Raw genomic sequence first — 72089 nt, forward strand, 5'->3', positions numbered from 1 at the left:
AGTTGCTCTAGACCATTTGCTAGAAGGCGATTTGACGGCGATTCGATTGTGGCGCGTCCTGGAGTCAGATAGTGTGAACTTTGGTGTCACGTGAAAGAGAATTAGAAGTGGTGTATATTGTATAAAATTGTTTATTGTATATTTCAAAGGAAAAGAGATATTGGAATGTTAAAGTTTCAGAAAGTACTGACTGGTCCCTCTGAATCGCCTACCGCGAACCACCGAATAACTTTTCTGCTCTGACTGTCATTTACGAGCATGCAAAAGGCTTTCATGATCAACCATGTGCATACTAAACGATTTTCGTGGCGCTGGCACCAAATTCGATATACGATAGCATTCAAAGAAGCGTTGTAGTGCACAGGGAGATGAACGTCCCTGTAAATATCTGAATTTATCTCTAAAGAGTGCGTGGTTTAAATCATACATGTACATGTCATAACTTTGTCGTCTCCCTTGGCAGAGAAAATGATGATTGCAAATCTGCAACAAAATCTATGACATTCACACTGTTTTGCGTTTAACTCCCTAACTGCGTCTGGACCCACATGTAGAAAACCGTTATCAGCAACGAGGGAATGTATAAGGTGCAGGGGAATCTCGAGATATTCAAAGCTTCAAACTACATGGTTAGTCTCTCAGCGCTCGGCATCGAGGACGTACTAGCCGCGAGCGTTGACTCTTCCTGTGTGAAACGTAGGTTTTAATAACTTCACTTCACAAATGTTTGTACTTTCATACACTTGTTAAAGATCACTGGCTTGTATTTCGCCACATAATTCCACTCGACGCGTTCTCAAAACCCAGAGGTCTGGTTAGTGTCATAAATTGGAATTTTATTTAAGATTGTCCACTACTGGTTTAAACTGATACGTTAGTGTATTTGACTTTGTATAGCCAGAATCCATCTGGAAATTGACATCGTTTTGATACAAATTCCCACGTTAAAAAGGTAAGTGACGTCACCGCTGACGCATCGGGAAGTTGGCTGGAGACCGATCAGGGGAATAAGTCTAGTGTTTTAAAGTCATTATTGCGTTTCCCGGAAGCTATGTTTGTAATAAGGAGCTTTAGCTTAATCTGGAAACTAATGTTTTAACCCTGCCATAGCTACGCTCCTTAACTATCTTAGGTCTGGTGGAGGAACGGAAGGTAGAATAAATTTACTGCTATGCCGGGTATCTGTAAGGCTATGCCAAGCGATACTTAGACATGAGTTTCAAGTTTCTATTTGGATTTTTTGGATGGAATTTTAATTACTGTTCACGTTTATGGCTAAATTTTGGATTTAGCCATTTTCTACCTTGAAAACCATGTTATTGCTTGTTAAAAACACAATGCTGTATCATAGGAGTCACTCATCTTGCTTAGGCAGGTTTCCCGATTAAGTCTTGTGATCGCTACGTTTTAAGAGAATTAGCACCTATCAGCGGGATGCTACAACACCGTTAGAACACCTCTAATAAAGGTCTTGAAATCGGCCGCCCGGGTTATCTGTGGACATCCGTAGCATATGTTCTAACTCTCTGATGTTTACAGCGGCCTTGTGGAACTGTCTGGACCAGTGAGGTTATACACGCAACAGCCATTATACTTTCCCTGTCTTTAGATTCTTTTCGAACAAGGCCGCAAGCCGTAAAGAAAACTTTCTGAGGCGTCATAAAAAGTTTTTGAATTTTGAACCAACTTTGACATTTCGATGAACTTTGAACGGGTGGTTCCGAACCTTCATCTGTTTTTTTCGTCAAGGTATTTAACACTTTGAGAAATAGGAAGGACCCCAATTTGGGGTTTTTAAGCTACATAATTTTTGTGGCTTATACGTCGAACTATATATTTTATTTATTTATTTATTTGATTCGTGTTTCATGCCGTACTCAAAATTATTTCACTTATACGACGGCGGCCAGCATTATGCTGGGATGGAAACCGGGCACAGCCCATGGTCATCCACAGGTTGCTGGAAAACCAACTTATAAAAGCTAGTCATTTTTAATTTGCAACAAATTGTAGACCAAGGTATGCACTTTCCGAGACATGTGAACAAATTTCAGCTACAGTTTTTGCTAAATGTGATTAGATGGCATCACCCATTTTCGGAAGAAGAATGTAAGCCAATTCTTTTAACTTAGAGGCTATCTGGGCATTTATCTACTCTGTTTACTGCCTAGTTACCTGTCCATGAAAGTGGGCTGTGTATCTTACTTTACCGGCATTGTCATATCCACGTGAAAATGGTCTGTATATCTTACTATACCAGCATTGTCATATCTCCATGAAAGTGAGCTGTGTATGTCACTACACCAGCATTGTCATATCTCCATGAAAGAGGACTGTATATCTTACTACCCCAGCATTGTCATATCTCCATGAAAGTGGGCTGTGTATCTTACTATACCAGCATTGTCATATCTCCATGAAAGTGGGCTGTGTATGTCACTACACCAGCATTGTCATATCTCCATGAAAGTGGACTGTGTATGTTGCTACACCAGCATTGTCATATCTCCATGAAAGTGGGCTGTGTATGTCACTACACCAGCATTGTCATATCTCCATGAAAGTGGGCTGTGTATGTCACTACCCCAGCATGTCATATCTCCATGAAAGTGGGCTGTGTATGTCACTACACCAGCATTGTCATATCTCCATGAAAGTGGACTGTGTATGTTGCTACACCAGCATTGTCATATCACAAACTGCTCTGTGCTGAACCATTTGGGCAGACTGCTCAGAAGCCATACAAACGGCGGGCAGTTCTAGTGTGACTTCTTTGATTGCTACAGTATTTTATTCTCACGGCAATCATATAAACTTTAAAGTTAAGCATAACAGCTTTGTTTTATCTACAAAGTCAGTGTTACAAATTAAAACTAAGCGTTCTCCCTTTAAACTTCTTGTTAAATTTATACACCCAGAATGAAATACGAAGGCCAGAACCGGTGCCCAATATGGAGATTACAGGAAAGTCGCTCCTCAGATGTTTGCTGAGTCAGACAACCCACATTGTCCTGTTAAAATGTGCAAATTGTACAGTTCTCATCGCCTCACCTGTATGAATGAACCAGACGCCCGATTTTATTTACGCACTCTCCAATCTCCTATGGGGGAACAATTGGTATAGCAGCCAACCGACAGGTAAAAACACCAGTGGGAAAATAATGCAAGTCATCGCCGAGGAGAGAACTCTTCAGGGAAAGAAGGTGACACATACTACAAGGAAGACTTTCGCCACATTATTACTGAGGTCGCACCACTTGGCGGGTGGAAAAATTTGACCTGTAATTTCTGAATGAGTATTCTGCGCAACCCATGAAAAAGCAGAGAGACCATTCCACTAGATTGCCTGTAGTAATGATCACTAAGATAGATGACAGGGAAAACATGGAAATGCTAGAGCCAAACATGCAGCTATCCGAGAATGATCGACAGGCAACGGGTCAATACAGTCCACCTCAGACCAATACCACAGAGCTTGAAAACAACCATTTAATAATTATATTATATTATATTATATTGTATTATATTGTATTATATTGTATTATATTATATTATATTATATTATATTATATTATATTATATTATATTATATTATATAGTGGATAGTATACAATGTAAGATAATAACTGCATTAGAGTTTGTCAGTTTTACTGTTTCAAGGCTGCAGTTGTCATTTCATAGTCTTCCCTTTCTCCCAAGAAAGCTTCTCACGGAAAAATTCCTCGTTTGGCCAGGTTGAGTCGCCAGTTAAACGGTAGGGCCGCTGTTCGTATTCACGAACAGATCTATTTGCGTTGTTAAGAGTGGAGGATGGCGGTTACGGTACCAGGGCCCAAATATTTGGTACATTCCCATCTGTATGAAAATCAATTCCCATGATAATGAATGAATAGATGAACGTATTGTGCGGGGCCACCCTTTGCAGAGATCCGGTGTGAATAACATAATTCTATTTTCAGAAAGGTATCCGTTTTAATGTATTATGGATAAAGCCGGATATTTACAGTGTAAATGCTATTAGGAGTTGTCCAATGAAATATTATCTTGACATCAAGTCTTCATTCGGACAGTTATTTTAAGGGAAAGAGCACTACTATTGTCAGACAAGACCATGATTTACACAAGCCAGTATGAATTTTTCAGTAGAATTGACGTACACAGTGGGCGGAAGCAAGGTGAAAGTATATCACCCAGTCACTGAGTGCTTCAACATTAAACATAATATATAATATCGCCATAATGTAGTCGATATTTTAACCAATAGGACAAAAAATCTGTTATAATGTAAAATCACAGAATTTCGAACAGGATACACCTGTCTGAGATGTCGTGAGGAAAATTAAATATTTGGACACTGCGATGTGCTGCCGGTAACATACTATCCGTGACCCAGTTTTTGACTATAAGATGACCTACTGCTATTTTTGAGTACATTACACGTACCTATGCAAAATTCTCAGACTGTCTTTTCTTTTGATGTGGAGAATTGTTCTTTTCTACTATTGATGACCAGCTCAAGTGTGACGTCTGAGTCTTACTGCTACCTGTACATAATTCAAGCCTTGTCTGAACGTAGCTGTCAGTGTACTTTTGTCTGAGATCGCTCTAATGACGCACAGCCAGTAATGGATTGGTCATCCACATGATATCAGAAACGGCAAATGACACTGGAATAAGCTATTTAATAGGGTTTATCCGGGTACGTGAAGATGGAAACCGTTCCCCCAAATGACCAGCTGTTACTAGCCTCTATATTTACCGTATTGTCTTCAACTTTCCTGTCAGTCTGAGAGGGTGTTGTGTGGAGAGCTTTGTGCGCCCTGGTCGACGTATTGTTAATGTCATTTGTCACGCCATATTAAAGCTGATTGCCGTTATTCCCTAAACATCACCCGGTATCTCTCATTCTAATACCTTTGTAAGACGGTCGATAGCTTCAATGCTGAGATTCGAGGGTTTTTGAGTCCGCTACTTTTCAACAGTATGCTTAATACATATTTTACTCTTCATGCTACGGACATGCATTTACATGCAAATTCTAACCCAGTGTTGGCATGGATACCAGTACAGTTGCACTGATTACATACAAAGGTAAGACTTTAGCATTATAAACAGTCAAAAGCAGTCAAAAAGTATCCACCCAAAATTTCAATTTTGATATATCTCTAACATATGTCATACTTTGTAATTACATAAAAGGGAACTCTCAAGGTTTATCCACAGCTTTTGCATTATTAAAAATAACGACTTAATTCTTGAAGGTCTATTGTTACTATCTAATTAGGTTTCTGTTCCCAGATATTTCACTAAGATACATCAATAATAGGATGTTATAAGTATTAAAGGTTTAGGGTTATTGACAGACCTTCAGCTGCGGTTCCATCTGGTACCAGTGGGAAACTGGCTAATATTTTTTTTATCATTTTGGATTTTGACATTACCATATGCAAAAGATAAAGCTTGTATAAACAAACAAATTCATAGGCCCGGAACTTAGCTGGATCACTGACATTCAGGTATGACGTGAAAAAAGCACTCTGTTGGACCCTCCAAAAATAATGTAGGTCGAAGCCTGAAAGAAAAAGTGGTTTATGGTTTAGGGGTAATACCACACCTGTTGTCATGATTTAGAGAAAATACTACACCTGTTGTTATGGTTCGGAGACAATACCACACACCTATTGTTATAATTAAAAGATAATATCACACCTGATGTTATGATTGGGAGACAATATCACAGAGATTGACTGCGTCTCTAACATTAAACATTTTGTTGCATGTGCCTTACGTTTATTCTGGATACACATTTTTTCTGAACCTGTAAACCTTTCCGACCGATAAATGAAAAATCCTGTCACAGTGTTGAACCACACTGTAAATAAATAAATAAAGATATCGAATAAAAAATTAAATATATAAATGAATAAATATCTTGAATGAATTTAACCTGAAACAGTTTTATTCCAATTTTTATTTGTTGATGGAGGCCTAGTTTTCCTATGAACTGGGGGATAACGGAACATTTCATTCCGAAAGTGGAAGATTTATGTTCTGATGGGTAGCTTTCACATCAACGAAATGTACTTAACACATGCCATGAAACACTTTATTAGAAAACATGAAATTCTATTTTCCATAAATAGACTTAAAATCAAGAACTTATTTTAAAGACTGAATGAATCATTATGGTTTAACGCCACATCGACGATATATTGTGATGATATATTTGAAAGAAGCGTAAACATTGGACGTAAAAAGATAAATAAAACATGGCCAGTACACACAAATACATGCATCACATCACTCAAAGCGAGGGTTTACGTCATACTAAAGTAGATACCATGGCTCTATTATTGACGGTTCATTTATTGTCCAGAGTTAATGCAGGTTGGTTTGCGTGGTCACGTGTTGTTAATGGGATAAATAATGATGTGACATGATGTGACAAGCAAACAAAAGAGACTGGTCATATACTAAAACAGGAATCACGCAAGAATTGAATCAGATGACTGTAGGTACAGAAACGATAGTGCACAGTCTGCGCAAATGTGACATTCTCATTGCTTGTGCTAAGTGGAGAATGGCTGAAGTAGGTGGTGGTTGGGAGAAGTGGTAGTGGTAATGTGAAGCGATGTGAAAGCGCATCTTCCTGTGTATCTCTCGTCATTGTGATTATTATTTCGAGCACAGTTTGCTTGACCTTTTCCGAAGACAATTTGTTGTGACTTCATATTTACTCTGCTTACAACTGCGATTTAACGATACAATATGGTTGGAGCAGAGCACTACAAGCGGAACGTTTATGAAGTGATTATGTAAATCTAAGTTCCCCGTAGTTCTGAGCAACAGAAAAATCACCAGCCTTTCTATCAAAGAGAAAAGTCAAACTGTTGTTTTCATAGATTAGACTATGCGTTAAAAAGTTATACATTTGAACTGATTGCCCAGTGGTTAACGCACTTGCTTTATAATCCGTTTTCATCACAGGTCGGTGGCGTGGAATTGTCAAGCTTCCTCCTGTTAAAACAGTGTTGGTTTTTCTCTGCGAATAAGCGATTGACGTTGCTCTTTTGTGTGGCCTTACATGAAATTCTGGCCGTAGGTCGGTGGTTTACTTCTGCCATTCCGTTTTCCTCTGCCTATAATGTACAATAACATGCATCTTTTCAGAAACATTCTTGAATGTGACATTAAACAAGAATGAATGACACTGGCTTAACGGCAGAGTTAAATAAAGAGCCTAAATGAGATTATAAGTGATCATCGAAGGAAAATCATAGCGGTTTGTCAGTATATTAGCGATGGTTGTTTAATCCCATACTCAAGAGCTAAAACCACCGATCTTCGGCAATATCTGGCAAACAGTCCCCCGTGTAAAGTATAGATATGTACAACGTATTGACAAGCCGTCTTCGAAGTGAAAGGGTAGCACTACCGGAGAGTAAAGATGAGAAACAACTGGCTTGTTCAACTCTTAGATCAGCCTTACACAAAATCAAGAGACGTTCAATACATACATTTGAACAAAATAGACAAGTATTTATTTATTTATTTTTTTATTTGACTGGTGTTTTACGCTGTACCCAAGAATATTTCACTCATAGCAAGGGGCGAAACACAAGTTCACAAAGTGCTGCGTACAGAAAATGGAGTACAAATGACAAATGTCGAATGGCATGAAGGCCGATGCCTCCAAGCCCGGTAAAATCCTTCACAGTAAATATAACTGCTCTCAAGAGGACTGGAGTAAACGACTGTGAGCTTCACAACTCCGTGCCTTACATTTATAGACTAACTTAAAGAAAATCCTGCATACAATGTTTAAAGACGGGATTCGTAACAAAGGAAACTTAAACGGCCTCTTATTTTGACCTATACCCCACAAACAATGAGAGCCAGGAATGTACAAATTTCTTGTTTAAATTCTGTTATGAATTTGGACATTTTGTGTGACTAACAGATAAACACCTCTAGCCACAAAACCGCAACCAGCTACCTAAGTACTTCGTCAGGTAAGTGCATACGGCATTTTGCACATTTGCTAAAGTGAGTTACATCATCTCCTTGGTCTTGATTTTAAGACCCATCAAGGCCATTCTTAAATTTATTTATTTATTTATTTATTTGGATGGGGTTTCACAAACTACTTACGCCACCCTTAGATAAAACTAAAACTAAGCTCATATAAAATGCACTACGTAATATATACATTATATATATATAAACTCCAGCCATACAATACCCGTAGTGTGCGCTACGACATATGTACATGTAGTTATTTCAAAGTTAAGCGGTAAAAGAGCTGTGGGAAAGTGTCGTCTGCATTGCTGTTATGTCATTTGAAGACGCCTGCTGTACACTTACTCATTTCCAAAATTATAGAACCCCAGTCCTGTAGGCATATGTGAGAAGCGGCAAACGTGCCACGGAATAGGAATAATAAACATATTTCAAAGAAAAAATCGATAATAAGATATTAGGATTCGTGGAAAAAGCATATGATACATCTAGACGTTTCATGCGTTAACCTTTAAGTTCGTCAGGAAACCCATGTGACAGACGACCATTTAGACGTAGATCCACGTTAACAATGCTGTAATGAGGTAAAACAAGGAAAATGCTATAATTTTTTCTTTCCTTGTTGTTATTATTATTTGTTTAATTCATTGGTGTTTTACGACGTTCTCAAGAATATTTCACATATACGACGGCGGCCAGCGTTAACTTGGGAGGAAACAGGGTGAAAATCCATTTTCGCTATGCACCTTGCTCCTGGATATTGCAATCGTACTATGGCCCGAAAGTGTATGCCCAGAGGAGGCGACCACATTTGACCAGATACCGGACAATTCAACTATCACAAGGGCACAGCCCAATCAACGAAGGGTGGATACATATTGCTGGTAAAATCTGTCAAAGTTGTGTGAAAATAGCTTTTATTTGTGGACAAATCGTTAGTTTTATTCCACAATGCATTATCACATGGACAACAAATACGACAGAAATGTTTTTTGTGACGATGAGATGAATGTCTGCCTGTAGCTGGCAATTCAGTGTCGTCAGTATAGAACGGAAGTCATGAAATTATGAAAAATATTGCCACGGGTGATTCAATTTTGTGGTAAGGAAATGCCTGGAAGAAACCCGAGTATCGAAGACATTCAGTAAGATAGCCAACGGATGTGAAATGACATAAAAATTATAATAATTGTTCTATTGTTTCATAATTACCCTGTCATTAACCATTTTTACCATTGGGCTATTCAAAAGAAATAAAGCTACTCTTTAAAATCCAGTAATGATCTTTATTTTCTCAGCTCAGTACAGATCATACCTGTATTTATGGGGAAAATGTCCACACAAATTGCATCCATGGATTCGGAACTCACAGATTTTCTCTCAGTACCAACGCACCGATGAGGCAGTTTCGTGGATGTTAAATACATTCTTCATCCATTGAGCATTAATTTACAACAAACTCTTATTTTTGATGGATGGAACAATCCATGTATGCTTCAGATGGATAGGCCTGTTGTATTATTGCCATCACATAACGTTGTAGGCCGCAGAAGCCGATTCCAGAGTTTATTGATGATTGACCATAACTTTAGAATTTCTAATCACACTCAGGATTGCATGAGCGTAAACTTTGTACACGTAATCTGCTGATGCATGCAATGCTCGTTTGGTTTATGAGTGGTGGAAACCTGACAGAATCCACACTACATGTAGTCCTGACAAACATTCTGACTTCAAGCCGAATACGAACCAACGGAGACTGCAGTCAAGACTTCACCGGTCAGGAGCCTATCAGCTGTGGCGAAATCAATGTTATAGCATGATTTATTAATGAGTACTCTAAGAAACTGGTGGCCTAGTTAGCGTCGAATAGAGGGAACTAATAAAGGGGCACAACTACAATTTAAACACCTGTTCTATCGAACTTCTGTACCTAAGGGTAGTCTCCCCTGTATTATTCATGTTCGCTCGCAAATCCTCTTTTTATTGAGTGAGTAGGGTTTAACGTCGTGCTTAGCAATTTTTTCAGTCATATGACAACGGAAGAGTCCTTAGAGTGCATGTACGTGCAATGAGCCTCCTTTTTGCAGGACGGATTTCCACTGCTCTTTTATCTAGTGCTGCCTTAAGTTTAACCTGTCTGCAGTAACCAACAGTATGATTCACGCGTGAATACTCTCTAATATAAGAAGATTACTTTCACCATAATGTTCCAACTTAATGAAATAGGAAAATGAAAAACAAATAAGATAAGAACGATTGCCTGGCAGGGTAACCGATGACAAAATCTTGAAGTTCAAAGTTAATTTACAGTAAATCTAGTTTTAGACATTTATGTTGGTTGTATATTATGCTTCAGTATTCAATTCCTTGCAACCAGTATTATTACATTTATTCCATATATTTCCTCCAGGACCAATTTTCCCTAGGGTCAGGATTAAAGTTCTTCGAGCTTATCGTGCTTCGAGCTTATCGTGCTTCGAGCTTATCGTGCTTGTATTTACCCCTCGTTAGGATAATTTATGAACAAGTGGTCGACAGATCTACCTGGCTGTTTATACATTTTACTTACGTTTGTTGATCCAGTCTTGTCTTGATCCAGTATGGCGTGATAATCTGTTTATCAGTTAGTGTGGTTAGTTGTCAACGAAATTATGAAAGTTTAAAAACGGCTAGTTATTCGGAACTGAAACTTGGCGCATGGCTTCAATGAGAAAGGTAACAGGTCAAGGGCGAGTTTTGGAACGTTTCGTCTTTTTTAGCAAAAATATATGGAAGTTGTTCTTTCATATGCAGAATAAAAAAAAAACTATCTTCAATCAATATTATCTAGAGGTAATAATCTTATGACGAAAATATAGATACATACTTTCCGTTTACATTTATGACATTAGAAACAAAATCAGTAGAAATCTCAATATATTTTTCCTTTAAAACGCTCATTTAAAAAAACTCACTAATTTCTCAGTTGGAAACAATAAACAGATTACGTGTGCATAAAGAATGCACATCGACAGTATATTCTATCCAGATGTAATAATGTGTGTGAGTAATCCAACTTCCAAGCATCCTTTTGAAAATTTTAATGAAAACAGGTGCAAGATTACATATGCACAACTTGGTGTTTAAGAGGTTGAGGCTTTTATTGTACACTGCATTCTGAACCATTATCAATCTTCCAACTGACAGAAGAAATTGCAAAACATCGTACCAAACCTTCACTACGATTTATGTTTAACACTGAAGCCCAGTGTCACACAGAGATACTACATAATCAAATCAAACTCCTTTAGGCAGTTCGGGAAAGACGGGGCTTTACTGGGTATTCCAATTTGTCCGACCTTTGATTTGCTCTCAGTTTATGGATTCAGATTCACCAAGCATCTGCAAAGGACACCATTTAGATTTTGCAATGTTTTGTAAAATCTACATTCACGAGTTGCAACAATCATAAACATACCTGAAATTAACCCTTTGCAACGCAACTCTTTCCACTAGTTTTTAACATAATTTTTTCTGATATTCAAAGAACACTGACACTGCATGTGTGTTAAACGTACCAACAGAAGACTTTATATGACTGACTGACTTTTGTCTCAAGTTATATCTAAGAATTTTTTCTTTGTAGAATGGCAGCCAGTATATCAATATTTGTGAAAACAGGTGCAATAGCTCTTGGAGTAAACCACCAATCGTTGGCAAGTTACTGAATGTTAGCAAACTTTTTCAAGAAAGCAAGTGGTATCCAGCAAACTTAAGCAAGATTGCATGAGTGAGAATATCATAAGATTTAAAATCAGATTTTAGCATGTGTTCTTTAAAGAAAGAGAAAGCTAAAATATGAAATACAGTTCATCATATAGACACCTGAAAACTAAAAAATATTTTTAGTTATTTTTTCAGATTTTTGAATAGTGTTGAAAGGCATTCAAATATATGAATAGTGTGGTGGGATTTATGAGCTATACTGACGGTATTTAGGAACTCTGATGTAACATCACCTTTTTTCCTGATGTTCACCAGAAGGAAGGAATTTTAGAAGCATTGTGACAGTAATATTTAACTTAAAGGTAAAAAAGTTATTTCAACATTCAGTGTCGTGATTGGAGTTGGAAAAACTTCCTGTGACGTCAGAGTTCCTAAACTCTTATAGTGTGGTTCACAAAGCCCATAGAAGTCAAATGTTTGAACGCCTTTAGCTCTCTTCAGAAAAATCTAAAAATATTAAATGAAAATATATTTACACATAGTTTTAGGTGGTCTAGTGATGTTACTTCGATTTTAGAGGTTTTTATCTTTACGTCACTTAATCCTAAAAAGAAAACATTGCTAGAGTATATAGCTGCTACAAACAGATGCTAATAGTAAGAGACTGCAGTACACCAGGGCTCTAACTGGTGAAAATTTTGAAATTTGTTTTAAAAAGCAATTAGTTAAATTGCACCATATAAAATGGCAATAAATGGGTATTTGCTAGCTTACTCATCAGTCCATTTAGAACATAATGTAACATAATATGACAAACAAAGCTGAAAAATCAAGTGCTTTCAAGAGTGTATTCCAAAATTAATTCTTTTTCAAAACCTTCAAGGCAAAACCTTTGAAACCTCAGTAAATTTAAGTTCTTTCCAGAATTTCAGAGATCATTTGGAACCCTGGTGCATGTACTGTTTTCATTTCAACTCTCATTCGAGATGATAAAAAATCAAAAAAATCAAATAGTTAATGTAAAAGACTTTGGAATCTCACCTTTGTATGAATCCCAGTGTGGCCGATACACCTTCCTGGTATTGTATGTTAAATATGTAACTTGCAGATACTATCACTAAACCATCCAAGAGATGTATTTCTTGAGTAACAACTGCGTATATAGCCTACTACATGTATATACATGTACTAAGATGTATTCGTTGAGTGTTCTGTACCTCGCATATTAGCCCTTAGTTCATTTGACTTTGCATAATCGTCACGAGATGTCATATTCGTTAACACCGTCGTGTTTCACTTTTAGTTACATTTGGGGTCATACATTTGCCATACATGTACATATGCTCATTTGACACAATATAAAGTGCTTCTTGCATTTCTTGCAGTGTAGTTACCGCTGTTCAGAGGATGACAAGAGCAGAATCAAGTTGATTAAAAAATTAATTTAAAACCCCCTAGCTTGTACCTTTTCTAACAATCGACATGACGCAACTACAGTTGGGTATTCTCCAGCGAACATATCTTTTATATCTCACCTAAGATGTCTATTGATACAGAAGTAGGTAGAGTCCCGTGAGTACTACTTGTATGTCTCCCAGACAGAGAAGCAAAGTAATACTTGTGTATGAAATGTACTTTAATAGGGTTTCTATCTTCATAGAAGCATCCCCATCTTTCTGCACGACGTCTCTTTGCTGATTGTGTTCAAAGACGACATCAAAAGCAAAATCAATAAACAACAATTACCTTTAAACTCATCTTCTCGGAAAATTACTCCGCCAAATAATGTCACAGGTGTAATTACCCTTAGGTCTATCTGCTGTTGCTAATAAGACTTGTCTACAGAGGTGAAAATGGTGGGATGTGCAGGCCCCTCTATTAAGACGACAATCCATTGTTTTCGTGGCATAAGCCTCATTTCGAAAGTTTCACACAGCTGACTCATTAATGATTATACATTACTTTAAGCACTGTACAGCATCCGTAATCTGTAAGGCTTTGGACTGACATGTCTTCACTTGTATGTATCACGTGAACTCCCACAAATCTCCTACCATGTAATTGTGTCCTCTGTCATCATTTATCGTACTCGTCCGAGTTGGCACATATAGAACAACAGGTCAGTTTCCGGATCACTAGTCGGCAAAATATTGTCTGCCAAAATCCAACTATTTTTGTCTTGGCTGTTTGTTTTATTAAGAACCCTAGGTTCGACAGGTTTGATTATGGACAAGATTTGTTCTAAAAATGTGAAGCTATCGTAGACTTGAGCCTTAACTTTAATTTATGGGAGTCGGGTCAAATCGTACCAAAGAGTCATGTCTGGTGTCTTCCGCATGATACTTTAGTGGTGGTAGAACTTTGGTGCCATGGACCCGGCCACAAGAAGACACAATACATGTACACACACCTAATGTCTTCATCGTTATATGACTGAAAAATTGTTAAGTAAGACGTCAAACAGTACAAAAAGTCGCATGGACATTTTGTTTCCAATTAGCATGCATATACACAGTATAAAATACGCCGCTTCCAAATAGTTCATCAACGGTATGAAAGTGGAGAGACACACAATCTTTGTACTTGCGGTAACAATTGATATTCTGTAAAAGATTAAGCGTGGACAAACTCACATAAAGTCTATGGAATCCTCATGTTAATTACCACATACTTTGCTATATATAATGCAAAAGTACTTCAAAGCGATTGCTGTTCTCTTGAAAGATCAACTGATGTGGATAGTAGTGTTAAACCTTGTTTAGAGCGCAACTACCCAAGAAGCAAATGTTGTGAACGGGTAGATGTTGTATCTCCACGCAAGGTAACAATCAAAAAGCCCCTTTATGAAGTACATGTATCTCGTTCGCAAAAGGCTGAGTAAATATATTGTACATTCGCAGAATACATAACAAAGATTTTTCTCTCAACGGTATGTAGTTATTTCATTAATACTTGGATTAATTCCACTTCAAACTTTGCACCATGTTATGTGATATACTTAGTCCAGGAGTTCATGTACACTTATGTTAAGTGAATGTACCACTGTCGTAAATGAACAAACACTTTTTTATTAACTTCACGGAATTTTTGCAGCAGTGTCAGATATACTAAAAGCTGGAGTTGGTCCTATTTGGTAACATCCTATGAGGCAACCCTTTGTAAGACAGTGATATCATCACAAATTCATTTATATCCATCCCTGTGAAGGGATGATCGATACACCTTAACTACATCATTTTGTAAGCCTTCGTACCTCCATGTGTACATTCAATTAATCATGTCTTAAATGCAATACGTAATGACCCAGGAGCCTCTCACCAATGCGGTCGCTGTGAATTCAAGTCCAGCTCTTGCAGACTTCCTCTTCGGCCGTACGTGAGAAGGTTTGCCTGCAACCTGAGGGTCGTCGTGGGTTTCCCCCGGGCTCTGCTCGCTTCCCTGCCACAAGAACGCTGGCCGCCGTCGTATAAGTGAAATATTCTTGAGTAAGGCGTAAAACACCAATCAAATAAATAAATAAATAATTCATTAATTACATACAGTATTTAAGTATACCGCTTTGAAGCCGATGTAGACTCAAGTACTTGGACATTCCTACAATGAAAATTCTCTGCCAGTTTATCAGTTTTTATTCAGCCTGACTCCATCTTAATTAAGCCCAATTACCACGCTGGTCGTCGCTATGGTTTAATCCGCTTTCCTGTGTGTTTCGCTGCATTCGATTAGACAACACTTATCGAACACAGCAAATGCGAAATGTCCTTAGGCAGTAATTGTACAAGGACTTGAATAGACAGCACTAAATTCAATAACGACATACCCAACTTTCCCTATGAATTTCTCACCAGTTGAAGTTCGTGAAGCAACCAGAGTTGTTCGCCAGTCAAATATTGGGGCACTTCCAAACTGAAGTCGGTACTGAAGTTGTGAGATTTCTACCAGCATTATTTAATAAAATATTTGCTCAGTTTTCTTGTACTGAATACTGATTAATTTTGATTTTTTTCTTTTAAGATCGATCCTATTGTGGTAAATTATGTTGATAGCTTTGCTGAACGCCATCTATTCCATCCACCTTGAGATGATCAGACTAGTGAATTCTCACAACAGCTTTTTTTATGTCAGTTGATCGTACTAATCGCTGGTATTTAACCACTGGACACCTGGTTGTTGGCCAGAATTGCTATTAATATATTTCTCCTAATTTCATTTCTTTTTAATTAGGGTTAAATGTGCAGTACATGAATTGTTCATTTATATCACGTACATGTATATCAGATATATGGGCGAAGTGATTGGAAGTAATTCACTGTGCTCTTCCAGGTATATAAACATCCCCTACTTTAACGCCACGGCGGAAGTGAAGACACTTGTATTAGACGCAGCTAACTAGACTGGTTAGGAACAAATGTGTAACTGCCACTCTTGTCCTGTACAGAAGCAAACCCATAGATGTAAATGGATGGGCCCTTAACAAAAATACTGTCTCTGGCGTTCAACCTGTGTTGCAGAAGATGCCTATACGAAAAGACGGGATTCTTTTGCCATTCTTTCACACGCTGAAAAATGTTTTTTTTTTAACTAACAGATAAGTAAATGGCATATGGCGTTTAAAACACATAGTGTTGTCAAAAGCACTACCGCGAAAAGACGTTATATGAAAGTTCTGCTTAAATATGCACCTAAAGAATGCTTGAGAATCACTATAGCTACCATTTACCAAATTGCCCTGTCTTCACAGTTTATTGAAAAGTTATCTCTTTTTATATCCTTTTTTTTTTTAAATTTCAGTGGTACCCCGGAACGACTGACGACAACTTGTTTCTTGCTTTGTTTCATTTCGTAGTTTGATTTTATTGACTGTTAGCTCAATCGCTGTATACAACAGTAAGTCAGCCCAGTAGGTATACTGTACCAGTGTAACAATTAAAATAAGTGACAGACAGTTTCATTGATTTTTTAGTGTAGTCAACCATCGCTGGAGGATGTCAGCCATCCAGCTATCAAAAGGAGGGACTTGAATTGATGAGAACAAAGCCGTGGGCACAGGCTCATTCTTCCACACTTAGTGGTTAACCTCGGTGGACGTGACAAATACAGCAACCGAGAGGCTCTGACCAGCGTCAAAATCTAGACATTCGTGCGCATTGCCACATGGTAGAATAACCATATAAGACCTCCTATTATTGCTCTATTTTTCGATTTTTAGGTGTAACCTGGCCTCCTTACCTATGAAATATAACAGAATTTTATATCGTATAACAGACTTGGAACAGGCAAACGTTCTAAGGTGCAACGGTCAGCCTTGTGACTTTGGAATGGAATAATCCTTTTTGTGTTAAAATTAGATTTCAAAGGTGGACGATCAATTAGTGTGCGACACTTTGATTAAGTTAATTCACTTACTGCCTTGAAATGAAATATAATCGATTGCAGATTTGCTTATCAGAGTAGGAGTAACACGAACGTGTCGAAAGACATCTGAAAGCAGCAATTTGAAAATGACCAAAAATAGATTTATTAGCCATAGTGCTGGTGTTGACCTCGTTAATGGAGGTTAATAGAAAATACACAAATATTACATCGCTGATAAAAATTAGAAAAAAAATCAGGCGTTTGTGGTAAACTTGCAAACACATTTGCAACATACAACTGTGTGCTATAAAAGAATAATAATAAAAAGTCCCCAAATTGTTAAATTACCAATAGTTAGCAAATGACATCACGAATCATGAAGAATTATATATAAAGCTAGCTATGGAATGCAGACGACTTTACTGAAAAATAATTAATATAATGTTAAAGAATGACGTTATGTAAGTAAGCTGATTTATGTTAGTTGAATGACAAAACCAAACTACATGACAAGCAGATAATTCAGGTGAGAGCCGTAAGTTGAGATGATTCCAGTAAAGTAATTTGCTGCTCCTTGAAAGCGTGCAGTTCAAATTGTGAAGTTTGCTTCGTTTGGTGGTTTTGTCGCAAAAGCCTCGAGTTCCGAACAACAAGCTCTGTTTCTTCCGGCACTACTTTGTCTCTGCTTAGGCGGAATTCGGTGGCAACAGTATCCATCTCGGAGCTACGCCTCCTCAACGAACCAAACATGTTTGACAGTCTCCCTGAAATGAAGTTTTGGTAACGACGGACCCTTTTTGAAGAGAAGCAAGCAAAGCAGGAAAATATTATCTGCTTAAAATTTCGGCGAAATTTGTCACTCATTGCGCTATAAACAAATGGATTCAGACAACTGTTAAGAAAGCCAAACCAATGCGTTAAAAGCATTGTAAAGAAGAAGTTGCCTTCACGGAGAAAGCTATCCTCTTGAAGCTGGCTGACGACTGTGGTCAGGTAAAATGGGGACCATGCCAGGATGAAGGTTATTGCTATCATGATCACCATCAAGGCAACCTGAAACAAACAGAATGCGAGAGCATTTAAAACAGATTCACAGAGTAAAAACGCATGAATGCATTCTGAGGTTTAACTTTGCACTGATCAATACTTAAGCCATTTGGTGATGTTGTCGCCTTGCAGCAGGTTAGCGACATTTTCACAAAAGTAAAATCTAAAGAGAATACAACTAGAGCAGCTATAATATTGTGGTCGTATGTAAACGGTGAAGTACGGCCTAGTGTCAGATTACCTCAGTTAGGGATATATTCTTACTGTCACGTTTAATTACTTCAATAGTTAATTTGGTAACTTTCGTTGTATAATCCCGTTGCTTTGTCCCGGTTTCACCTAAACAACGTCATTCATCAGCTTTATGATAAATTTTGCTTTTCGAACGTTTGGAAAAGTGACCTCTGGTTTTACCGCTAGTTGACATGAAAGTCACAAAGGAAGCAGAAAGACAAGACTACATCGTGCAGACAAAGTACAATGACACCAAGTGTACCAGCACTTGGCTTTAATCTCTACGATGAGAGCTAAGTGAGGAAATATTAACATTGTCACTACCATATACAGCCCAAGGCACAAACCGACTCCAGATTGAACCCAGATATCCCAATTAAACTAAATTGAATGGTGTCTTACAACAGACTGTCTTTGCCTTCCCGCAGGATACTTTCCTATTTATGGTGTTGTTTACATTGTTTTAGCCTACAGAACCACAGTTCATGAAAACTGTGCTGTTGCTTGAGAAGAAAACAGGCAAATAATTCGGCAAGCTGTTACATTGTCAAGTGTATCTAGAGTCAATGGCTATTGTATATAATAATCTCTAAGCAAAGGGTGCACACCAACTGTGGACAACGCAACTAGTTTAGTGTTGTTAACTCGTCTAAGAAACCATCGTATCAGTATCATGAAACGCGAGTTTTATTGTGCCATACAGTTTTGTGTAAAGGGAGGTTATCAGCAAATATTTCGCCATGTCAGTTTAGTTTTTCCGCACTTTTGGATGTCTGAGTGGAATTGGCTTCCAGGAATAGAGGGCTGTGTGTGGTGACGCATCGCGACAAAAAGCGTACCATCTGCAGAAACAAGTCTTACGTGTACTTATTGTCCAGATATGAATAAGGGATGGTCCTGTTTCACATCTACAGTCTAAGAGTACTGACTCTTTGATTAAGTATCTGACCACTGATGTATTGTACAACAGTTGACATTTGTCTAAACCGTTTTCGTTAAGAACATTTTATGAGACTGATGTACAGCACCTGGATAACGTTGGGTGTTAGCAGGTATAAGACCTAGAGGCTGTAGCTGTGTGACCAATGACCTCTATTCTATTTTGATTCTACCCCAACAGAAGCTAGCCCTTGGCGCTGTGGGGATTGAGGAGATGCTGACCACGCTCCTGACGGTAGCTAAAGTCGGACGACCCGATACGGACGGTTTTAACAGTATTTTGTTAAAACAGAATTCCCGTTAAAATAAGCTAGTTTGTTTATATTCTCTGATCAACTTTTCATTCTCCTTTTCCAGAGAGAAAGTGACTATGACTTCATCTGTTGTGACACATTCACCTGACGATAGAACTTCCCCCAGACAATCTCAAGCCTATTTGTAGATTTAACAAAAGCCATTCCAGCGCAACAGAAAACATAACGATAACATCAGACTGAACATTTCAACAGTATGTATTGGTAGTTTAGGTTTTAGATATTGTTATATTTCCTCTAAGGTTATGGGAGCTGCACGTTACAATTTTTCAGTCAGAGGTAAATTCAGTTTAATATCCTAAATCGAATTTTTTACTCAAGACATTCCATTTTGCTTTATTACAAACCTTGCAATTAAGTTAACAAGTAGAGTCTGATATGCTTTAAAATAAGGGCATCAAGTCTACAAATGGAGGCCTCCGTGACCGAGATTTAAGCGCCCCAGCACGGCGCAATGACGCAGGAGCCTCTCTTCAATGCGGTCGCTCACACTGACCTCCTATCTGGTCGTACATGGGAAGATCTTCCAACAATCTGTAGATAGTTGTGGGTTTCCCCCGGGTTCTGCCCGATTTCCGCCCACCATATTGCTGGCGGCAGTCGTATTTATAAGTGAAACATTCTTGAGAATGGCGTAAAACACTAATCAAAGAAATAAATAAATAAACAAATCTACAAATACAACTCACCCATTACTTATATACGGGTTACTGGAAACTGGAACTTGGAACTATTCGCTAAGTTTGGAGTCTGCTGTGGTGTTTAATTCTAACACATTTTCTTGTTAACTTTCTTGTTAAAAGGAAATCTTGGCTGGAGTTTAACTATATGCTGGAGGGAAAAATAATCTCGAGCGCAGCGTGGCGCGTCCGTCTAACCAGATCTTTAAGCTCGCACTCTTTTAATGGATATGTCTGTTTGTGGCATAGCGACGGAAAAATGACCAGTCTCCTAGGCTACCATTGACAAGATGACATCCAGATGACATCAGCCTCATAGCCGGTCTTCCTGGATTCAAAAAAGAGATGTCTGCCTTCGATGCTACGTGGGTTTTACTGGCAGGCAAACTAACCATAATTTAAGGGTTGGCCCCAGGTGAACACTATGCAAATGTATAGAAAACATTAGTCCCTGCTATGCCTATTTCAAGACTTTATAAGATCAAATAATGATGATGTTGAGACAGAACTAGACAATCCTAAAAAAATCACTAGCGAAATAATCACGATCAAATTTCAAACCTTGGAATGTTCTGAAATATTCTGTGTAAATAGGTCATCACCGATAGGCCGGAACTCTCCCATTTCCAGGGTAAATAAAATGGTTTAGACACACTCAGTTCAAACAGGAAACAGTCGAGTTGGGGTAAGGCGGAAAATTGAAGCATTAGGCTTATTATGGGCTAAATAAGAAAACATCTGCGTCAATTGAAACTTTCCTCCTACACAGATGTCTCAGTTCTAGCGCCAGTTCTTTGTACCCTCACGACTCCCCCATTTCAAATATAACCTAGACAAAGATACTCTTAGAAGGCTATGATTGCACGACGTCTTATAGGAAAGTAATTCCTCGTGGGTCTGTCTCATATATTCGAATTGAAGACAGAGAGTTGCTGTTTCATAATGTAACTCATCAAGGATCATCTACAACGAGACAGCCAGTGTCATCCAGTATGAAGATAACAGGAAAATGGGATATACATGTGATTAACTGGTCTCCTCTACCCCTTGAACAAGTGGAAATTGTGCCGGACATTTTGGGCTATATTTATTTTATTTATTTTTTTTGATTGGCGTTTTACGCCGTACTCAAGAATATTTCACTTATACGACGGCGGCCAGCATTATGGTAGGAGGTACGTTTTGGGATATAAAACGGAAATTCAGTCAATCCATGCTATCTATATATTCCAATGCAGTATGCCAATGAAACAATTGCGACATTTTAGTTTTGGTTTGTTTTGTGAATATCTACCTTTTGGTATCTGACCAGCCGACTTTACTAGCTTTAAGGGAGATGCCGTGGAAGATTATTGGCTATTTCACTTTGTGTAATTTAGATGGAAAAATACAATACTTTTGCTTTAATGCCATCACAAGAGGGACCACCCACTAATCCGTAAATAATGTCTTTCATGTTGCTGTAGACGGATCGATTTTTATGAAAATAGACTTTTTCCCGTATAAGTTAGACGGACACAAATAAATAAAAAAACACCCACAGAATTACAGCCGATGGAAAGCTTGGGATAATTCCCTTGGAGAAATTTTTTAAATGATCTCAAATCTCAAAATGAGGAATTTTTGAAGCCCACCATCCGCCTGTTTGATTTCAAGGTTTCTTCTCAATGGTACAAAGCCCTGTCTTCAAGTTCTATTCACCATACCCGTCTTTTGTTTTCCTCATGACGGCTGGCCATTTCCCGCCTCCTCGATACTTGTCTCTTAATGACTACCGGTTTACTCAGGGATACGGATATTCTGATGCACGTTGCGCTAATTGCCACCGAGGGAACTACGTACATGCTGAAAAAAAGAAAGAGAAAATAGGCTCTTCGAAACTGCCCAGTTCCTCGACTAGCCTCCCCATAGAGTGCAACATCTATCTCGTCAAATTTGTCATTGCAAATGACTCGAGCCACTGTTCCCAACTCACTGCCGATGACTGCCGGGAAACTCCGGCAATACAAATAGGGCAAGGTAATGACGATAGGGATCACCCAGGTAGTGGCGATTATTTTACACGTCCGTGATTTGCTGTGAACCTTCATTGCACTTAGAGGATGGACTATGGCGTAGTATCTGAAACAAATCAACAACAAAGGTTTTATATATGAAAAGACAAATCGAATACATCAAGACTGAATAGGTGATTAACTCTTAACGTTTAATGCATTCTTGAACAGTTTTTGTTCGGGTGTCAGGCTTCTTGTCCTTTGATCATGAAGTAGCCTTAGACGCCAGCCAAATGAATAATTATGGTTTAATGCAAAATCGGCAATGTTTCAGCCATATTGTGGCGTTACACGCTTGTCAAAATTTTAATCATGAAACTTGGTATGTTCCATTCCGTTATTTTAGCTGACACTAGCTCTACAATAACTTTCCCAAAATTTAGATTTTTATGTATTTTTAAAGTGATTTCAAATTTGGACTTAAATCCAAGTTCGCTTCTTGACACCGGGGCCTGGTCACCTTGTGGTAACAAAAGTAAGAATTATTTCTATATAACTTCAACTTTATTCCTTGGTCAATAATAAAGAGGTTCCAATATCATTTCATTTTCACCTGCATTAGATCTTTACAGGTAAAGAAAAGGAATATTTTTGGTATCACGTAGAGATGATATTTATAGTCTTGAGCAAATGCATGTCTTGAGTCAGATAAATGTAAATAAAATCCCAAGCATACACATGTAATAAAATCACGCGTGTGGCCATGTTGTGAGTGGTTTATCATCAATTGGCCAGAAATTTCTAATGAGTAAGGATAATCAAACCAAATCTATTGTTACGAGCCCCGTTTTTAAACATTGTATTATATTTCTTTATTTATCAGTGTCTGACTCACATTTTTCTCTCTGTGTATGTTATAGCCTGCACTGTAGTCCAGCCTAGCGTTCTCGAGGCTTGGGTGTTTATGGGTTTAGTGTCATTGTCATAGGGTATACATTCTGCAAAAATATATCCGTGTTGTAAACATGTTTACGGTCAAACCATCCAGAATTTTCTTTTACGTTAGTCTATGGATATGAGCGACGGAGTTTTATTGTTCGCAATCATTTATTCAAGTCCACATCTGAGCAGTCATTCATTCAAGTCCACTTGTAAGCAGTCATTTACACAAGTCCATTTGAGAGTTGTCATATTTACTGTCATCCACTGTAAAGGATTTTGCTGGGTTTGGAGATTTAGGCTTTCACGATATTCGACAATCGTCAATTGTACTCCATTTTCTGTACAGAGCATTTGTGCATCACCACTTGCTATTTTTTAAGATGCTATTTTGGAGTTTGTATCGCTCATTGTCACTTTGTGCGATTACGTTCATTTTATACCAGTTTACCCTGAAAATGACTCTGCGTATATTTCGGAGGAATGAATTCCTCTTAAATATGGATTCAGTATTTATGTGGACATGATCAGATAATAAGGTGAGTGAGTGCTTAGAGTTTAACGTCGTACCAGCTATCTTAAATTTCTCCATAACAGACAGACGGACAGTTAGGGTGGCTAAAGTATACTGTACTAACTTTGTTGAGGCGGTCATTAAAGGTAGAAATGATTTTAGCACAGATGCAAATCCGATCCAGTCTGGTTTTAAATGCCTTGAAATCATATACATAAGACAGACGATGAAGTCAGGCCTCGCTGCATCGCACAAGTATTCGATAAAAAATATTTTGTTAACTGAAGTGTGTAGCTCAAGTTGCTATATCGAAACGTTTTCGCATATTCAACCGCTGTTGTTGAAAGTGTACTGTAACTTCTGTGATAGAGTGTGTTTCTGTGCCAAGTGACATTTCATAATTTGTGTATTATAACATACGTAATCCGTTTACAGTTTCTTTCACCCAATGTAGGTTTAGGTGTCGTGTTACCTTGGAGGTAACATGCCAAATCGCAGCCTGTGAACTTTCGCCGGTGTGGTTGTGCAACTTTCTCATAAATGTAGCAACCATCGCTGTGAGAACGTTCTATATTAAGAATCAAAGTTCATCCAGGTCCTTGAATTTAACAGACTGCAATTTCAGATATATAGCCTTCAGTTCACAGCGGTTATATTTACCTGGTTCACCACAAGGAAGACGAAACGGATTTCCTTTTGTTTAAATTGGGGTAATTTCTGTTTATTTTGAAGAAAGTCCTTTTCTTCGTTATATGTATAACTAAAATTCAGTACACTTTGTACGTATAAATGCATAAATATGTCGTATTATTAGTTAAAAGTAATATCTTGAGAACTGCGTTGGGTCTTAACCCACTGTACACAATGTTAGCATTACCTCTGCTACATAGACGCGTAGTAACACATATACTAGTAATGAGGTTTTGCGTACTGTCACGTGTAAAATATAGTCCGTTTATTGAAGCAGGGATGTAACTCTAAGTTCTCTTATATCAAAAGGGAACAACGTTGGACAAATCTATTGCAATGTTTTAGACTGCATAAATAGTGTATTGTGTATATTGTAAACAGCCATGCTATTCTTTTACTTTTATTCTTTTAACATGCTCTTTCGTCCATTTCTGTAGTCTTCATTCTTCATACAACCCATTCGTTCTTCATACAACTGTGGATCGTACAGATATTAAACCTCTCAATCGAACTTGATGTCCTATCCTTGGATTAGTTACTGGAGAGTACGGATTAACTTAGTGTGATACGCAGTTTTCGAGTTACGTCATTACGACAACAGAGTGACGTCCTATTGGAAAATGACGTCGCCACTTTACGGTGCGGTAGGGCAAACTGCCTATCTTATAACATGGCACTGATCGTGTTTAGATCAAAGTACCGGGATAACATCATTATTTTTGCAATATTGGGAACCCAAATCCATCCAAAAACAAGATTCAGAAGATTAGTCTAATGCTTTTTAATTAGTACTCTATAGTCTATATACCACCTATGTTAAAATTACCAGATTGGCCCTACTGTGCCGTAAAGCGACGACGTTATATAACAAAGGGACGTCACTCTGTTGTCGTGACGTCATATCTCGAAACCTGCGTATTCCTACTCTTTGTGGGAAGAGGCATGTTAGAAAGGATGTAGAATATACACCCCATGTGGCTTAAGTATTCACAAGGGTGGCGTTGTATTAACAGACATTTACGCCTCAATGGGTCTCACTTCTAATAAATGTACTTTACCAGGTTAATAAAAGTCTCTTTTGCAAAGGTTTATTACGTGCATGTAGCTGTTGAGGTGCGGGGTTTGTTTTTATGTCCACGGGTTTGATTCGCTCTCACCCATCCCCCCACCTCCCGTAAAACCTGGCACTTGTGGTACGAGATATAATTAGTTTATTTATTTCATTGGTGCTTACTCCATACTCAAGAATGTATAATTAGTTTAGGAATATTTGATGTTGGCATAGGGTAGACGACCGCAAAAACAAACATCTTTCTTGAAATGGCAATGTAGTAGATTGTTAAGTGTACTGTTACATTTACTGCTCAAATACTCGATCAGGTTATCTTCTGAGTACAGACGTTGGAGAAAAAATTAGCCATCTTCCTTTTTGTTGACGATAAAGCGCCCGTTTCATTGCATACGTGTCGTGTACGTGCACTGAATATTCCCCACAGCAGTCTACCTGATGATAGTTTTGTAATTCAAAGCCTCACACGGTGGAATTCAATACGGCACGGATGGACCACCGATTGATCCTTCAGGACTAGCCATTACAGCTCCTTCCGGGCAGCGACTCCCCTTAATGTCCAGTAATTGTTGTGATTACAATCTCGACGGGGGGTAAGTTGACTCACGAATTTAAAGTAATAGGGAATCTAACATCTTAAATATGGCACTGAAAATTAATAAATCGTGGCCAACGATCCACGCTGTTGGACAGGACCGTCCAGTTGGGAATAATCTGAACGCCCCTGGTCTTTGACCAATCAACAAGACAAAGCTAAATATAAATCCCCAACATAAACATTAGAAAGCGTTCATTAGCAAGAAAAATTAGCCATCTGTTTTTCTCCTGATGTTGGGACCACAAATGGCAAGCCTTAGGGGAACGCATCGATTTCGATCCACAGCGTGTCTGTTTTCGCCACACGACGTCAATTATCAACCTCTGTTTGTCGTGAGTTTAGTGTCTGCTCGCGGGGATGATGGGAAGTTCAGAGGCGGTGTTATTCTCATAAAACACGTAGGACATGTCCTTCTAACGTTACCATCAAAGAAGGCAATGGCATTTTGATTTCGATCTTTAAAACCCCATTGAGTTATAGTAAGAAAATACTGCACCATGTTAAAACCCTTGTGTATAAAAAAAAGCCAACGCTGAATTAGGGACTATTAATCTCTTTATCTAAGTGTCATTCATTTTTTGTATGGATTACAACCCTTCAATACCATTATGTCGGACGCGCCAAATGCGACAGCTTTGGTCTCGTTCAAATCTTTGACAATGTTTTAAGAAATATTCCATGATTAACCTTTTTAGTACAAGGGGATGGAAAATGACAGCACTGCACGCAAAGTACTTAAAGCTTAATCACAACTGAACTTAAGTTAAACTCAAGAGGTTAGTGTTTTAGTGTCGAAAGATGGAGACCCAGGTTCAACCTCGAGTTAGTTCATGCGGGGGACTTTATACTGGACATTCCTATTGTTTCACCAACTGGTGCGCACTATTTATGCAAGTGCCAAGCATTTACCACTTCAGAAAACTGTGACTGAATGTGCGGTTATGTCTGCTGTAGGCATAGAGTTTTAGTATGGCAACACAATAAGTATACTGAGCATTTGGGTACGCACCACTGTTATAGGAGAACAAAACTTAAAAAAACATGACAGTATAGGCTGAAAAGAGCACATTTTTGTCTATCTTGTGGCGCTTGTTACATAACTTTGCGATTTTTCCTCGACATACACGTAAAGCATGAATACGGCAAAGCTGGCATAAATCGCTGAGTCCATCGCGTCCTCCATCTTTAACACCCTGTAATTTACGCTGGGGGTGTGTTGCCCCTCAGCCAGTGAGAGTCATTAAAACTGCCGGCTTGTTCGTGTAAACTCGGAACCTATGTCCAGCATTCCGGTTTCCCGATCGTCAAGCGGAAAACGAACTGTACTGTTCGCTACCTTCTGGGAAGAAGAGTTCTACGGGAAATGTACGAACTGCACTTCGGCGGTTTTCGACGGCAGTTCTCCTCTTAACACAGAAGACTTCAGGACTAGTTCATAGAAAAAATGGAGTCGCCCACAGAGGCTTTTGGCGCTGACTTTATTTATAATTTATCAACTTGAGGTACATATTAGATTTTTTCTGGCATGCACCTGCAACGAAATGCATACTCTTTTCAATGGTGTTTGGTTGATATTTAAATTTTCTTCTCCTTTAAAACTAGACTCTATAGTGTTCGATCGTTCGTTTTTCTTTAGGTATGGTTAGAAAACGGTATTCTGTCAATCCATCCCTTTGCAGTCAATAGAAAGCAAGCTCTTATGCGTCCCTGGGAATGATTTTGAAACAGCATAGCAGGCAATATTGCGAACGTGTCTGTTCGTTGGTGTTAAAAAAGAGTTGTCTTTCTTATCTGTGATGACAAACAACGAGACCCCCTCTCACCCACCATAATGATGGTCGCCGTCGTATAACAGAAATGTCCTTGAATACGGCCTAAAACACCGATCAAATAAATAAAAACAAGAAACAGTTGAACACGACGGACGCTGGATAAACGGACGATTGTGCAATAAACGACCAACTTTCCACAGAAAGTCACCGTCGAAATATGACAGAAATGCCAAAACCGAGGCATTTCGCAAACAAACTTAAGTTCCAGTTTAAAATAAACCGATTTTTGATGTGATGTACTTTACACATGTAGTATTAATCTCACTTATGCGGCAGGCGCCAACTTTCTGAGCTCGAGGCTGCTGGCAGTTTGCTGAAATTGTGAACACGTCCCGCATAAGTATGATTTATACTCACACACATCATGGCCAAAATCATTTATTTCTACCCTGACAAAAGTGTGATGCTTTGCTGAATGAAATGACTGTCCGTTTTTCACATTTGGGCTTTGAAAGTACAGAGTTTGTAATTGATTTTTGGTTTTATGGTTACGATTTTTTTGGCGCAAATTTACGCAAGTTTGAAGCAGAAATAACGATTTAACTTACTGTTTCATTTTTTTCTTCGAATATTTGAACCAATATGGGCCTATTTGTTCAGGATGGAAAACGCTTAGTTGTGTTACAATGTAGTTACCGTGGCAGTGTGATTCTTATCAAAGTGTGGTGATGGCCCACTCTATATTACATCATTGTTCGAGCCCATTAGTTAGCCTTATCAGCGACCAAATCAAGAACCACGCCATCATCTGGAAAGATAAAAATCAATTGACCAGAAATTTAGAATAATTAAAGTAGAATGCACCTATCTGCATACCGTTTAATTAATACCCAGTGACATAGTTAAACTGATTCGCAGCGCTTCCTCATTGGTGTTTTACGCCATACGAATATTTCATTTATACAACGACGTCCAGCATTATTGTGGGATGAAACCAGGATGAGCTGGACTTGAACTCATAGCGGCCATTCTTTTTAATCATGTGGTATTGTAACCCTGTTCTTTTAGTGGGACTGTTTTAGGTATGAGTGAGTGAGTGAGTGCTTGGGGTTTAACGGCGTACTCAATAATTTTTCAGTCATATGACGACGAAGGAATCATTAGGGTGCATGTACGTGTAATGTGCCTCCCTTGTTGCAGGACGGATTTCTGCTTCACTGAGACGACTTACCGAAGGCAAGTAAGCCGCCTCGCCCGAGCTATTATACTGATACGGGTCAACCAGTCGTTGCACTATACCCATCATGCTGAACGCCAAGCGAGGAAGTTACAAATTCCTCTTTTAAAGACCGGCCCGGAAAGCACAGTTGGTAGAGCGTCCGCTTCGGGACCGGTAGATCCAGGATCAATCCTTGGTCGAGTCACACCTAAGACTTTAAAAGAGGAAGTTGTAACTTCCTCGCTTGGCGTTCAACATGAAGGGGATAGTGCAACGACTGGTTGACCCGTATCAGTATAATGGCTCGGGCGAGGCGGCTTACTTGCCTTCGGTACGTCATCTCAGTGATGCAGCACTAAATAAAAGAGCGGTGGAAATCCGTCCTGCAACAAGGAGGCACATTACACGTGCATGCACCCTAATGATTCCTTCGTCGCCATGTGACTGAAAAATTGTTGAGTACGACGTTAAAAAACAAGCACTCACTCCTCTTTTAAAGTCTTAGGTGTGACTCGATCAAGGATTGATCCTGGATCTACCGGTCCCGAAGCGGACGCTCTACAAACTGTGCTATCCGGGCCGTTTGTTTTAGTTATGAACGTATGAATGGTTTCTTGTGCAAGATGCCTGTAGAAGTGGTGGTTATCCTAAATCTTGCAAAGAGCCTGCAAAAAGTAATATCTCCCTTAAAATGGACGCATAAAGATGCCTTATGGTTATAATTTGGTTAGGAAAACAGGTCTTTGGATATTAGTTTTTGTTTTTATGTTGACGACCTGAAATGTAATTTGGCATAGGGTTACACCACGACTTTAGTCAGCGCCTGTGTGGTTTTCCCAATGTTAGACGTCGTTGTTTAGATTAAAGATACATGCATTGTTACGTCACCTAATGTTGTCCATCATGTGAAACGGGAAATACAGACTTACTACAAACCACAAAGAAACAGAAGGTAAAAAAGTGTATTTAATTTCTTTACAGCTAACCAACTGAAGCAAATTGTGTCTTGCAGCAGTCATTCTTTCTGACTACATGGACTGTAAGTATCTGACAGTCCAGTCACTCAACAATCGACCTCCTTTTCGACACCTTGAACACCAGTAATGGCTATACACTGAAGGGGAGACATTTTGTTTCATGGGTTAATGCCCTCTTCTATTTTTACGGATAATGTTCATAAGTTGGGACAACAACAACATAATCATTTTAGGGGGAAGATGTTTAAGTTTAAAGTGCTACTTGATTCCTTAGAGAGGCTAGTCGGAAATGTTAAACTGACATGAAGGATACGCTACAGAATGTAGCTAGCACCACGGTTCAAAAACATTTACGATGAATAACTCTATTTCAGATCTTTAACCACTCTAAGCGAGGAGCCCTCAAAAACAAAATCTTTGGGAGTTTCCGTAAAATTGTCATGATGTAACGTCAAAATATTCCTTATGTGACGATGAATCAGGCTGATATGACGTCGAGTAAGGCAGTTATGCTGGAGTGACTTCATACGTCGGTGATGGTGACGTCCATGCAAAACTGGAAATGACAGAAAACTTTTGTTTCCGTGTTATCCTCACAAACTAACAACAGCAGCTGGAATACAACGCATTTTTTTCACAATATAAGAAAATAAGTCCGCTTATCTCGATCGTTTTCATTTAACCTTGCTTTTAAGATATACAAGTCTTGGCACCAAAGTAGCTCTTTAAGGGTTGACTGTATATAGCGTTAAAGATATGAATTAATTTTACGTTTATAAGGCTGAAATGGTTCCAAAAATGTTTGTAACAGTTTCCGTGAGGACAAATTCACTCAGAAACATCATCTAAACCAGTTATTGAAAGCCAACGAATTCTGGCATTCTACAGGAATTTTACTCGGATTTTTACAACAATAACTTATGCAACGAAACGCAAACTGTATAGTCTCTCGGGAAATGAATGAATGAATGATTATAGATCAACGCCACATCAACTTTACACATTTCGTGTGAAAATGTACACATTTTCATCATGAAAGGAAACATTTTTCTTTGTATGAAGGGGAAAATGTTACGTGTAATGCAAGATGGGTCAGTACTGAAGGGTTCCGCTAAGCTACACCGAGTTAGTTAAAAACAAAGTTATAAACAGCAAACATTAGCCATTTCTACAAAAACGAGGGGAAACAAGCGATGGCACAAGGAGTGGCAGTGGCACATTTATGTTCACAACTCCATCGTTATAATGGATATCGACCACAGTACTGAGGAGAGTTTGCGCTTTTTCACTTGCTTTATCGACGATATGCGATACTCTCTGCCTCAGTGTAAACATCTTCATTGTTGTCAGCGAATTGACAATGACATACCGGGTTTTTGTGATAAGGATTTTTATTCTGTTTTTGTATTCGACCACTTAAGGACATTCAGAGTTGACCCAATACCGGATAACTGCGTCACGTGACATGATTTATATCTGCAAGACCACATACCTGGCGTGTTAGAGATCTTTATGAAATATATTCACTGAAAGTTAAGACGGAATCTCAAACGCTCTCTTTTGCCACACAATTAACTTAATAGCTTGCACAATTATTTCTTAAGTACCGTATGTTAATGAGTACACAGTATGATGAGTACACAAGGCAATGACGTATAAATCAAAATGCGTTTAAATTTTTAAGAACTAAGTGAAATATTTGTTTATGTTTTGCACAGATTCATGTGACAAGTAACAAAGTTTGTGGTTGGAAAGAGCTTTATAACATATGACAGAACCACTGGACTTAATTATAAGAGTAAGAGGCATCTTTTTCTGTATAAACCAAAATATGCTAAGCTTAAAAGGGAGGGATTCTGAAGTGGAACAAGGCTATAAAGATACGTAATTATGCTCTAACGTTGTAACTCTCCAAAAATGTGTGGCCGGCTCGCATAGCTTTCTTTTCACGTAGACAAGGCACTGGAACATTCAAGACCTTTTCCTTGGCCTACACCATTGTCGATGTGAGTGTGTCTTATCCCAATGCCATCATGTCTGGGAACATTTGACTCTAGGATGAGAGATTTAACGTTCTGATTTTGACTTTTTAGAACGCGTTCATAAATCAGTCACAATTGTAATATATATTTTTGCGAAACGATCTTCAAACTTAAAATTAGGAGGAAGTTGTGAATATTCGCATGCGTCTAATTACAAATTGGCAAAACCAATCATGGAATTAAGGACTCAACCGTATCAGACCACTGATTCAGCGTTTTAATTGGATTGAACTTGGAGATGTGGCTCTTAAATTTCAATAGTAATTGGAAACGCTGACATCGCACAACCTCATCCACAGCTTACCTTTGTCAAGCCAATTAGGTCTCTAATGACATCATGTCCCTTACTGAATGAAAATGTACCGACAACCTTTTACTCCCAATTGTTACAATCAAATTAGAAAATTATTTTGCTGTCTGATTCATTTTAGTTTTCATCAGTAACAAGATTGAAACAAATCATGCTGCTATGATGTAAATCCTTTGTTTAAAATGAATCGGTTAAGAATTGGAGCGCTTGGTATTAAAGTGAAGTATTGTTGTTATGAATTCATAACTAAATCATATTTGCCTCTCATAATATAACATTGCGACCAAATATACACGAATAAATCATATTTACCTTTTATGCTATAAAATATCAATCAAATACACAATAAATCATATTTACATTTCACGCAATAAAATAACCCCAAATTACTTACCTTTCAATGGAAATAGCCACAAGTGTCAGATCACTAGCAAACACAAAAATTGGCAGCAGGTAATACTGAAGTGAGCACAAAATATCATTTCCAAAGACTTGCCAGTGGCACGGTGAAGTATACTCCAGGAGTTTTAAGGGCATCACGATCACAGAAACAAGAAGGTCGGACACTGCTAAGTTGAATATGTAATAGTTCGTCACGGTTCTCATGTAGGCATTACGTGTAATCGTCAGTACAACCATTATGTTTCCAACAATGGCACCAAACATGACTGCACAGTAAAGCACAACCATAGTCACCCGAACTCCCATAATCTGTGTGTAATCCCTGTGGTAAGAAGGTGAACGATCACATCGTTTCATATAAGCGGTTATATCTATCTCACCAATGTGATCCGAAACGTTGGGGCCATAGCCCGTCAGGTTATTCTCCATTAAGAAATGCTCGATGGTATCGCGTGGGTCCTCGTTCAGCAAAGTCAGAGACTGAAGCCCCCAGTTATCCAGCAGCGGTAGAAAGCTGGCATTAACGCTCATTTTTCTTCCCAATTCAGATGATTTACAGGAAGCCGTCGAGAAAACTGTGCGGACAGCAGGTGCTCGCCCCGACTCTGCAAAGCAAGAAAATTAACGTCGTTATAGCTTATCCGGACTAGTTTCGGGGATAACTGCCTCGCAGATAGAAAAACCTAAAACTCCCACTTCGTCTAGAAACAGAAATAATCCGTATGCTGAAAATCTGATACATTAATTAAGTTTACAATAGGACACTGACTTCTGGCAAATCTCTACCCATGTAGCAGAAGCACACTGTTAGTCGGATACGACCCAACCACAACTGTAACAGTTACAGTTGAAGGTGACCGTATAACAGTGACATTACGGCGTTGTGTCAAGTGATGTGCGGTCACTTTCTGATAAGCGTAGCTTATCAATTGTAGTTCGAATAGTCACAGTTGGTGGTTATGGTAATCCGTGAAAGGCGTCTTCGAGTGGCCTGGTTGTTGGTGTGTCAGCGCAGCATAATGACCCGGGAGCCTTTCACCGAGGGGATCTGTGACTTCAAGTCCAGCTCAAGCTGGCTTCTTCTCCGCTCGTACGTGGGAAGGTCTTGGAGCAACCTACAGCTGGTCGTCGGCTTGCCCCAGACTCCCAGAATAATGCTGGAGGTCGTTGTATAAGTGAAATAATCGTAATGCGTAAAACACCAATCAACTTAATGAGTAACCCATGAAAAATATGACATTATCAACAACATAAGTGCGGTCAAATTTACCGTAAGTTATATTTTGTATCCATTTCTAGTTGCCTTAAAGACATGACGGTTGCTGAGTATTACTGATGTAGAAACCTGAAGTAAAACATCACACCTTGTCAGGTACATGGCAAACCACCTAAATCCGGTTTCTCGAAACTTGTTCCTTATGTGCTTTCGCTGAAGCAAAAGCAATTTGCTAAAGGAACATAATACTTTACTTAGGAGTTTTTTGACTTAAGTTTAGTCCAGAAACACTCCACGTGGGACAAAAGTAATTAAGTAATTATGTGACTTGAGAAGTAATATGACAAATAAAATATAAAATATGACAAGCTGACATAGGAAAACGGTATTTCATGAATTCAACAAATCGCGAAGTGATGTGATTTCATATTTTAATTCGACGAGTCAGTACAACACAACGTCTAGATGAACCCACCAGCCAGGTAAGCTGTCAAATAATTAATCTAACCCACACATCTAGGGTTGCATTTTATGTATCAAGGAGTAAGTTCATCCCAAATTAGATCTACATAAAAAAACACACAATTGCATCGTTGTTGTGGTGCTGTTTTATCATATTTTTATGTTGTCTAAACATTATCAACTAACATCGTTTCATATAATGGTATTTCCAGCAGACCATCTGGTGTATTTGTGTCGATGAAGAATTTTTCAAGCAAATGCGACAGTAGCTCAGTCATTAACATACACGTAAAAGTTTGTTCATAAACGGGGTATCTCCATGGAGGAGTGGTTAGCGCGCTAGCGCAGCCCAATGACTCAGGAGCCTCTTACCAATGTAGTCGCTCTGAGTTCAAGTCCAGGTCATGCTAGTTTCCTCTCCGGTCGTCCATGGGAAAGCCTACCGGCATCTTGCGGATGATCATGGATTTCCCCCGGCTTCTGTCTGGTCTGGTTTACTACCACCATAATGCTAGCCAGTGTCGTATAAGCGGAATATTCTTGAGTATGGGGTATGCCACCAGTCAAATAAATATGTAAATAAGCTCTTAATAAACGACATTGCAGCATTGAGCAATTCTGTATTACAGGTAAGAGAGCAATGTGTGCTAAGTGGCAAGCATTGACCGGTCCTCCTTGACCTATCGTAGAGACATTCTACTGTTTCTGGTGTCCTTGCCGCATGCCTGAAATAGCTGCCGGGGTTTTTTTGCCATAGGCAATTTCTATGGAATTATTGCCTTTTCCTTTTTTGATGTAAATTTATACCAGTGTATCATTAAAGCTGATTCTGAAATGCTTTCTTTATATCTCTATCGTCTTCTTTGTTGTTTCTACAGCACCAATCAAGCAAAGAAATAAATCTTCTCTTGGGTGAAAAAATGCTACAAATTAATAATATTATTTGCTAAAAGATTTTTTCGGACTTTCTTTTTCCAGTATGTATCTGAGGGATTTTACTGCCAAATGGAAACCTTTATTTCTTAATCAGACGGTGTACAAACGGCTCTCCCTCCCCACTTTCCTTCACACACCAACACACCTTGCTGACCCAGGGTACGGCACAGTGGAGATACAGACCATATGATGGTGTAATGTGTTTCATACACCGATACAGGTGTCTAAGTTAATTTGATACGACGTGCGGAAAAAGCTATGGTAATCATCAATTGCGGATGGATGCTATACTTTACCCGTCCTCCACGTGGCTGTTGCTGTCCAACGGAAAGAGAAGTACTTTGTCTGATGCGGAATAATCCTTCTTCCGATATAACTGCTTCAAACGTGTAAAGCATGCAAATTGTTTGTACCGGTATTGTCGTTTAAAATTATCTGCACAATCGAATCTGAGGTCAAGACACATAGAAACATTCAACGCAGGATGAATGCGGGGAAATATACAAGGCCTGGGTTCATGACTTGTGACAGTGGGGACAGGATTCCCCATTCCCCATGGAGAATAGGCAACAAGAAGCATAGAAAATGCAGAATTCAAGGCTGAACGGCTCATCGTCACCATGGTAGTTACTTTTCCCACATGAAAAAACAACAGTTTCACAACATCTGTACACCGTTAGTCCTGTCAGGTCGTATTGACACTGCACTATATCTCCTTTAAGTATAATATGGAGCCCTACCTGACAGAGTAACATAAACTATGAAAGTTCAGAGAGAAAAACCATCTCCTAAATCCAGAAATCGTCTGTCTGGGTGGCGTTTAGGTGAAAAACTGCTAAAGGGTCCAGTCAGTTTGGCGACTGTTGGGAAACAGGATGGTGTAAGACATATTTCCGTCTGAGTAAACTATACATTACATCATTGTATGTGGTTGGTGAGTGTGGTTCGACTAGTCATTCTCATTGAGATCAGTGGGCGCCTAGATGTGGAGCTCATAGATCCAATACAGTTCCATGGCTCTCCTGGGGGACCTTACTTGTATCGATGATGATAATGATTTGTTTCGATGGTGGGTCGCCTCTAGCCAAGAGAACAAGGTCATTCTGAGTGGCTTCACTGACCTTGTTCGTGACGGCAGGGATTGAGTTAACAGTTGATCAAAAGTGTTCTGTTGTTGGGCTGCCACAACACTTTTAGGTGTCACTGAAATGTCAGCGTACATACATCTGCGCTCATGGAAGACGGGGTCATTTCCCTCAATGGCTGTCTTAAACGCATTTGAAAGCATTTTTAGCACAGCAGGGCGCAGTGTGCTTCTTTATTTGTTTGAGAGTTTAACCCCATATACTCAAGATTACTTTGAACCTGTGGATGATATTGGGTTTTCCCCGGACTCTTCCAGGTTTCCTCCTAATGCTGGCCGCCGTCGTATAAGTGAAATAATCTTGAGTACTGCACCAATCACATAAATAAACAAATCAAGATTATTTTGATTTATACGAAGGTGACGGAAAACCCCAAACATGTATACTTATACCAAAGTGGTCAGAATCATGAATGCTGCGCCAGGAGCGAACCACACATAAATACATTACTGACAACCTTTCTCACCTATGACGCACACATATGCATACTGTATTCAACGAATGTTAAAAGTGCATAAAAGACTACAACGTAATCGTCGACCGCCTATTATGTGCATACGTAGAACGATGTGGTTTGTCTTTATCAGTGGAAACAATATCGGAAGGCACAAGCCTGTATCAGATTGACAGAGCTTATCCGCCATGTCAGCACTGGGTCATTTGTAGCTGATGAAGACCCACACTGGTGTTCTGGGGTTAACTGGGGTAGCACGCATGGATGGGGTTTGGAGGGTTAATCCACAGACAGTGAAGGATTGTGGTAATAGCGAATTTTGCAGGATACTGTGTCCATCATAGTTACTGAACTGAAGACAAAATGGTAAAATAGTGCTTTGAATGTCTGTTGTTGTTTTTTTTTGTTTGTTTGTTTTGTCTTTTTTGTATAAGGAGGGGGCATGGGCTTGTTCTACAGGACTTTTTATATGTTAAGAACCCATATAAAACTCGACGTCGAGTTTTCAATGGAGCTTTGCCATGCAAAAATTCACGTAAAAAATTCAACTAACAGGGTTTCCTAAAACAAGTTGTATCTCCCCATGCTTCGACGGAATCAAAACTCGACGTGGAAACAACATTGTAGAAGCGTAATTTACGCGTACGTTTGACAGTATCGATATAATGCCATAAAACACAGGTTAATCGCCTCTCTGTTCAAAAAACGATTACTCAGGTTTTACCCCCTAATCCCATATGAAGGGAAACGTTGCGCGTGTGATAAATATATTTTGATAAGTATCGTATAATCTATAGATCAACGAAGAACACATCATGCATATAGACGTTATGAAGATGCGGGAAATAAATAAATAATGCATTCTAGAATGCCGAACAAATCCAGACAAACAGCTTGAGGGAAGCCATATTTAATGCAGGCAAAAATGATGGACATTTGTCACTTGGGTGTCCCAGTTATGTTTGAGAGATTGAAAATGAAATAAAAATAAATCAGAAGGGCACTGGTCTTCAGGGCGACCTTTACTAAAATGGTTCAGTATAACACAGTTGCATGTTCCTGATGCTTCGGCCGATCTTCACCCAGGGTATGAAAGATTTCACATCACGAATATAAGTTACTGTCTGCCATGTATCCGCTGTGGTGTGACAAACAGCCACTAATGTGTTTATCTTCACTGCTGCCAATTCCAGGCTCAGTTCTCCAGGCCATAAATACAGGCCTCTTCACTACCCCTGTTACATCATTGGATTTCCGAGATTCAATGAGGAATGATCACATTCATCCGAAACGAGAAGTAAATTTTCCGCTTCCTGCAGGAATCTAGCCACTCCACCCTAGCATTCATCAAAACGAGAAACCTGTCTAAGATGAGATTTCACTTTTTTCACTCCGAAGTCTTTGAAGCCTGTTTCTGCTTCCCACACGTCCGATCGATGTGTTCTTCTAATAAAATGTGAAGTCGAAATAGAAATCTGCGTCTTTACACTGCTTCCACATACTGTACTTGTGCATCTGAAATGTGGTCCTTGAACCAGTGCACACGTTCTTACAACAATTAATCTTTAACTAATATAACTAGCATCAAAAGAAGCCTTTTGGGGTGTCTCCATATAGTCCTTAATATTTGTACTTCAGTTTTATAACGTGCACTATTTGATTAACACATTCATTTCAAACGCTTGCTTATCACTGTGCACGATCCAAGTCTGAAAAGTTAAGATCCATCTGTAGAACTATCAACAATGGATAAAAAACTTAAAACAAATGAATTCTTTAAATGGCCTCTTGATTTTGAGCCACATCTTTCCTCAGTCATCAGGCGTTTATTTATTTGATTGAAGTTTTACACCGTACTCAAGAATATTTCACTTATAAAACGGCATTCATATACATTCACATTCATATACCAGCACTCAACCAAAATGGCCGTTCCGGGTAATCCCAAGGAAAATTGCTCAAAACGACGTTTAACATTAGCCACATCGTGCAAAGAGATCAAGCCAGTAATTTTCAATCATGTGGGAAGGCGCAAGGAATGTCCTGAGTGAACAAGTGAAATGAGTATTCAAATCGTCTACCATCCTAGTATATAATTTGTCGCTAGTAGAATATGTACCTCGGTTGCGCTTTGATTGCAACTGGTCATATATCCAACTTGGCGATCTAATTTAATACGATGAATGCAGTGGAATTAGACACAATCATGAAGCATACTGCCAGAGATTCTGGACAATATGTCCATATTTACATACAAGGCACTCATTGTAAAAGTTAACAAATTTAGAGTGATGGCGTTTGATGGAATAACCTTGACACAGTAGATTAGAAAGAATAACTTGTGACGTTTTGATTGAAATCGTCACATAACAGACAGGATCTAACAAATGTTACAAGGTGAGATATGTACACGCCATATGCAAGATCCTTTGGTAAATATTGCTCTCAAAGTAAGGATAATTTACAATGTTAAAATTAAAACTGTGCCTTTTGTTGAAATGCAAGTGAGAGAGGAAACGGTTTTGGGTTCAGACCAGATGTTCTATCCCCATGGAAACCCACGACTATCCGCAGTTGCTGGCAGACCTTCCCAGTTACGACAGTGGACGAAGCCATCTTGAACTGGAGCGATCCCATGGATGAGAGGCTTGTAGAGGTCATAGTGCCGCAGTAGATCTTTAACTTCCAGGCCATAGCGGGCCCCCCAATCAGCAGTCGTAACACTATTTGGAACAATTTGGTCTTGTGTTGAAATATCACAAAGTAGATATTATATTCCATTAATAAAGAACTTGCAAAAATAAAGTCCTGAAAAAACAAAAAATCTCCAAAGCATTTAACTGGAACGAAATGAATACTTACTGTTGTCATATTTGTTATTTGATTATTTGATTTTGTTTAACTTTGAAGTGAGTAATTTTCCTTCACGTGACGATGGCTATGGGTCATTGGTGCGAGACGCCTCGCCCATTACTTAACAATCCAGAGCTGGGTACAATCACTCGATCTCATTCGTCATGTTCGAGGGAACCGCTAACTTCCTCGACCATCGAGTATGTGGCCAAGTTTGAAAGGAAAGCAATCAAGAGCCCTGTTAGTCTCACAGGTGCCAACGTGTTGACTAAGGCATAGTCAGTATTGTAAAGGTAATATCAATATCGAATTTCTACGTCAATGTTCATGTCCATTAAAAATAGTTCTCAGCCGGACAATCTCAGTTTCAAGTAATCATCTAACTCTAGATGTTTAGCATTCAGACCGAGCATCCATCATTTAGCTGCACGTAGAAACCAATTAAAAGACATCCTGTGGTAGGGCGGGGGAATCGGCAGTATTCTAAGAAAGCGAAACGGACAGCCCGTGCACCTCAAGAAGCGAAACGGACTGTAGCTGTCACTGATATAGCGACTGACATCCTCATATGGCCACTTCATTTTAAAGTACTGTTTTGCTCCATTTTTCTGTAATTTCTTTATCTATTTATTTGATTGGTGTTTTAAGTCGTACTCAAACATATTTTAATTATATGACGCAGGCCAGTGTCGTGATGCGAAGATAGTGGAGAAATCACGACCTTTCTCAGGTTGCTGACCGACCTTCTGTCGCACAAATGGGGAGGAAACCACCTTCCTTTTTCATGTTATATTGCAGGCGTGTGGCTTTAAGCCTTCGGTATGAACAGAAGCGTGTTGATGTTCGTGATATATAATCGAAAAAGGATATTTTAGGTAAATTAAAACTTTATATTAAACATTATGGAGTGTAGAAAGTCTCCTTATAACAAATGTAACTTTTAGCCTGACAAGTTAGTCATAGACGCGTGCTTTTAAGCTTGATTCACGTATGACTGTGGTATAGTTAGCGTGCTACGTCTTAACTTAAAAAATATCGCTTTTAAATTCACGGTAACACTTATTAAACACAAATACGCCAATATCAATGCTCATGCGGAATTATGTTTCAGGTAAATGAAAACAAACCACAAGGATTCGAACTCACTCTTACAGAGCTACCTGCTACAACGAATTTTTCAACTCACTTAAAACGCGTTCCCAACTTCCATGAAAATAGGAATTTTAAAGGTTATGCCGATGGAACTTTTATAGACGGTTCAACTAAGCTTTATCCTACTGATTCACGAATTTACACAATTCTGCTCGGATTTTGAGGTTTCCACTTATTCTCCGCCTAACCATACCACGCAATTTGCTCTGTGCATAGTAACGCCTGTAAAAGCTGTCTGTGTCACATAAAATCAGGTGTTGGTGTTATATTATATCAAATTACTTCTGTGGGTTTGTTGTCGTGGTATCTGTTTTATATTTGCGCCTACCGCCTTCCCCCAACTCCTCTCCATCCCGCCCCCTCCACATCAATCTAAGGCTCACCAGTTAACTGGGAGTTTTGTATACACGCAAATCAGTATTGATCAGGTGGAATGCTGGCTATGCCTTGATTTGTCTGTCAAAACCAGGTGATTGAAAATCTCCAGGGACCTATTTACGTCCGCTTCATTTGCTTGACAATAGTTTCGTAATATCATGCTCGTTGTGGTTTAGCATTTTTTTTATCAGCACTCCATTGACGTAATTCGTTTTGAAATGATAAGCATAAAAAGCTTGAATCGATACCGAGGTAAAAAAAGTCAATACCAACAAGTAACGGCTCCAAACATGTGCTAGGGGCAGTTTGCGGGAGAAACTGAAGGAAAACTTGAACCCAGCCCTATAAACCAGTGATTTGTTGCGTGCTTCTAGAAAGCAATGCTTACAGACCAAGAGCTTTTTTCACCAAAATGTACAAAGTCTTGTTACGTGGGGTCAAATTAAGAACAACCTCAAGGCGTGCAATTGTGCAAATTAAGATAGGCAGAAATCATTTCACCCAAATCGTGGATCAAGTATATTTTGTAATTTGCTTTTCTACAGGCACTGGTATGTGTTTCAGGCATAAAACCTTCACCAGTGTTATATTCCGACTGTTGTGCTGATCGACATACGTGTTTGCTTATAGAAGTAAACAGTATTTCGGCACATGGTTGTTTTTCCTTGCGACACAAAAAATAAGGCGTGTAAAGGAGGTTAGGAGGCATCTCGCGAGGTTCACTTATTTCTTTGAAACTTAACAAACCTGCGGATGGTCGTGGGCCTCACCGGGGCTCTGCCGGTTTCCTTCGATCATAATGTTGGCAGCAGTCGTATAAGTGAAATATTCTTCAGTACGGCGTAAAACACCAATCCAAAAAATCAACACGTAAATCTAAACTTTCCACTTCCTAGGCATACATTTACGTTGGGTAATCCTTGTGGCCAGGGGGTCCTTGCGACAGTTTTCCAGATAGTGTTATTTCCTTTGAACTTCACACATGCTTCACTCAGTAGAATCCCTTGAGACACCTCCTGTTCTGCAGAGGAATGGGGTCTACATTTCGCCATATGTCCAATGTCTTTTTTATGTTTTCCACAGTAATAAATCTCACTATGTGCTTTAGTTCATTTAATTTCACCGCTCTTCGATAAGACACTAACGTCCATTGCTGTCACAATTCGTTTTTCACGAAAACCAAAAGTATCCTTTGAAATGCGTGGCGTTTTCTCGATGTAAATTCGTGCATAATCAACCATGTTTTTTTCGATATTCATCCCCAAATGTGAATTGTTGTGAAATGTTCTTCACTACCGCATAGTATGAAATACATTACATCATTGAGGTTGGGCTTACTCTGTTGTAAAAAGGTTCCACTGATATGGCCAGATGTATGGGGATAGAACACCGATATACATCACGTTATCTAACAGACCGGCTGATGCAAAGCGGCAGCTAATCCAACAAAACCTTCGTTAACCCTCATTCTTCAAAGTTTTCTAATTTCTCCTCAGGTTGCCTAGACCGTTTAGTCAAATGATCATGTATATCGTTCCACTCAAATCTAAAAAATAAATGCATATAGAAAATGTGTCATACTAAAATTATACTAATCGCGTAACTCTGACACTGAGGCATTTAGTTTCATACAATGCAGTAATCGTCATCGATGCACAGATGCTACTGTTTTGTCTTAAGTTACATTTATGGAACACTTAATGTTTGGAAAGGAGGCACATTTGGCACAATGACCCAGTAGCCCCGTGTCACACGTAGGAAGGTATGTACATAACCTGCGGATGGTCATGGGTTTTCCTCTGGGTTCTGTCCGGTTTCCTCTCACCACAATGCTGGCCGCCGTCCTTTAAGTGCACTATTCTTGGATACGACGTAAAGCAAAAATCAAATAAGTAAATGAATAAGTTAAACACCAATGAAAAAGTAGATAAATAAATTTAATGTTAGAATTGGTGGGAAATTAGCTGAAGTGTGCATCGGGGCCCTTTCAACGACTTCAGAACTTATAATCTTGAATGTTCGTAGCTTGATGCTCATTAAGGGGGAAAAGCCAAGTACGGATCGATATGACGTCGGTGTGCTCTACAGTGGGAGAGCTATAACCCCAGTTGTTCTTACGTTTTCTCTCAAAACTATAACAGATTTAAACCTTCTACAGAGTCCATGTGTATAAAGCTTATAAAAGATGAAGTCCCAAGGGCGAATTTATTTATTTATTTGATTGGAGTTTTACGCCGTATACTCAAGAGTATTTCATTGATATGACAGTGAGGCAATTTGGAGGGAGGAAAACGGACAGAGCCCCGATGAAACGCGAGACTCAGCAGTGCTGCATCTTTTATTCTTCTGCAGCCTTTGCCATAAAGTGATGCCATAGCTGGCACATGTAAGTGACATTGATTGTCACGAGCATTACATGTAGGAAAGTGCTTGTCACTAATCGACGGAGGCAACAGCTTATTTGCTCCCAGCGTGTGCATTTTCCCTCTCCTATGGGGCTCACTGTAATATCAATCTTTACAAAAAAACTTTATTTCTACATGTGGGGCATACGACTGTGAACCACTGACATAGAAGAACACAACACATGGGTGAGGAGAGGAATTTCTGTGAATATCCCCTAGGATTGCTTCATCTAAACTGCTGCAACACCTGTTCCAGCTGAGCTTACCTAGCTTGTAACTCTAACACTTAATTTAAAATCACTGCATCCATTTTCTGTCTAATTCGCTTACATGTACATGCATCCATACGTGGTATAGTGGTGCAGCTGCAAACCCTAAAGTCGAACATTAATCTAACCAATATTCTCCCTAGCCTTTGTTTATTGTTTGTGGGAGAGCTACATTTAGTTCAAATTTCTCTCTCAGAACGTGATTATTGGAACAGTTTACTGTGATTTGTTTCGGACATAACTGTGGAAATATAGGGGAGAGGGTATTGCGGTGTGTGTTGTAATTTGGTTTAATGTTTGATTTACTATCCTAAAACAAGCAGGTGAATATATTGCTGCAGAATAAAAAAAAACTTTCATGGTATATTTGCAATTCTCGAAGCGCTGTTGATCCATCCGCTCAAATATGAGTAGCTCTTCGCGAAGATTCGCCTGGTGTTAACGGACATATTTATGACAGTCGCCTGATAAGTTTCCGGATTACAACCAAAACGGTAGTTTCCGAGTACAACTTGACATTTTTTGGAATAGGATCACTAACGATATTAAGCTCATTGAGTCAGCTCACCGTGGTGCGAACAAGCCAGAATGTAATGTACAAATCAAACGGAGGTAATGGGCTGATTTTTTTCCCAAATTGGCATGGAATGGCAGCTGATTGAACACAGAAACCGTATATGACCGCAGCTGACTTAGTTATGATTGCCACAATACAGCGATGTAATCAACGCGTCTTTTCATGATCATCCGAGCGACATTTAGGACTAGAGGTGTCCAATTTGGCACGAGGGTGAGCACCGTGGGCAGTGGCCCGTCAACAATTTTATTATGACACGACGGCTTATTTCGATTCGTGTCAGCAGCTGATTTGAACGATTAAGCAGTTATTTATCCCGTGACTGAACGTCAGTAGAAGTGCAAGCGAGCATCTCACCCGTACCCGGGGCCCACTAGCTGCCATTACCGCTCACATCCACAAACTGATACTGTCAACACTGACCTTTCATAGCCCCACTGGACTCGTCACAACGGCTTACTTATAACAGTTATGAGTCCCTAACGTAACAGAAGAGGACATCAGCCATCACTAAAAACTCGTTAGTCCATTAGGAATAAGAGTAATATAGAAGTATGACTTTACTGGGGGATAAAAAACACTTTTATCGTCTAGGGAAATCGGTTGAAAGAAATATTCTGATGAGGTATACCAAAATGATGTTTTCACTGAAAGGCCTCCTGCCATTCGTCAAAGAGATAATAATACCAATATCTTGGCTTATACTACGCTGTTCTTTTCAGTAAAAACTTCTAAAATAGGAAAATACAAAATGGCCATGTCAACATATCTGTGAAGAAGGGCCTTCAGGTATATTGTATTGTTGTGTCGAAAACAACCTTGTCAAACAATGCGATTGATACCCAGCAATACATGTAGCCCAAAAGTACATTACCTATTTCTGCCAGGTTTGCTCCCATCATAATACCTTCTTATAAATGAAATATTCTTGAGAACGGCGTAAAACAACAATCAAATAAATAAATACTCATACAATTAGAGTAGGTCTTAACAAAAAAAAACGTCCTGTCCTGCCTTTTACTTTACACTCGACTATGATTTGTTTTTGGTTTGTGATCACTTTTGATCACAATACGACGCCGATTCTTATCATGAAGAAGATCTCGGTAATTTTAAAAGAAGTTTTAACCTAATACATAAGAAATACACTTTTAACCCGGATTAAACTAATGAATAATCACTGTCACTGTTTGATGGCGTAACTCTATGGTACCCATGAACTGATGGAAAACAAATGTGTTTTGACAGTTTTTCATGATGCCGTGATAACTACTCTTTAGAGTCAACATAATGATATAGCAGTACAATCTGAACCATGTTATTCCAAGAACCTATTAAAAATGCTTCATTAAGAACTTCATGCCCCTTCTTTTTTTTTTGCCATTACAACATAAACATAGATAAGGCAAAACAATAACTTTTAGTTACTTGAGGATAATGCTTGAATTTCTACCGCTTTCAGCCGTTTTACAGTAATATAAAATATAATCATTCGAATATATGAGGACTCCTAAATTAGTATCATATCTTAAATGCATAGTTAGAAGCGATACGCTTAATGTTTCAATTTGTCAAGATCTGGCAATAACTTTCTCTTGAGAATTAAAATCGAAATATGTACTCACTGCTTGAGCATCTTTCTTGTCAGTGTTCCGGATGGATATAGCAAGAGCTTGAGAAAGCTTCGCCAAATCGATAGGGATTTGGTCGGGGAGACAGCTCATGCTGCTGCAACTGATGCTGATGATGATGGTGATGATGGTGATTTGTTTTGATGGCGTCTCCATTCCAGCGAAACCACACAGACAGCGACGGAGTCATGAAGCCGTCCTCCCTTAGGCAACTACACGGTCAGTGTGCACCAAAGACGCATTAACACTTCCTATAGACCTGATCACTTTGCTTTAAGGAAAGTCACGTCAGTGAGTGTGTATTGTAAAACAGTCAGCCTTTAATATCATATATGACAGGTTTTACATCTCTACCTAGCCATTCTGGCCTTTATCCATAAATATTCAAACACTGGCTTTTTCTATCTCTAATACTATCTATTCTCTACGTTAAATCAAAGGGGAGAAACAAAAAGGAAGACAAATTGGTGGATGGTTAGTTGGGTTAGAGTTGATTTCGGTAGTGTGAGTGCTTTCAAAGCCACGCAATGCTGCAACGTGATGGCTAATCCAGACTGGCAATCCTTGAATGTCGTGTCCACTACAGGCAAATACCAGTGGTATACCAGCAAATATTGAGACAATGCAGTGGAAAATGGAGCAAAGGCCGTCTTTTTAAAATTTATTTTATTTCACTTTGAGCGTCCCTTTGCGATTGTTTGCTAAACGCCTTTGACGAGATCGGTCGTATAGCTGTAAAATCGCACTTTGCGGAGATTTTGGATACTATATCAAATCATACGGTTACTATATATGTACACCCCCGAGATACAAAGGCATGGTGCTTGATTTGTATCTAAAGGGATTTATGAAAAGCGTGAACCATTCAGTGATTGAGACCTTCCAAACTCAGATCACATGGACGTTGTATGTGAAAAGAACCAAAGGCTAATTCCATGCCCATAATTAAATACGAAAACAAACAAACCATAGCATGAAACACAGCAAACAGATATCTGAATGGGTCAGTGAATAAGCAAAAGACTCAACTGACCACGACTTGGTGAATAATAAAATTGCAGTGACGGCAATGTGATATTTGGACATAGTCACACAGAAATGGTGAATTCTGGCCTCTTAAACTCACTTTGGGTTTTATTCTGCCTGTTCTACATGTTGCTTAAAAACTAGCAATCTCAAGCAGAATTACGTTTGAAACACGGTGGTGATTTTAATTACTTTGCATTAATTAAACATCACTGACCAAGAATTACTAATTTTTTGTGTTCTAATCGCATTTAATAAACATCATAACATATTTCATCATTTGTCGATAAAAGTGAATTTTCTTTGTTAGGATTAAGCCTTTAATTCCATGTATTCTTTTCAGCTCCTTTCTTTTGAGGGGTATTTCATGTCCATCCACAGAAAGATATATCTCACACTGACACACCCACATATTCCTAACCCATATGCGTAATACAACTGCTCCCAGTTCAATTCCACACATGAGAAAATTGTCATCGAGTCCCAATGGCGCCACCTGCCTCCGTGCGTCAAAAAAAAAAAGATTTAAAAAGGAAGAAAAAAGACGTGACACTTATTTCTCTTTACCCACATAACCTGGCAATCTTATCCGTGTTGCCCGAAGCAACATAAATTTTTTTAATGTAGTTTTCATCTTATGGTCATGTCAAAGTGTATGAAATGTGAAAGTTTCTCCAACAACATTACAACTCAGCATAAGCTTACAAGCATACCTTATATAAAAAAATCAAATCAAGCAGAAGTCACTGTGAGTCACTGTGAAGCACTGTGAGTCAGATGTTTTAATATTTCGGTAATTCGTTGAGTCCATATCGATAACTTTTAACTTTATTCGTAAATATGAATGGAATGTACAGGTAGAATCTCTTCGTAGATACGAAATATCTTTCGTAGTTGTGAAATTCCGCTTAACTTGGGGCTAGGATCCGTACATTCATCCTGCTGAACAACATCACAATGCTTCAACTGAAGTTTATGGAACACTTTAACTATTGACAGCCTCACTGTCGTAGTGAGCGTAGTTTTCAGAATTGTCCAAGAAGTAAACAATCCATCTGGACTGCTTTCTTTGGCTCCTCTCCGTGATCTCTCACAGAACTCACATTTCAGTGGTTTGCGTGGTGACAATCTTTTTGTTTTAAAATAGAGATTATATTGGGTTTTCTTTGGAAAGAAACATGAACCTTCTGGAAAAACAAGCGTGTGGCTTATCAGCATTGTACGGAACCGTGGAAGAAAAATTATAATTATATAAAAAAAAAACATTTTCTTGTTTGAAGTCTTGAAAAATGACAATTTTTCCTGAAGAGTTACTATTACTATAAATAGACCATTCTGCAACGGCCAAGTTCCCAGTTGAGATTCGCCGGACAAAATGGAATATATATGTAGATATGCTGCGTATGCTTGAAAATGTAAGCACACAGCACGCTCGGGCTTACAATATGGTATCTTGAAATCGGTTCCTAAAGCGGTAATAAGTTAGCATATTTAACCAGTGGTAAAGAAGCGTATGTTTGAACGAATATTCTTCAGTTAAAGCATGTCAACGTCTGTATTTATAGCACGCAAGCAAAATTAAGAAACAAATTAGCTCGGGTAAGCTTTATCAATCACTGAAGATTGAATCCCTTAATTGTGCCCGCTTAATTGTGGAATCTAATACGGTACAAATGCTATACAGTAAGATCGTGATGACCTTCATATAACAATTGGTTTCTGATTTGGGGCCTGCTATAGGATCTCGGGCCCCGCGTTAAAAAACCAACAGAAAATAAGAACTTGGAAGCCAAGCTACACTAATCGGCCTGCCTATTGATTATTGAAGAGAGGTCTAAATATAGAAACAACAGATAAGAGAAAAATTAACATTTTTAAGCAAAGTGACGCGAAAAAAAAACTTTTCTTCTTTGCATCTTCAGAACAAAAATTTTTCTTTTTCTTTACTATCAAAATGAGTAGTAAAAGATGTTCGTGTTTCCTATGTCTTCGCTTTCAAAAATACTTTTTTTCTTTCTAGTTACATGTAGCTATGTTTTAAATTGTTTCCTTTGTGTTGACATTTATTTTTCGCATGTCGCTTCCACTGTTCCGTAGCTTAGGTTTAGTATATCTGCGATGAGTTTGTACGAGTACTGCCAGTGTCTACAGCAGAAGATTCTCTCCGCGGTTTGACTGATCAGTTGCCTTTCATTTCCAATTAGTGCCAGAATAGCGAGTGTTTCCCTATGGCTCAAGCCGTATTATTTGACACATTTTTCAACATTTTTTGTAAGTGTTTTGATACTCTTGTCCTCCACGGAATGCGTTCCAAACACAAACACGCCTAAGGTACAGATCCTGTTTGTTCCAGGAATTCTGTGTGCTGTATTAACAAATATGTAGGGAATTTTACATCCACGAAATGGCATTCGGATATCAAACAAAAGCTGAATCGCTGACCCCTAAGGCTTAATGTCAAGGCAATCTCAACCCATGCTCCCCAATAGTTCATATGTGCGACAACGAACAGCAGTATGAGGGAGGGAATATGACAGGGGGAAACTCGTGACCATCCGCAAGCTGCTTCCAGACTTTCCCATGTACTACCAGAGTTGAACTGCGATGATAATGCATGGGCATTGACAGTATCCTGTTGTGTTACAAGGACTTGGTTATCTTCACTGAAAGCGTAAGGCATGGGGTCGTGCTGTCTTTAAAAGTGGATTGTTAAACGTTTGCAGCCAGGCGTTTTTCAGAGTAACACGATTCTTTAAATAATCACAACCAAGCAAAAGCATCACTTTGTCTATACCCTTCACACATGACATGTGTGACAGTTTTTTTGATTTTCAGTTTTAGTTACTTTTTGAAAAGAACTGAAACTTTCAACTTTCAATGAGGAATACCGTACACGGACATTTCCAGTGTGAAACTCACTACTACCATTTATCACAGAGGTTTCCTGTTAGTACAGGATTTTCGGCGTTTATTTAAACCGGTGACCGCTACATAATTCTCAAAGCCAGTAAAGCTATAACGCATTCTTCAGAGCCGCAATATTCAGGGATTACCATTCATTATTGCTCTTCTTGTGCATCATTAGTGACGTGAAACTTGGAGTACCATTCATCAACAGTGTGCAGGTATTTATTCGGAAGAGTACAAACACCTTCCTGTTACCCCCCCCCCCCCCCACCTCCACCCACATTTCGTGGAATGTACTTATTTTCGAGTGAATAGAAAATAGAAAGTTCTATTTGGAGAAGAGCGGTCTTGATCAAGGTGGATACTTTTCATTCACAAAACGGTACATTGTTATTAGTTAGCTTTAAAGAATTTGTATATAACAAACACCAAAGTATACAGCAGGGAGAATAGAGGCAAAACAATGACGACATCGTGATAACTGGCAAATGGTCACACCTAACCGGTGAAATCCGGCTTCTTGTTAGTTTACCATATGCAGCGTTTTTATTGTCTTTCACGAATAACAGTCAGATTGTGGTAACAAAATACCTTCTCCAATTAATGCTAGACGTATCCCTCTCTTGCCTACACAGCCACAGTCTGCATTTATAAACCCTCTCCAGCCTGATGTTGTCTTTCACAATTCATTATATTCTTGTTTGGTATTCCTGAACCTCACATAAATGTACGAGCTCCCGAAAAGGAGTCAGGGTGCTCAGTGTAACAAAAATGGATCCATACAAACTTTGTAAGGGCATGGATAAATTCCATACTTGCCCTGATTCAAAGCAATAGCGTTCATTCTATCGTCCACTGATAATATATTTTACTATACCACTTCGGCTGCAGTTGAATCCAAAGACCTCGTTTATCACGACAAATGTTCTTGTCATGTTCAATAAAGCTTTCCGCCAAAAGCACAGCCACCGCTTTATTGACATTAAAATAATTTGAGCATTACCAATCTTTGTGGTGAAGGAAAAGAAACCTAAATGTCAGTATGAAGATATTTGCTCTATACTTCAGAGTGAAAGTATTTTTGTTTACCACGTATATATGCAAAGTTCAAATACGCATGGCACCTCTTTCTGGCACAGACGTATCGAAGGTTTTATGCTTCACCTCACTAATAAATTCATTCGTCATCCTTGTACGTGTTTTGATCCTTATACCACCCGATAAAACTCATAAACACCCACGCAAAAAGACTAGCCTGAGGAGTCTGGTTCCATCAAAGGTTTTTACTTAATTGTCTTGTTTCGTGACAAAGACTGTTATATCAAGTCCTTGGGGGAGGTCTATTTTCAGCTTTGCAATATATTTACTTGAAAGTTTTAACTTAATTTTGATTACTAGTTCGTACTCGAATACCGTATTTAGGAATTCTGTCAAAAACAGATGCCCGTGGATAAATTATTTATTTTACAAGCAGTAATCTTGCTGTTACGGGGATTTTTGAGATGCAGTGGCATTGCTTATAAAAAAACTGAGCCTGGTGTCTGGAAATGTCAAAGTTGAAAGGTGAGAGGTTATAGGTGGTGACGTTTACTGATGCTGTTACTCTTCTCTGTACTTGTACCGCTTAAATGGCCCACTTAATTTAACCTTGTACATACCGTGTGTTTGACCGTGAGACTTCACTATCGCAGATGATCAATTTTCCCGTTTATGTTGCGATTGCATATCGATACGGTGAAATAGTAGCAGAAGACCTGACTAATTATGGAAGCCCTCCTCCTATTTTAACGTTATAACTTGACCAACGTTATATCTATACACAGCTAATGCATGCACAATGATAAATTCCTTGCAAGTGTATAATTGGCAATAGACGCCAATTTGCTACTTCGTATTGGCAAAAACGTCTTACAGTATCGATCCCATTATATGATAAAAAGAGGGCTTGCAACGTCAGTCTTTATTTCAGAAGAAAAATATACCCGGTTTTTCATGCACTGGCTGTAAAGTTAGATGAAGAGACAAGGCACTTTGTTTCATGCATGCCATAGACGGTCGCGTTTGGGTGAAAAAGTGCTATCTTCAAATTTTGACAATTTTCTATCTCTTCACACAATTAGTGTACATAGATCCCCACTGTTTTTGTTCGTTTCATATATTTGGCCCTATATGCCTTTTGGAATGTGTTTTATGTCATACTGAGCTTAAAGGTCAAGCACTCGTTTGCTAAAAGTCCTGTTACGTTATTACTAGATTTCATAGTAAACAGTTACTTCGGATTTTTTTAAACTTGATATATATCATATCTATACTGAGGATGCGAATTAAACAGAAGGACTTTTGACAGTATTGTTTTGATCAAGTTTTCCCAGTTTTCTATTATTTCACTGAAATAGTGTATATGCATCCCGAGTATGTTTTCTTTATTTCCTGTATGTGACCATATAGGCCTGTGGAATTTGCCCCATGCATGTTACTCAAATGCCAAAAATCCAGTTACCAAATTTCAGAATAAAGGCTTGCTTGAAAGGTTATGAAACTTGGTGTATGCTATCCCTGCTCAAAGGTTGCAAACTGAATCACGTATACCGCACTCAAGAATATTTCACTTATATGACGACCAGCATTATGGTGGGGGGAACCGGGCAGAGCCCAGGGGAAATCCCCAATAAATCCGCAGGATAATGGCAGATCCTGGCAGATCACACTTACCGCTGCAGATCACCAGCGATCATCCACGATCATCCACAGGTTGCTGGAAGACTTTCCCACGTACGACTAGAAAGCCATCATGAGCTGAACATGAACCCAAAGTGACTGCCTTGGTGAGAGACTCCTGGGTTACTGGATGACTTTTGACGAAAACTGGTCTAAAGGACAAGATCACGCAAACATTAAAATCTTTTGGGGGAATGATTGCTTTTCCTAAATGTTCTCATACTTAATACTTTTTCTTCATTTTATATATTTTATATATAAATCTTGGGAATTTTCAAGACAGTTTAAAACACGGCAGCGGATTGGTTTTAAGCATGCCACAGTGCAAGGCTGTGATTGGCTAACTAGTGAACTTCCGCTTTTACGAGCACATGGTGCATCAGTGGTAAAGTATAAATGTAGTTCCACGTGCTAATGCTGTCTTTGTCCTTGCTGTGTTATGTTGGCTGTGTCGCGTGGCTTTATGTTACCGACATGCCGGATTTATGTAGCGGTAATACCATAGGGCCTACTGGAGACACGCGGGTCGACACCTCACCGAATTTGCTGGAATACTGGCGGCAGAAATATAAGCTTACCACGCTAACAATGTCTGCCTTCCTTGATAAGGGCTCTGATGAGGCTGTGTCTTTGTCGAAGAAGTTGTGCAGACTATCCCAAAACAACATCAGCGTCCATGTGCCAGGGAATCTGTCTTCAACAACGTATCAGTCAATACCACGAGACAGGGGGTGACTTTGTGTCGGCGGCCCTCTTGTGTGGTCAGGAGGACACAATTGCCGTATGACCTTTGCAAGTGAGAGTCAAGGACTCGAGAATTCCGTATAATAAGCTGAGCCAATGCCAGTATTTTGAAGGTGCCTCAAAAATTCTCAAGGAAATGATTCTAAAGGACAAGTGCCCAACAGAGGCAGTGATACAGTATTTGGACTATATGGCTAAAATTGCCGACTTCGGCCAGACATTCGATCTGTTTGGTCGGTACTTAACTTTGATCAGCAATTTAGACGTCAGCATTTTTCTGAAGGTTTCTCGTGGAATTCAGATGAACCAATGTAAGCTTGGCTACGATCACGACCAGAAAAAGTGAAGATGAATAATCTATGAAACCCAAACAAAGTGTCCAGTTCGAAATATATCCAGGTGATCCGCATTCCGGGAAACCAGTGTGTGAAAAATTCAATGGACGGAACGGCTGCTCATTACTTCATTTATTTATTTATTTCATTGGTGTTTTACGCCGTACTCAAGAATATTTCACTTATACGACGGCGGCCAGCATTATGGTGGAAGGAAACCGGGGGGAACCCACGACCATCCGCAGGTTGCTGTCAGATCTTCCCACTTACGACCGGAGAGGAAGCCAGCATGAGCTGGACTTGAACTCACAGTGACCGCATTGGTGAGAGACTCCTGGGTCATTACGCTGTGCTAGAGCGCTAACCAACTGAGCCACGGAGGCCCCGGCCTGCTCATTACGAATGTGTAATTATGCCCTCTTATGTTTTGATAACCACAGTCAGTCTAATCACCATACCTAAACACCCAATCGTGTCTCTTATACCGTTGTTAATACAAAAAACATGTAGGGTACCCTATTTCATGGCCGCAAAGAGAGAAATTTGAGGTGTGGCATGCGGAACTCGGCTGTGACCCAGATAAGGACTTTGTTTTGAATGGCAAAGAAGGTTTTTCAATAATTGACAGAATAAATGCTAGGCTCAAACCTGTTAAAGTTCAAAATTCTCAGTCCACTTTAGTTTACAAACACTTGCTAGATAAGCAAATTGATATGGAATTAAAGAAAGGGAATTATTAAATATCGGATCATGTGACAATTATTAGCGCACTAAGCACATTACCAAAGGCTAATGGGAAAGTGCCATTGATCATCCATGACTGCAGCAGACCAGAGAACTGTAGTGTCAGTGACTATGTCACCAAAGACCCATGTACATATCAATCACTGCAAGATGCAGGGGACACAACTGTGTTGTTTACCCAGATGATCTCAGCTGAAACTAAGGAGAAACGTGTGATGGCTTTCAATGAATTAATACGCCTGAATCGATGCCTGGATTTCGGCATTAAGGGCAAAAGGCAACGTTTTGGGGAATTACAACTGATACCACTAAAGGCATTTTGTCCCTTGAAGACACAAAGCTAGTTGATCTTGTACGTTACTTTCAAAACTTTCCCTTGAAACGTCGCGCCACTCGCAAACAGCTATAGAAATTAACTGGCAAGCTGAAATGGGCCACTAGTGTCGTAACTTGGAGTCGAATCCATCTTAGAAAAATGTATGATACCATTACTGAATTAAAACGGCCCAGTCACAGAGCTCTTACATGATGACCTGCTCTGGTGGCTTAATACCTTAACTCATGGTCATAATCGTAAACTGGTTTGGGATGCACGCCCAGTGGTTTCGGCCTTTGTTGATGCCTGCAATGAGCTTTCTGCATGTCCAGTGGCCATTGGACGTATAGTAATTGACATTTGGACTACTCGGAACTGCTGGAAGTGCACATAAATGTGAAAGAGTTGGCAACCCTTTTAGTAGCAGCTGCATGATAGTTAGAACATTGGGGTGGGTGTAGAGTACGATTTTATAGCGATAACTTTGCAGCGGTAGGAATGCTAAATAATGGCACAACACCTTGTTATTCTGCTGTGGTTAGTTTGAATGAGCTTTGTGATTTGGCGCTCTACCATAGTTTTTCTGTAGAGGCTATATGCATACCTGGTGTGGACAATGTTATTGCCGACTCGATATCAAGGTTCCATCTGCCTGGTTTCATGCGGCGAATTGTAACTTGTTTGTACTCCACAGTTGATGTCGTACCATTGGGCTATTATTTGCCGAATCATATGTCGGTGAGGTCCTTTTCACTTTTTCATCCCACAGACTTTCCAGTGGCTGTGCGCATTGAACAACTGGATGAGTTAGTGAGAGACCTGGGTGCTACGGTATATGCTCCGTCAACTAAGAAGGCTCATGTTACTCAACTTAATTGTTTGTTTGTTTTTTTACAGTTTTATGAGTTGATAAATGTACCACCGTTGCCCATAATTCACAAGACAAAGCTTTTGGCACAGTACGGCAGTATTTCATCAGAGTACGTATCCTAAAGCTTGATAATCATTTGCCTAATCCTCTCCTTGATAATTAGCTACTTCAGCGTTTATTGAAGGTTTGGAAAGATTGAGGGGTGATACCCATAATCGCAAAGCACAGTTGCTACTGGAACATTTGTTAGCCATACGATCTTCTTTAAATTTTGACAGTATTAAACATGTTCAGTTCTGGGCAGCAGTGACAACTGGCTTTTTTGGACTGTTGCGAGAAAGCAACTTAACAAGTACTAGCAAAACCCCGCCTATCAATGCTAAATGCTTAAAACGGGCAGATGTAGAATTCCGCAAAAACCGGATCATACTTTTTGTATCGGCTTGAAAAAACATTCAATACCAACAAAGGGTACACAAAACTGTTTTACACAGGCTTGAACATCGATACAGGGAATTGTGTCCTAGTGTAGCAGTAACTAGGTTTCTAGCAATAGCAGTGCCTATGGACCAGCATTTTGCCCTTGTTTTGTCATTGTCATAGCCAAAAGCCAGTGCCTCTGGCTACAGTTGAATTTCTTAAGCAATTAACAGAAACTATTAGTAGAATAGGCGTTCCTCAGGGCACATTTAACACACACAGCCTTCGTAGGAGGGTATGCATACATTGCTCTACCTCTGACTGTGATAAAATCGTTAGGAGACTGGAAAAGTGACTGTGTTCTGAAATACACTGAGCCAGATTCAACTGTTACTTTGAGCCTTTTACAGAATGTTTTACACTAATCTCCTACATTGGAGGTGGGGTATCAAGGTGATATTGGTGTACATACATGTACGTGGCAGCTTGTGGCGCTCGTGACAGATTTGCTGTCTGCTTTTATATGTTTTAGTATTGGTATTTTAGATTAGTTGTAATAAAATTTTAAGTGTGGAAATAAAATTTTGTTATTCGCCAAACCGTTGTTATGTTTTAACGTGGAGGTCATACTGATGTTAAAGTTCAAGGTCGCTGCAAGTCACAGGTGCACTCTCACCTTCCTTTAACGTTTCCGAGTAAACCGTTTTTTTAAATTCGAGTACATTTGGTAAAGATGATTTATACAAATTACGCACTCTGTATGCATTGTTTGAAACCAGTTGAAAGTTTATTATCACCATAAATCATTTCTCAAACTATAAACGTTAAGATAAAGTTTTCCATAATTTCAGTCGTAGGTTATTAAGGTCTATTTCACAAGGTCGAAATACTCTAAACATATATATGAAAAAATTGGCCCCCCCTAATACTGAAGACCCAGGATCAGAATCACGGTATTTACAAGAATAAATTAACTCGACTATTTCTGACAAATCAGAGTAAAAATCTTCGACGTATTTCTGATTTTATTCATACGCGCTGCAATTTCGTTCACGTCCGCGCTCACAAAACCTTTTTACATTTCTCAACGCTGTCTGTAACTAATTATAATTCTACAAAAGGTGCTTAATGCTAATGCTATATAGGTATTTACGTAAATTAAGCACATGAAGAATTTCTACCTCTTTTTTGGCAAACTATATATTGCGCTGAAGTGCACGGCCTTGTGATGCCTCCCACGAAGATTTCCCGGCCCTAGCAGTGCAATAGCAAAATGTAATAACAAAAGTAATATCTAACCAGTGAAGATATCATGTTTATCACTGAAGGAAATACTGGGGTTTCACTGATGTATAAATAATAAAAGACAATATGATAACGTCACCGACTATTGGCTCTTATCTCTCATCTTTATTGATTACAGATACCAGATTCAGATTTCTTATAAGTAGTACCCTTGCATTTCCGAACAGTTATGGAGCATAAAAGGGCAAAATTCATCAAAGTGTATGTTTACGAGAATACCTGGTTAAAGATTTTGAAGAAGGAAATAGTATTTGTGTGATTGCACTCTCAGTATGAAGTGTCGTCTATTGGAATGTAGGTATGTATGTATGTATGTATGTATGTATGTATGTATGTATGTATGTATGTATGTATATATGTATGTATTGGGATTTTACCTCATACTTGACAATTTTGCAGTCAAATGACGGGCGACATTAGACATGTGTGTACATATACAGTGTCTGCTTGTCACAGGGCGAGTGCATACAGCCAAAGTGCTGAAGTGCCATGACACCAGAGATGACACCCCGCTCAACTGCATTATACTGACACCGGAATAACTAGTCCCGTTTCATTTCTCGAACTAGTGCTGAGCGCCAAGCGAGGCAGCAACAAAAACCATTTTTGAAAGACTTTTGTATGTCTCGGGTTTGATTCAGGGTCTCCAGTCTTTGAGGTGGACGGTCTAACAATAAAGCCACCGAACCGGTCCTTATTTCTTGGAAGCAGAAAAGCGATGAACGTTATAAAACCAAACGTTCAAGATAAAATTTTCAAAATTAATGTATTGCACAGCTGAAAATAGCGCTTGAAGAAATGAAATCTTATAACTCCCTTTGTGGAGAAGAAAGACAATTCAGCAAAAGCTTTGAAGCATTCTTGATGCAAGGGTTTTTGCGTGTATGTATTATGAGTCTTCTCACACAGAAGCGATCATGGAGTGGCAAGCCAGGTACAAGAACGACGAATGCGTGAGTTAGTGGCACGGAGTATTAAATCTCACAGACCCCTGTGCCAGTATGTAGTATGTATATACAAGTGGTAACCAAAAATACATGTACTTCTTTTGTAACGTATAAGCTTCATGGTGACAAATTTTTCTATGAGACGGCGACTGGTGAGGAGCGAACTATTTTAATAACATGAAAACAATGACTTCCTCCTTGGTGGAAAGTTGTATCGATTATTAACAAAAGTAAATCAAGGGAAGCACGAAAAAGCGATATATCGCTGCGTTGAAAAGTGGTGTACACTGAGCATCGCGGTTCCTGTTACAGCGCTGGTGCATTCCAGTCAGGTTCAAGAGGATCGAGAAAGAGCATAACAGATTGTTACAGATCACACCAGGCTGAGGAGGGGTTCGTACATGTGAATGCAGACTGTGACAGGAAGTGATGGGCAAGACTAGCGTCAACTGCAGGAGGTGCTTTGTCACCGCAGTCTGACTGCTACTCATAAAACAGTCGTCATATAATGGTTTACAGTAATAAGCAGAACTCACTGGGTTCCCGAATGGTTTTATACACCATCAAACTGGTTCAATCTTCCATAATCCATTTTTTCCACCACTAGCAATAACCCTCTACTGCTTTCCAACGCCTTATTTATCGCATTAACAATATAACTCCGTTTATACAGGAAATCTTGGAGGGAATAAAAGGCAGTCTGACATTAGCTTGTTATGGTGTCATTAACATTTCTAACGACATTAGCACCTGACCGCTCACACACGTCATCATTCACATGTTTCCGCTTACGCAAAGGAATTTTAAGGCTATTGTCAATTTTGAAGTTACAATCACGATCGTAGTTCCAAATGGTGGTCTGTGTAAATGGATAATGTACCCGTCAACACCTGTTCTTGCCTTCATTTTCAAATCACACTGATTCAGTAGATAACAAAAACAGAATTGCATTGCACCAAGTGGAAAAGAGCTAGTTAACTAAGGCAAGTATTTGTACTTAGCGTTAATTTTGGGACAATTGTAAATATTTACAAATGCAGATCTTAAATTAGTCATGTAATTGGTTTACAATCAACTTAGGTTTACGATCCCTTTTTGCAAGCGATTCCTGGGACAGCCTTTGTGCTTCACTATGGGATATGAATGTCCGCCTTCAAAACCCTGTACGCCTTATTATTAGACAAGTCACATACATTATAGTCACCTTATTTGCCTCCTGGTTCTTCCCGGTTTTCTCTTACCATAACGTTGGCCGCCGTCGGATAAGTGAAATATTATTGAGTTCGGCGTAAACACGAATCAAATAAATAAACAAATAAATCATTTGCCGTCACGGCTAAAAACAATTATATTATCTAATGCTATTGTACAATTATTTTGATAAATGAATAAATATGCAGTCAGGCACCACTCTTGTGTTTCTCGTCAACAAACACACTTTCTGGTTGCGTAATAATATGGGATGAAGTAGACACCAAAGTCAGAAATGGGTACATTGGGACGATTATGTGTGTGAGCGGCCAGATGCTGATGTCGTTAGAAATCTTAATGACATCCCAACAAGCCACAGTCAGACTGCATTTTATTCCGTCCAAGATTTGCCGTGTTGTTGATAGTGATAAATACGACGTTGCAAAGCAGTGGTAACATTCCGTACATTAAATCCCCTCGTTTTTGCGTTCCTTGTGAACAAGCTGTTCTGCTGAGGAACAACTGTTTTATGAGTAACAGCCAGCCTGTTGTCACAAGGTACCTTCTCCAGTTAACGCTAGCCGTGTCGTGACACCGTCATGGCCATAATCTACATTTACAACCCCTCTCCAACCTGCAGCCTTTTATGCACTTTTTTTTTTGCCCTCTTGAACCTGACTGGAATATACCCTACACGAATCATGCTGACCAGTGTATCAGAAAGGATACAGACCTCTTCCAAGACTCGATAAATCCGCTACTGTTTTGATGTAGGGAAATAACCTTCATCCGTTCATGTGCTAATCATATAATTTACTATACCATTTCGATTGTCCTACAATCCAAAGATCTCACTTACCACGACTTACCATAATAAAAAAAAGCTTTCACCAAAAAGAAAACACTATTTATATAATTTGCTCCTCGTCAATCTTTGTCCCATAGGAAAATAGACCTGTTTCTCTGTATGGAGTTATTTCGTCCGAACGTTGGATAGTTGGATAGTGTATAACATATATCGATAACTAAAATACCACTTTTGAGGAACAGGAATTTCTGAGATGTTATGCACCAAGTCACCGACTCAGTGGCTATCCTAGTAGTTGTTCAGTTACTTGATAAACGCTTCTTTGTGATAAAACTCATAAAACGACCACGCCAAAAATTGCCAGGTTCCGTTTCGAAGGTTTTCTTTACTTCTCTTGTTCTGTGAAATGCTTTACTTTTTTTCTTTTATCAAGAGATATACTAAGCTTTGCAGGAAATTATTACAACTTTATCATGCCCTTAGTTTCAGATTGCTCATACTTTTTAAGATTACGATGTTCATTTATTTCCGCTTTAATGACCTAAACCCCCTTCACCTAAACGAATTACAAACTTCATTATTTCATGCAAAATCAGAGAAGCTGTTTGTTCATGTGTCAAAAAATTATGTTTACTGAAAGTCATCATTTTGATGAAATTTTATACCGGGTGTCAGTGTAGCAAAATACGGTGATTTATTTACATTTGAAGTGTTCATATGCTACTTTAGTCCCAAGAGAAACTAGCAGAAAATATTAAAATGGCGTGATCGATGAAATATAGCTATAACAAGGGTTCAAAGTCTCGATCTTTGTCAGTTAACCCTGATATTAAGACATAAAGATCTTTACACTGCAGTAGCTCTTTACCATTATATATGCCATGTTACTCTAGGTATATGTTATAAAATGAAAACTTTCTGATGTGGACGAGTTCTATTTTTGCGTGGTGAGGATGCATGAACGAGCTTGCTATTGCAAACGTGCAGTATGAACGTTGCTAAAGGCGAAGTGCAATATGACATACATGCCGTACGATCGCCACAACGTTAAAACGTTAAAAGCAAAGTGGAAGGTATATAATAATTGTACATTATCAAATGGCATTCCGGTATTCTAGCGTCCAATTAATGTATCTGTAAATGATAGAACCTTTCTGTAATTGTAACTGTTATTGCTCTTTGGGCGTCTTTTACTTTAGTGGGGAAATCTGTGTCTTCTACTTCCCTAAAAGTATTACAACCATCAGAGGGAAGACATACATACAAAATTATACGGCTGTCAGGAATCAAGCAAGCCGTTATCAGTTTTGACTATGGTGACATGAGGATATGGTCGATACCCCTGAATGAGATTTCAAGTTTCAAAAGAATTCCTCAGAGCAAACATATAATGGTATCGTTTTTAATGTCTCGTTTTCGAATTGATTCCCATTATTCTTACAAGTGACGTTTCCATGCTCTATATGATACTTGTTGTTGCCCTTCCTTGTTGCTCAGCACTGAAAGGATAGAGGAAGGAAGCAGGATTGGTTAGCCCAGTATCAGTATAATCTGACTGGGCGGTGTCATATATGGTGTCTCCGGCATGACACTTCAGTGGTGGAATGAAGTCGCCCTGCTACAAAAAGAAACAGTACATATTCACCTAATGTAATATGACTTAAAATTGTTAAGTACGACGTAAAACCCCAAGCATACATAGATACATGCATACATACAAGCGTTTTAATAGCCTGCTCACAAAACTTGAATTTTATGCACACTAGACTGCTTGTCAAATTGACTTGCTTTACTTTTTCAAGATAATGGCGAAGAGAGAAGTGATACGCGTTGAACTCGTGCCCTGTGGAATCTGACACTGTCTCAGTTTACAAGGCGACGTCAGGCTACATCGTCCCGTTGTCTTCGTATGAGATCTACCAGAATAGGTTAAATTTTAGCAACTATATTTTATTATCTGGAATTATTCTTACGTGGGAGTGTCAGATTTCCTGGTGCTATGTCCCACTGTTCCTCAAGGTTAAACTTAAATATAAACGTACTCGTTAACGGCATGACTAGCCTACTTGCAAATATTTAATTTGTCGTTCACTGGATAAACATCAAAACCACAAGATTGTTTGAAAATTAAAATGTGAGAATCATTTTGCATGAAAGCATTCTCATATAGTATTGACAGAGAAGCATTCGTCAGTTAGAATCCGTGATAATTTATGAAAGTGTAAATCAAAAGTTACGCTCAGCTTGTTAATAAAAAATAATAAGTGGCTTTCTATCATGCATAATGTTTAAAGATCATAATGTATGACTGTTTTATTTGTATGGCTAGTCTGTCCATTGGGCGCTTGGAATCTTGCACAGACCCATACTGTTGTTGTTGTACTCAATGTACTCATGTTAAATCAAATTCACGTGTGATATATATTTAGAGTGCCAATGTCTAACAACGCCTGGAAGCTAAAATAGGAGTTTTAAATGCAACAAAGCCACTTTATTAGCTGTCGATATTTACAGCAGAAATATTATTGAAACATTATTAAAACATTATTCTACAGTAATTTTGCCGGAAGTAGAGATCAAAGTTACAAATGTGTGCGTATGGATAATAATGTGTGTGAGCGGCCAGGTGCGAATATCGTTAGAAATGTTAATGACATCACCACAAGCCATTATTAGACTGGGGTTCATTCCGTTCATGATTTCCCATCCAGACAGAGTCGTCTAGCTCATAATAATAAATAAGACTGCAAAGCAGTGCAGGGCACTGCAATGAACACCTCCAACACAGAAACACCCTTCACTTTTTCATTTGTTTTTGGAAAAGCTTAAATTGTGAACAGTTGAACATGTCTTGTGTCGTACAAAAAATCGATATACCAATAGATTATGTTGAAGATTGTGTAAGAACATCACATGACAGCTATTTTATGAGTAGCAGCCAGATTGTGGTCACAAAGTAACTCCCCCAGTAGACGCTAGTAAGTCTTGCCCCTGTCTTCCGGTCACAGTCTGTATTTATAAATACTCTTCAGCCTGATATGGGTTTTAACATCCCTTTATGCCCTTTCTCGGACCTTCTGAACCTGACTGGAAAATGTCCACTCCCTAATATGAGCCACGATGATCAGTGCAACAGAAGTGGGTCCAAATACACCCGGTCAAGGACTCAGTAAACCCTATACGCTTTCCTTGATTTAGGTCTCTCTAGCATATGTTGATAATATAATCTACTGCGCCATTTCGGGTGTAATGCAAACTTCGTCTTTCGTGACAAAGAGTTTAAGATGATCAATAAACCAATAAACCTTTTAAAAGAAAAAATCACTGTTTTAAGGCTTTTGCTCCTCATCAATCGTTGTTCCGGGGGAAAATAGACGTATATCTGAGCTTGGGGTTATTTCGTCCGAACGTTAGACAGAAAGTATTTTTGTTTTTGACCTGTATATGCAATTATTCAGATTCACATGATAAATCATTTTTGACACAGAAATCTTGAACAGTCATGCCGTGATACTAGCTCGTCCTTTCTTTATCCTTGTAGGTATTCTGCTACTCAATGATTGCTTCTGCATTGTAAAACACCCACGCAAAAATGCCTTCAGACTCAGGTTCTTTATTCTACTTTACCTCTACTTCTACATGGAACATTCTACGCCTTTGCCAAAAAAAGACAATTTTAATCTTTTATCTTGCGTCTTGTTTTAGAACATTGATAGTTTTTCTCCAGTATACCTTGATTTTTTTCTGCTTTCAAGAAATAATCCAGGACTTAAACCAATCAACAATTTATTTAATCAATGTGCAATCAGATCCGAAGAATCTTTATAAAGGAATTCTCTCCACTAACTTTACACTCTTAAAGAGATTTAAACGGAGATTTCCTTGGTGAAATTCATTTATTGTGTCGGTATATGGCAAAAAAATTGTTTTGGGGCAAAAAATCCGAATGTGGTATTTGAAATTGTTGAAGTCGTAAGTTGAGAGCTACTAGTTCAGAATGTTTACAGACGCTTTTACTTTGCTTTGTATTTGAACCGCTGGACTACTCTACTAAATGTAAATTGGCCTCCTTAAACAGCGAACATTGCTTAGGATTACTCATTTTCACGGCTACAGGAAACACGAAATGAACATCTCACTAGTCCATGACAGAATTTATTTAGGACTATGTCTTTTATCTTAACGTTTATAGATTTTTGGAAAGTAGTTTACATTTAACCAACTTTTCATCAGACATACCAGTAGCACATCTGCTCAGGAGTGTGTGATCATCCCTTAAGTCTGTTTGTGTCCTTCTATGGTTTACTTCTATTAGTATTCTATCCAGAAGTGAGTATAAATTGATGTTGATTTGTTCTGGATACACTTAAAGGTACAACACAATCAGAAGGAAAGCAAAACACATGTGCTAAGATAAATTCCTTGTAAGTGACATTGAAGTCCATCTTGGAGTATAACTGACATCATTTTACCATTATATGAGTTGCGATAAATGGCTTTACCTCAGCTGCCTTTGTTAATAAGAAATAAGCACCCAAATTTAAATGTACGGACAGGAAAGCAAATTGGGGCACTGTATCGGAGAACAGTTATGTAAACAGCTATAAAAGAGATTCCGACTGTTATTAGAGCGACGCTTGAGGCATGGATGTGGTGGAGCAATATCAAAATTGACGGTTGTAGAGTGATACCGCCATGATATGTTGGCAGAAGAATTCATCACGCCAGAAGGTTCACTTATTAATATTTACGTAAGAACACTAAAATAGTGTATGCATGCCGCATGATTAATTTTACTCTCGACACATGGGCTTTTTATCAACTGTGTTTAACGATAGAAGCAGACATACGCGTGTATATCTGTCCTAAAGTGCCTAGTTCTTCAGTGGGCTTTTCGAAATACGAGTCCGACACATGATCCTCAGATTTATTTGTTGAGATTGCACTGAGACAGTAACTAGGTGCTTCCCTAAACCGTTCAGGAGTATGTGAGTGATTCACCCAAAACATTTCCAAACGACTTTAAACGACAAGTTTAAACACGTGTCTTTTCGAAAATAAGGTTGCAAACCGAATAACTCTTGACAAAAATTGCTTCGAAAGTCGAGGTCATGTTAAAAAAATTAGAAGAAAATTGCTATGTTGAGATTTTCTCGGTTTTCTATCTTATTACTTAGATTGTATACATATATGCACGCATGCAAGTACATGTGGCATGTTTTTCAGGCATTTTCCCATCTTTTCCTTGGAAGTGAATGTCACTGTTAAGGTCATCCTGGTGCTTTAAAATCCTGTTACCATTCTTTTGGAAAAAATCAATGAATATGCCTATTAACCGAGAGTTACATGTATGGAAAACAGACACTGCTCCAGTTCTTGTCATTCAGAAGCACATTTTCTGGTTGCACAACAACTTGTGCTGAAGTAGAAACCAAAGTTAGAACTGCGTGCATATGGAGGGTGAGGTGTGTGAGCTGGCAGCTGCTTATGTCATTAGAAATCTTAATGACATCCTATCAAACCAATATCAGACTTGGTTTTATTCGGTCCAAGATTCCTCATCCAAGCGGAGTCGTTTTGCTAATGCGATCAATAAGGCGTTACAAAAAAGGTTCACATTCCCTATATTAACCTCCTTTTCCCGTTGGATGTTGAAACGCTCGATTTATGAACGGTTGAACTTGCCCAGTGTCGTATAAAAACAATCAATACATCACTGACTTCTGCTGAGAACTTTGTAAGAACATCACATGACAAGTGTTTTATGAATAACAGCCACGCTGTGATCACAAAGTACCCACTCCAGTTGAGGCTAGTCGTACCCTTCTCTTCCCGTCACAGTCTCCATTTATAACCCCTCCTCAGCCTGACATGGTCTTTAACAATGTTTTGTGCGCTTACTTGTTCCTCTTGAACCTGACTGGAATACACTGGCTTCTAACATGAACCACAAAGCTCAGCGTAACAGAAATGGGTCCATGCAACGATAGCGTTCATTTTGTCCTCTACTGTTGATATATTTCCTAAACCATTTCATTGCCATACAATCAAAAAAGATAATTTTTTTTATCAGGAGAAAGTCTTTTTATAATAGTCCATATACCTTTTCACCAATGAGAAGATAATACTTTCAAGGCCATTAAAATAATTTCCTCTTTACCAATTTTCGTCCCTGTCGAAACAGACATATCTCTCAACATGAAGTTTATACATTAGAAAGGTAGTATTTTCGTTCATGACTTGTGCATAACTGATATAAACACGACACCTATATTCTGGTATTAATCACGTTCTCACAACGATGTGAGTGAAATATTGCTCCCGTGGCGTGAAGTCATAATCATTCATTCATCCATTCATTTTTTTCTGGCGCAGACGTCCCTGTGATGTTATGCACCACGCCACTAATTCAGCCATTTGTTATCCTTGCACGTGTTACGACACTGGATGATCGCTTTTGTGTCATAAAACTGTGTTACACACTTGTTCCAAAAAATGTTGTCTTCAAATTGTGGTGCTTTTGAAGGCTTTTGTTTAAAGGAGGAGAAAACATAAAAATGTTCAGATGAAAGAGTGCGAAAAAGTATTCCTAAATGTGATCTTAAATATTTTTTCCGATTTTTCCTTAAGGAGAAAATGACACGTGGGAATGATTTTGTATGGAGGGTATTTGGGACCATTTTTGGTATTTATAGTCTTTGTTTAATAATGTCATAAACGAAGACGTAACACAGGTTTGATAAACATTTTTGTTCTAGAAGTTGTTCTTTTCAGCTAACAAATGGATTAAACCTCAATTTGGATCATATTTATATTTTTAATATGTTCATTAATATTATCATAACTTAGGTTAAATGTTTCGATATAATCAAAAAATTTACATTCAGATAAATTTATTAGACAAGCATGGCATCCTTATTTAGAACATTATTATATACAACGATAAATACCAAAAGTTGGTCCCAAATACCCACCATACAAAAATATTTTCAAATACCCTTTTCTCTTGAAAAAAAGTCCCAAAAATGTTAAAGATCATATTTGCAAAAAGTTTTGACGCACTTTCATCTGATTTTGACATCATTTTTATCTTTTCTTCTCCTTTCATTCTTTTGTTCCTTGACAAAATTGTACTATGCTTTTAGGTTAACAACGTTCATTTGATCATTTTGGTGACTACTTTTGATGGTTTTTATCTGGTTACAAAGAGGTCTTCTTGATTTTAACCAACCACCTTCTTCATGTTTTCTGTAAATATTATTTCCTTCTTCAAAGCCTGTATCAAAGAATCTCTTTTCATAACTTAATTTTTAATCCATTATAAAAATAAACCCGTTTTCATTGTTCACTTTCATCCAGTATACCGTTTTTGTTTAAGGAATTTTGGGGGGGGATTGCTGGTGTTCGGCTGAAAAAGATCAAAGTGGAAAGGCTATATGTAACACAATGGCGTGTAAAAACCATTTTACTCTGCATACTTTTCAAACAAATATCTCGAACGCTCCAGTCTACTTATACTTTGGCATAAAAATTGCATTTTGAGCCTGCAATAATATAGAAAACAAATCCAGTTTTGTGTTAAGATTTAATGAAAAGGTTTGTAATTTATCGGTTTTTAAATAGATTAACCAATGGGTGACCGTTTGCCTGCTATCAGACTCGGAGTTCTGGTTTTATTCTCTACGTTATACATTTTGTACATCTAAAGCCTAGTTCACTGATTTGGGTACTATGCCGATACTAGGAATATGTTGGTGTCTATGAGTTTCAAGCATATACATGACAGTATAGAGTAATTAAATAGAAAGGCTGCGTCGGAAACACATGCTAACATCTAGCCAAGTGGTAGCTGAGTCCATCGAGCCCTTTCAATTGACCACAGGCTTCACTTCCGGCTTCCCTTTTCTGAAAATCTGTTAAGTCTATAAACCTCGTTACGTGACAGGAAAACGAGCTTTCATTGAACCAGTCTTCATTTTAGAAGAAATATGTACTCAGGCTTATATGCACTGATAATAAAGTTTGACATGGCTGCGTCGGAAATCAAGCAGAATTACATAATCAACTATTAAAAAGTTTTGGAATGTGCTACTAAAGTGATGTTTGAGTCGAGGTTTATATATCATAAATAGGCAGACACTTTGGCAGGACAATTTGTTACGCAAAGGAGTTGAGTAATTATAGTGTCACGTCTAACATGAGTCCAGAAAAGCCCACTTGAAGTTTTACGAGAGCGTTCTCAAATAATACGACACATGATGTATTTTGTGTTTTATAAAGCAAGACGTTTTTATCACAAATGTTTGACGATCAAGTAGTTATGCAAGAATGACAGTCTTTAATTACGCTCTTACTCAAAGCAACTAGGAAAATGTGATTTTGAATTTCCTCACGGCAAGTCTATCTGCCGAGGTTGCACTTACATATATACAAAACACTCGGCTTAGAATGCAAGACAGTTATGCGTAGTTATGTAAGATTGATAGCATTAAATTACGCGGTTCCTCAGCGCAAATGGGAGAATATAATTTTGCTATTTGCTCACGGGAAGCCTGTCTGCCGAGGTTGCACTTACGTATATACAACACACTCGGCTTGGAAAACCAATAAAAGTGTGGATAATTCATCGAAGAAATTTCCTGACTTCATCTGAGAAGTAACTATTATTTTATTTCAAATTTGGAGTCCTACGATTATTTAACGGAATCGGTATTCTGAGCACCCCTGCATGATGGAACCTTTGTGTAACGGTAAATCGTAGACACCCGTTTACATGTACGTACTCTGTTGGCTCTAGATCGGGTTTTCACTATCAACAGCTGTGCGATGTTTTGTTCTTTCGTGCAGTATGTTACATTTTTCAGAGTAAGTGTGTTCAGGAACACTTGGGTAGTACAAAAGTACTCGTGCTGTGCTGCAGGAAACCACGTGCTTCTTGTACAGGTTGAACCTCTGAGTATCCAATAAACGCCTTCTCATTTCACAAGCTATTGTAAACCCAGCTTAAGAGAGAATGTATATGTATGTGTGGGTGGGTGTGTACGTGCGTGTATGTATGTACATATGCAACAATAAGGGACATCTTAGTTCCCCTTTGTGCCACTAGAGGCCGCCCTCCTTGAACACATGCGGATTAACGTGTCCATGAGTACATTGGAGTACATGATTCAGTGATCTATAAAACAAAAAGCTGTGTGTTCGCTCCTCCGTCGCAGTAGGGCATCTGAGTTTAAAGCTTATTACATGTATCGCGTCTTCCGTGCTATTAACAACATGCAGTGTTAAATGTTGATAAATTTAAGAGCAAAGCTTGAGCTACAAATATCTAATTATGTGCCTATTGTGCCTGTATATAGTGTAAAGTTACCAAAGGTGAGATAGGGCGTACATGTAAGCTTTAATTAGGACTGATATCACAGATCCGAAATGTTTAGATCAATCAATGAACTGGTATGTATGCATGCAGTGTCGCTGTGCCTGGTCTGCCCTGTCGGGATTGTCTATTGGCATGATCACAGGCCAGCAGTGCATCGCAAATAATCAGTACTAAGAACAATCGCTCTCCATTTCTTCTGGGAGGGCTAATCCTCCGGCAGGGGGTGCTGGTTGTGTCTTTCTCCTAGTGGCCATTTCTACCAGGACTTTCGGAGATTCGATTGATATTTTCTCATTTTCAAGCGTTCAAGGAACCATCTAAACGTATGCAAGGGCCTTTAAAATTTGGAGATCACAGTGCACTATTACTGTACAATCGTAATACATCGCGGCAAATATGTTAGGTGTCTAGCAATTAATCCACTAACGCCTCAAATGTTGTGAAGAAGTTAAAATTACATACAGTTAAAATGGACTTAAATGAGAGCATCGAGCGTAATTTTAAAGTCGAAATTGAACTAACAAACATATTGCGTGTATTTGACTTTTTCATATTTTTCTTAAACAAGTTCATACTGTGTTTTGCAATCGCGGCACTGGAACTAGCATAAGGCGTATAAATGAAATCAGCCGTTGATATTTCCGTCTGCTGTTAATTCAATGTACAACTTATATGGCTTATTGGTTATTTGGTACTAGGGTACTATGCGTACTAGGGTCTTCGATTGTTGCATATGTGTATGTATGTATGTGTGTATGTATGTATGTATGTATGTATGTATGTGTGTGTGTATGTATGTATGTATGTATGTATGTATGTATGTATGTATGTATGTATGTATGTATGTATGTGTGTGTGTGTGTGTGTGTGTGTGTGTGTGTGTATGTATGTATGTATGTATGTATGTATGTATGTATGTATGTATGTATGTATGTATGTATGTATGTATGTATGTATGTATGCATTTTACGTCGTCCAAAACGATTTTTCAGTCGTCATGACGAGGAGGCATTAAGTGTGTGTACATATAGGCCTACTGTGATTCCATACCGCCAAAATGTTGCCGTCACTGAAGTCTCATGCAGAAGACTCCAGACGGAACACCCCACCCAGTCACATTATACTAAAACCGGGTCTTTCAGTGATGAGGGCCTAGCGAAGCAGCAACAAGTACCGTTTTTAAAGTCTTTGGTTTGACCCAAACCTGGCATGTTCCGGAAAATGCATAGCCTTTGATCTATGAGTTGACGTGTGCCAACTCACATGTCATTCATCCGGTTGCGGCATGAGGTGAGGAGACATAAATACGTACATGTATTTACAAAATAAGGCATATTTGGAAAAGAGCGCCGTTGTGTTTTAATTATGTAATAAGGGTTGGAATCAAAGATTGTGATACCAGTGCACACTGACCTTGCTTATGACAATCCCACACCATATCAAACACCATATATAGTGCAGCTACAAGGCTAGGGCTGGGCTGTATATTTTTTTCTTCTTCACTGATCGTACACTAACGACTTCCGCAATTCCTCAGGCGGTAAATTTTGTCCCAAATGAAGAATACTCAAAAATTGTTCACTTTTACCGATGGTGATCAGTTTTGTGAGTGGAGGAAACGGAAGTGTTCGATGTTAACCACCGACCCTCGGGAAGTTACTGATTAACTTTCCCGTGTATGACCTAAAGATATGCAAACCTTAATGGTGAAGTGTAACATCGTCTTCATCGAAAAGTAAAACTGCGCAAGCGGCCTTGTAAACCCCTTATTTTTACCAAGTCCGCTATGCGAACAGTGAGAGAAACAGAAAAAAGTAATATGGTGTTGTTTTTCGTCCACGTAGCCTACACAAAGATTTCAGACACAGACTGACAAGGACATCCACAAGTCATCATCTTTTCCTTGTTGAGGCAACTCCATTAAATTTCCCGTTTATGAGGCACAATGATGGCAGTGAATTATCAATGCCATTGCAAGAGGCTTTCAACGAACCTCTACATGCTGTTCCCACAGATGTGAAGGGAGGAAAGTTACCATGGTCAGCTTCTCTTGTACAATTGACAAACTTCTCCTATGATGT

The 72089-nt window shown here is 38.8% G+C and overlaps 1 protein-coding gene across 1 annotated transcript; it reads right to left on the minus strand.

Moving 5' to 3' along the window:
- Positions 1–17604: 17604 nt before the first annotated feature.
- Positions 17605–33353, minus strand: LOC135467081 (QRFP-like peptide receptor). The gene is made up of 3 exons (XM_064744841.1): positions 32815–33353; positions 22003–22417; positions 17605–18135 (listed from the first exon to the last, which is right to left on the minus strand). Exons 1-3 carry the CDS (start codon positions 33351–33353, stop codon positions 17605–17607), a joined length of 1485 nt encoding a protein of 494 aa, XP_064600911.1.
- Between the last annotated feature and the right edge of the window lie 38736 nt (positions 33354–72089).

This window comes from Liolophura sinensis, chromosome 6, assembly GCF_032854445.1.
Source record: "Liolophura sinensis isolate JHLJ2023 chromosome 6, CUHK_Ljap_v2, whole genome shotgun sequence".
Classification (NCBI taxonomy): domain Eukaryota; kingdom Metazoa; phylum Mollusca; class Polyplacophora; order Chitonida; family Chitonidae; genus Liolophura; species Liolophura sinensis.

What these genes read in the sequence shown, in the direction of transcription:
- LOC135467081 (XM_064744841.1), bottom strand. Translation starts at nt 33,353, where the DNA reads ATGAGCGTTAATGCCAGCTTTCTACCGCTGCTGGATAACTGGGGGCTT. An exon ending in GTGGCTATTTCCATTGAAAG is followed by an intron (nt 22,418 to 32,814) that starts GTAAGTAATTTG and finishes GATTTGTTTCAG; the next exon opens with ATACTACGCCATAGTCCATC. An exon ending in ATGAGGAAAACAAAAGACGG is followed by an intron (nt 18,136 to 22,002) that starts GTATGGTGAATA and finishes TGTTTGTTTCAG; the next exon opens with GTTGCCTTGATGGTGATCAT.